Genomic DNA, 72,089 nt, shown 5'->3' with positions numbered 1-72,089 from the left:
ACTGCTTTGGTGAGTGCGATCGTCCCCAAGCTCGGTGGGGCTGGGGCTGCCCTCCCCTCCCCGGGGGGCTGCCACCCTCCCTCCCGGGCTGGCACAGGGGCTGCCCTGCCCTCCCCTCCCACGGGGCAGGGTCTCTCCAGCCGGGAGCGAGTCCTTCCCCTCTCCCCTGGTCTCACATCTTGCCTCCTCACTTCTTGCCTTAACCCACCAACTGCTCTTTTCCCTTTGCAGTGTGAAGCAGCGCTGTCTTAATGAGCAGAAACGAAGGAGGCAGCGGGCTACCAAGAAAATCAGTATTTTTATAGGGTCATTCGTGATCTGTTTTGGTCCTTACATTATCACCAGGTTAGTATTGCCTCTTGGGGCGGGGAACTTTCTGGGACCTTTATGCTCTCTGATGTGCAGGTGCCCGGCAGGGACTAGAGCTAATTTTGGGGTGCCAGAGCCCGATGGAGACCCAGGGCCAAGCCTGCCTGCACACCCAGCCTGCTGGGCGAAGCCTTGGCAGCCTCTGTCTCTCCTTTCCTCGTTGCAGCCAGGTCTGGGAGCCTCTTGCCAAGAGCAAGAAGCTTTTAGGACGAGTACCAGGAATTACCTACATGCCAGTGGGAGATGAAAGCGGTTTAAAAGACTTGCCACCCTTCCTTATTAGCACAAGCTGAGCGACAGGGAGGAAAGCAGACAGGTGCTTTTTTTTTAAAGGCATAAGGCCAAACTTGCTGCTATTGGAAGCTGAGGCGAGATAATTTAAACTTATCCAGGCCGATAATTTGTCAGATAAGCTTTGTGTCCGGAAACATTAATGTCTGTAAATATATTGCTAATGGGGCAGCATGGCCTTGTGATGAGGTGTGAGAGTTATCTCCCAGGAAAAGCAATAATAAAATGTATAGGCAACACTGTGTTCCTTAACTGGTCAGAATCATTGTCATCCAGCCAGGTGGTTTGCACTTTTTAAAATAGTCATGTATCATTCTCATTCCGTACTTGCATAGTCTTTATACAGCATATGGTTATTACTTTTAAGTCTTGCATAAATCAGTGAGCTGGAAGCCAGCGTAACTCTACTGAATTGTAGCACCTCAGGATTCACCCTTTCATCTCTAAACTGAAACAGGCTACATCTTTCACTAGTGATTTTTTTAAAATGTCTCCCACTTCACAGTGTGTTCAAGACATACTTGAAGAGAACTGACTCCCGTCCAGGAAGGTTTACTAATCTTTGTAAAACCACCCTGGTGAGGGCTTCCTCAAGGTTGCTGCCAAGCCGCCAGGGTCTGCAGCTACACCAGTTTACAGAAACTGGCCAGCTTTAGAGCACTGATCTTACACAGTCACATATATAGAGGCCACTCACGATCACTGTAATTGCCCTTTTCTTACATGGGTAGGGGGACAGATTGAGGCCAGTGCACAAAATGGCAATGTTTTTTAACCTTTAGGATGACATTTCTTTCAGTTCCCATTTATATGTTGAAAGGGATTCCTAACTGATTGCCTAGATAACTGCATTTTTTTTTTTCTGCAGTTGAAAGGATTATTATAAACATTAACATTACATCACAGAGTTAAAAGATTAATTGATCACTGTTCAGTACATTCTGAGTCATTTTCTGTTCACTTTTGCCATAAGCAGGATATAATTATATTGAGCAAAGTGGTTTTACCATCTTCTTTCCATCCGAACATTACCAAGCTCAGCAAATTCCAGCATTGCCACATTTTTCAGGGTGAAGGTATTTCTCATAAACTTCTAAAATAAAAGTGACTTCCTTTTTCAGACCTTGCATTTGGCAAATGTGAGATGGTGCATTTTCTAGGTCTGACAAACTGGTGCCTCATGTGTCACTAGAGAGAAGACTGAGGGTTGGTTTGTATAAGTGTGTGTGTCAAGGTACAGCTGCTGTCTCAGTCACAAACACCCGAGGTGGTTCAGTGACAGCAAGATGGGAAGTATCTGGGGAGGACATCCTCAAAGGCTCTTTGTCCCAATGGCAAGACAGTGTCCAGGCAGCACTAGATAAAAGGTGATGGTGGTGAAGATGTTGGAGGACTTGCTGCTGTGCCCATTTCTCCATTTTTCCCCCATTTAGTGCCACCCCCTCTGTTTTTCAGAGGGGTGGCACTAAAATCATCTCTATGGAAGCAATGTGAGAGATCTCCTCCTCTGTTTTCCTGCTCTTTGGCCCGGTGACTCAGTTTGTGTTGTGAGCTCAGTATTTGCTCCTCATTTCAGAAATGTGAATGAGATTATGATCATTAGCAATATATTCGTCTGTTCACTAAGAGCCAAAAGATGAATTTCATCTTTTCTGTAACAGCACTGAAAAGAAGAAAATGGTACTAAGATGCATTCAGATGGGTATTTCTAAGGCTGACTTGATTCGGCCAGGCCCATTATCTTATTAAAATCTGTGTAATTTTTCTTCTGTTGGCTTCAGTGCAATTATGCTTGGGCCCATAATACATTAAAGGAACACATAGTAATGTGTCTGTTTTCATGACTGAAAGATATCTTACTCTTCTTATTTAGTGTCTTTGTAAAAACATCAATCGTGTAAATATCAAATGTATATTTCTTGTATTAGGACAATATACAGGGTGGGATAAACCTAAGCAACCATGCAGCAGGTGTCATTTATTGTACATTTATTTATTTCTCACACTTTGTGTCTGGTAAATTTATTTGTCCCTCACATTTTGTATCTTTGTGTGCTCTCTGTTTTGAACTTACTGGAATTTTTTCCAAGCAGCTTCAAACTGAAGTCATCAGATTTTTAAATGCACTTGCCATAGGAATTATTTCACTTTTATGCATACAAATGAGAAATTTTCCTGTCAGAGTTGAACCACTTGTTGCAATGTTCAGTCCTAGCGGTGGTAAGTCAGCTTTTCTGAGGGACTGGAACAGCTTCAAAAGTCAACGCCCTGCAAGTTGGGAGCTCTGCACTTTGGAAAGTGGCCAAAAGGTTCTTCAAGCCTTGAGAAAGCTTCTGATCTTACATCTTCAAACAGCGATGTTTTAGGGTACAGAAAAGGGCTATTTTATTTCATGGTACTTTTTTTTTTTTTTTTTTTCTGGAATGAATATAACAAAATAGTATATTCTTGCTCCTGCCAAAGGTTTCACAAAAGATGTACAGATAATAAAAACTTCTCACCCTGTTCTTTCCACCTTCCTGGAGAGTTTGCCCACTGCAGATGAGCTATATGCCAGACGTTTGCTGGAATAGTCTGAAGGTTTGCTCTCACTTCCGTGGAAAAATTGCTTAACTTAGTTGCAGTTTCTGCACCCATGATTAATACACCCATCTCAACTGAGGTGCTGAGGCCACTAATCATCCATGAAGCACAGACCGGGAGACACAGGTCTGGAGACAGCTGGCTGGTCATATAATGATGATAAAAGTGTTGTCTCCCTGTTTTCTTTGGCCAAAGTAGCAGTCAGCCAAGTGTACACAGAAACCTTCATGGGTAAGTAGATGCAGTTGTGCTCCTAAGCATACTATAGGATTGCAGGTGCTGCCCAAATCTCTCTGAGATACTGCTGTGTTGTTCATACTACAACGGTCTAACCTGAATCCTCTTTGCATATGTGATAATTCACAGGAGTGGCGGAATGCAGGTTCACTGTTCTGTACCTGAGGGGGTGGATCTAGACCAGGTTTCTGGTGTCATTTGAGATGCTGCATAGCATCCAAAACCTCTACATAGGTTGGCAGATATGACACAGGAGCTGAAGGAGACCCACAACTTCCAGGAGCAGCACCCTGAAGCCCAGGGGGTTATGCCCAAATGTCTCAAGCGTCACTAGACAGCTGTACTTAGGCAACTGAGTTGAGTGAGCCTGGATGCCCCAAGTCACATGTGTCTATCTCAAGCTTGCCATGGGAGAGTCAATTATGTCGCCAAGATTTTGTCCACTTACTAGCACAACTCTCTAAATTCAGAAAGTGAGCAATAAACTGCAGCACTTTCTTATCTCCAATGCCTGGGAGCATGGACATTGAAACCACACTTTTTCTCTCTTTCTATAGAGGGAACGATTGTTGTCTCCCAGTGGCTTTGCTAGAAAAGTTCCCTTTGCCTTTATCAAATCCAAGGAGTCAGGGCCCTTCTCCTGCAGGGACCGTGTGCTGTAAGAAAATAAGTGATACATTAATGTTTCATGAAGCTTGAATTTAGCACCAGGCTCAGTGTGAATATAACACTCAAGTGTTTCCATCTCTCTTTAATGTTTAACAGGTTGATAGAGCTCCTTCCTTTTGTTACCATAAATTACTACTGGGGAATTATAAGCAAGTGCCTGACCTACAGTAAGGCTGCATCAGATCCATTTGTTTACTCACTTTTACGTCAACAGTACAAAAAAGTTCTGATCAACATCCTCAATAGGATACTTAAGAGGGACCTGTATCCATCATCGGGGTACAACAGCTCTCTCGACACTGAAAACGATTACTGCTTGCACAGAACAAACTAACAACAGGAAACGCATCCCCTTCGAGTGAGACAGGCGTTTGCTGCTGCTGGAAAGCTGCCTTTTCCCTCTTGTGCTGACAGTGGTGACAGTGTCTCCAGGGTGTGAAAGCTGCGTTAATGCGATGCATTTCATTGTGGACTTTCAGGAAACGCTCTTCCCTGGTCTGCAGCCAAGTACAATACATGGCAAAGCCTTGTCCCTGCGCAAATGGAGTAGGCTTGAGGGGTTTTAAGAGAGCCTTTGGAGGCTTTAGAGAAGCTTAGAGAGCTATTAATGTTCCACGTCTGAAGACTTGGTATATTTTGGAGCGTCCCACATCAGACGTGACATTCCAGCGTCTTCTGGGACCGCAGGAATCCCCAGGTTGGAAGGAGATGTTCAGAGTCCTCTGTGCTGCGCATGTAACTTGGCAGCCCTGGATCTGCTCTGTTAGTTTCAAACATTACAAATAAGTCTTTTAATTGATCGATTAATTGTATTGGTGCCTCAAGTGAGTGATATGGGTCAGCACTTTGAATCTGAGATTGTTATTATTTATTACTAGGCATCATGATTGTAACATAGCCTTTAGGAAGTGGTACATATATTTGATATGCCAGTATTCTATTAAGCATAACCAAAGTCAACATATCTGAGTTACTAATATTTAGCACTTCAGTGGTATGTGATTACAATAATTGCAGCAACAGTAATGAAGACATATATGGAATTTAGTTAAATAGCACTGTAGTTCCATCACTGAGCTAGTAGTCCTATTCAAACAAGCTTTTATTCAGAAAAAAAAAAAAATCAGTTAGAGAGTAGAAGTGACAGATACCACTGTGTTTAAGATATATTACTTCCGAAGCTATCTGTTTTTGAAGAACAGGCTAAAATATATTAATTCTTTTTAAGGGATATATAAGGTGTAAAATATTTCATGCATTGGCTATATTTGGTGGATTGTAATAATATTGTACAATCTTTTCTTTTATAATGATCAATCGATCTGGTGATTTTAACCAATACCAAGAGATGTCTGAAAGATGTTATAACAGACGTGCTGCCAAATGCCCAGAAACCCAAAGCTGATTTATTATTATATGTATTTTTCTCTTTTATTTATTTTTAAATCTAAACTGGCTTTGGGAAAATGTGGGAATTATTTTTGAACAATATGCCTTTGATTGTATAAGACATGATTCAAAGTATTCTATGGCATTCAGTAAACTACTATTTTCTAATCAAGTACATAGGGGGAAAATTAAAGCAATTCTAAAATATATTTTACGTGAAAAAAGAAGAAAGAAGACAGTAAAGAACACTTATTTTTTATGTAACAATGGACTTGAACCTATTAAGCATTGAGAAGGCTCTTCCTGGTCAAACTAAGCATATAAGCATGTGATTAGGCACAAATATAATTTCCTTTGAAGTTAATGGCTCTATTCCCGTGCTGAAAATTAAGTACGCACTTAACTGTTTTGTAAAATCAGTGTAGAGCGGTCAGCACACTGAGAGGTTTTTTCCTGCCGTCCAAAATGAGGAAGAAGGAGAGCACCTTATTGCAATCCCATTGAAGTCAAGGAAAGGTGATGCTGCGTAACAAATACAATGTTCCTTATTTCCTGCTTTTAATCTCTGAGGCCTTTCTGATGCTTTTTTTTTTTTTTTTTTTGCCATGCAAGTACCTTAGGCCTCTGTGTTTTGCATCTATAGTTCTGCCTGTGTTTAAAATGAATGTACTATAATGGTTTTGTCTTCTTAGTAAAGTATTTGTACTCTCTCCAATTTTGTGTAAATACAGTATTTCAGAAAAAAAAAAAGTTGTCTATGGAATCTTTCCAGTTTTACTGTCTTCCTGTCTGCCTCCACATGCCTCCCCCCTCCGCCGTGCCACTACAAAACATGATGCTTCAGTCTTTCATTTCAGCTGCAACATAAGGACCAGATATCTCTGCGGGGGGTGAGAGAGATGCTAAATTTTTCAGTTATTTTTAGTCATTTTTGTGACAAAAGGTTTTGACAGACCACAGCATTTATCCCTGAATAAAGATGAGTTTAATGATACCTACAATTGTTAGCTTACCTTTGGTTTCCGAAACAAAATGGTGCTCACTTTAAAGAGGAATATATTACACACAGTTGAGTGTATTGAATTGTCACCTCTAAGACATACAAATGAAATAAAGCTTTACCTTGATTTTTTCTATCTTAGTACGAAGAAAATAGTAGAGGAGAAAAAAAAATAATAAGCTTTAGAGCTATTACAGTAATAAACGTCTAGAATTATTAGACTATAAGCCACCTTTTAAAGGTATAATACAGGACATAGTCAAACTGCTACACCTCTACACCTGCTATTAAGTTAACTAATGGAGCTTTTTCGTGCCAGCTGAGGGTGTTCTTACGCACACAGTTTACAATACCAGTCACCAGCCTCACAATGCATTGAACATGTCTAGAGGTACTTAGGTCTAGATGCAGGAAAGGGGGCAAAGTAAAAAAAAAAAAAAAAAAAAATATTTTGAGCCTGTGCTGGGTGTTCCAGAACGTCTTTTAGATTTAATTTCCATAGAGAATTAGGAAGCCAAAGTCTACAGTATGCTCCAAACATAAAGACAGCAGAAACTAAGGAAGGGCGAGGACAGCTGTAGTCCTCTCGGTCTTGATTTGCAATGAAGTTTAAGTGCCTGGTTTAGCATTACCAGAAGGCATCTTCCTCTGCTCAGTATGGACAGACGGTTCTGCAGGTAAATTTTTCTTCCTCCCTTCTTCTCACTACCCTCTCCCCACCAGCGAAGGGCTTGTGCTGCTCTTCTAACTGAGCAGGAAGCGTTCGGTGAGAGGTCTGGGTTTCATTCCCCCAGCTTCCTGAGGCAGGAAAAACTCCCGTTCACTTGGTGCTTCATTCACCGTGCTCTGAGTTATTCAGTGACATGAGGAGGCAGGGGGAAACCGCATTTTGCCCTCATTTTTGGGGATGCTGCAAAAAGGATCAAAGGATTTATTGCTATACTGGAGGTAAGAACATATATCTTACACGATAGGAGCATTCACCAGAGGTGTCAAGGTTGTGGATTCCCTTTTACTGACATTTTAGATAAAACAAACATCGGATACACAGTCCTGACAGTACGGTTTAGTTTAGATCAGAAGATTTCCAAAAAAGCTGAAGCGTGATAACAAAAATGGCATCTTGCCATTGACGCATTCTTGCCAAATCAAAGGTAGCCCTCCAGGAAAATTTATCTGGATTTCCTGCCCAATGGCCTGGAGTGGCTTTTCCTAGGAGACAAGGGAGTGGCAAATACCTGGCAGGTGTGTTGTGGAGTTGGAAATGCCACAGGGGTCAGCAGGAACTACCTGGTAAGATGATTTCCCGAGCAGAATGAGCTGTCACCCACCTGTGGCCGATTAGGAAAAATGATGGTGAGTTGTTGAAAGAGTATGTGAGAGAAGCATCATTTCCTCAGAGCAGTAGCAGCAGGATCCAAAAAGCTCCTGGTTGCAATCTGAATCAGCAAGAAATTCCTCTCCCGTTCTCCAAACTTTTATTTTGGCTGCAGAGCCTAGAGTGGAGGCCTGGACCTTCCCTGGGTGACCCCCCTCATCCTAATGGCAGTCAGAGTACAAACGCTGCAGCACAACAAACCTTGAATTAGTCCACGCCACTGAGACGACATTAAACTTCAATATTTGTTTCTTAATACACGTCTGCCAAAGCGTTGCCGAGCCTGACGATTTGGATATTTTCTGTCGAGATCCAGGATGGAGTTTTCAATCTGCCCTTACAGAAGAAGGGTGTCTACATGCTCCATTTCCTAGGTGAGTGCTCTGACATTTATTTATCAGAGTCACCTCTTCCAAAGAAAATAGAAACAACTTTTTTTTTTTTTTTGCTTAGCACCTATATTGCAGGTAAGCTCAGAGACTGACAGTCAGACTGAGTTTGAGGCAATCAAGGTGCTTAGACTACAAATTCCCAAAAGGTTTAGGTACGAGCTGGATCCCAGCCTGCTAAATCCTGACAAGATGGATGTGCTTCAGGCCAAGTGCAAAACCAAAAGCAGGGGTTTTTTGGGTTGTGGGACACTGAAAGCTTATGTGCCTCTGAGCTTAAATGGCAGCTGAGCAGTGAGGACCTCAGGTTCCGTGTCATGCCACAAATTTGTTAGCCTCCCTGAAGAGTGGGCACGTTATTCATCCGGGCAAATCAGGACCTAATAAACTTTTGCAAATAATCTGTGCAGCTCAGTGACTGCTGAATATGTATTTACCTTGTCTTAACATGAGTAATGGTGGTACTGAACGTAACGTTTCAGAGCTAATTGCAATGTTAGGCTTACTACATGGTAAGGCATTTGGGAACCAAAGTTCTTTAATGCGAGTGCTCTTACGTGACCAGAGAGCAATCGTGCTCTTTACCACTATGGGTTAAAATTTGAGCTCTTTGAGAAATTTAGCAGCATTGCGTCTTGTTGAATAAAATGACCTGTGACAAGATGTTCAAATTCATCTAGGTAAAATGCTTAAAAAAACCCAATAACTCAAACTGAAGAGAACTACCCTCTGTGAGTGGGAAGGTTTGACTACATCACCTGGAGGGCATATTTTCTGTTGTATTTAAGGCTTTTTTTCCCCAAAATAATTATGTGCACTTGTGCATGCAGAACGAACAAGCAACAAATGGCTTGCTCGGTCTGGTTCAGGAGGACACCTGGTTTGTGGGAGGTGTTAATTACACAAGTAAATTAGAGGTTCTGCTTTTTATTTTTGGAAAGCAGGTCCAATTAATATTTAATGGCTCAGCTGGAGACACAGCAGAGATGACCTTAAGAAAGGTTGTAAATATATGAATACCTTTTGGTGCCAGAAGCTTAGGAGAGCAAAATGTCACCTGGCACAATATAATGCAACCAGCTCCTTCTCTGAGCTGGAGCTGCTTTTCCCTGTGGCTTATGGATGTGACATGGGCAAATGACTGGTCCCATTTCTGCACATCTCTGGCTCTTCTCCCTTTACCAGCAGGTTTTTCTTGCCGGGACAGGAGGGTGCATGATGCGAACTAGGTACTTCTGCTCTTTTTTGTGAGTGAGCAATGCATGAGCCATGAGCTGCTCCCAGCCAGGCTTCTCATACGTTCTCTATGCAAATGAAACATCTTGTAAAGCATGTATGTTAAATGTCATAGGGTCCATATGGTTAAAGGTATTTTTGAGTGTTGAGAACTACAGATCATTCCAGTCCACTCACACCACTTCTTTAACCAGGTGCCTTCAGAAATGTTATAAACCACAACTGAAGCATCTTCATTTCCGAGTCCAATCTACTACCACATATTGCTTGTGCAACTTGCTGAGCAGCTCACTATGGACTGTAAAGACTCCCCAAACAAAACCCAAACCCAACCCCTTTGGGGCATAATCTAAGTTATGTTGTGCATGTTTCATCCGTTTTCCTGCATCCTGCTGTTTGCATATGATGTATACAAGTTTGTATCAGAAAATATGGAGCGAACTATCCAGCATGTGTTTAAGTTTCCAAGTTTCCTTTCCTAAACCAAATGGATTGAAATCTTGAAATGCTTTCCAAGAATACCCCTGTTCTTCACGCCGAACCCTAGAGTAGCTTTACTTAACTCACTTTCTCAGTGTGAACTTTTTTTTTTTTCCAACCGAAGGCTTATCACTATAATTGTATTTCAGTGGAGCTTGACCTTAAGTGGCAGACTCATTACCACCTTCTTTTCACTTTTATAATGCCTGTCTTTACATATCTAGCTACTCTGTTCTCTTTGCTTGCAGCCGCCAGCCCTGAGGCACATTTTCAGAATGTTGTATCAAAACCCAATAAATTACTCAATGCCCTTGCTCCATGGCATGGGACCAGAGATTGGGCTTGTGGGCGCATCTGCAGGAGAATATTTAAGCGTGTTTTAGGTCTTCTGTTTCATATTTGTCCTTATTCACGGTAACACAAAATGTTGATTGGTGATATGTGACCCTTGTTTTACAAATGACAGCTGATCACTCCTTACAGGTGCACAGCTCAGACTGGCTTTCAGCTTGAAAACTAGCTTTTCAGCTCATCAGACTCGTATTGTTGTCATTGCTAATGAAGCCTGATTTAGGCATTTAAAATATCTTTTGGGTTCCCCACACAGTAGTCTGAATACTTCATTATCTTTGTATTCTTAGTACCTTGCTGGAAGCCAGGGAAGTACTAGAACTGCTTTTCTCAGGAGACCTGAGGCACAGACAGATGGAAGATGACACAGCCAAGAAATGATCAAATTGCATGAAACAGGGTTTAGGAGGTACCTAGGAAGGGAAGACAAACACTTTCATCCTGAATCTCTCTGCTGATCTTTTGCTCAAAGCTTCTCAGGCATTTAAAAATGTGCTTCTCATGATAGCTGGGGATACCTCAGAGTTGACAGTGGAGCCGAATTTCTGGGAGAAAACTTCTTAGGATACAAGCACAAGATGTTCCTCCTGTCATCCTGAGGCGCTTCCAAACCATCACCATGTAAAAAGGAGTGACAGACATCCTTTACTCATAAAACACAGCTGCATGTGTTTAAGCCACAGCTCCCCTTTATATGCTTCTAGATGGAGCTTGTCTTGGTGTGAGAGCTCAGGCTGGGATCTCTCTTCTTGGAGAATGTCGCTTTGGCCAGGCTGAAGGCTGGGTAGAAAGTGGTCCTTCTCTCCCTCCGTACAAACGAGAGTTTGAGCTGCTGTTTATGAAACAGTACAGACTCTGCTGAAGTTTTGTGGGTAGGACACTTGTTACGAAGGGGAGGATGATGCTCCTGCTCCTCTTGTGAGGGCTGCTTATATTCCATATTTGTGTTACATCCCACTCATTTTGTTAGTGGGCAGAGGCATAACTGAAGGAGGAAATATGTTAAGGGTAAGATCCTGGCTTCACTGCCTTCAGGTAGAGGTAAGCCAGGACCTTACTTGAAGGTTTTCGTCAGTAGAGTCCAAGTCTGAATTTGCAGAAATCTTTCCAAAAGACCTTCAAGAGCAGCTCAGTTAAGAAGACCAGTCACCGAACTAATCACATTTAAAAAAAAAATAAAATAATTGTATTCTTGTATATCCTAGCAAAACACATTAATGGCACTGAATGGAAATGTAACCTGGAAGGTATAAGTTTTTCTTCAAATGATAACAGACTGAAAATGCAGATGGTATGGCTATAAGGGAAGCTCCACTCCAGTCCTCTGACAACTGCCTACACCTTTGAGACCTGCATTCCCTCAGGCTATTGTGGCGGCATTGTCACATTTTTTCCCTGTGGTTTTGGTTTTTCTGTGGGTTTTTTTTGTTGTTTTTTAAATAGTTTTCCACTGACAGCCTTTTCAGTTTTTAATTTTGTGCAGCTGAGCAGGATTGTAACATGCAAATTAAATAAACTAGAAAGAAAGCTTTGTGTCTCACTTTTTTTTTGTGGTCAACAAAGAAAGCAGGCAAAGGAATCAAACCAAGAATCTTACTCAATCTATTGTGTCCCTTGGGATTACAGCCTACCGATTTCTGCAGTCAGTGGCACACAGAGAGTTGCAATACGACTACTGTCACATTTTCACGTTCAGATAAAATAACCAGATATCCATTTATGGCTGAATCAAGGTGTTCAGCATGAATTCCTCATAAAATTAAAGTTCTTAATTTTGGAGCTTCAAGAAAATTTCCCACCTGTTGTCCCAATAAGCCTCAGGAAGGAAAGGCTGGCTGTAAATGGAACCCACCCAACGTGGATGCACAGTGGCTTTCTCCAGGCTAGTTCTGCAATGGCTAAATGTCTGTTGTTGCCCTGGCAGCTCAGAGCCTCTACTTCCAATGCTGATGCCCTCAGGTTCAGCCCTTAGAGTGTCAGTCACCTTTTGACTTTCAATTGTACATGAAATGAACCTGCAAAAAACCCAGGTAAATGGATCCCAGCACCTTTTGCCTTGTAATTTCCTATGCCGCTGCTGCATGGATTTGATGAGTCTTGAGGGTAGCTGTTGCTTGGCAACTTGAAGCTAAACAGGTCCAACATAAGGGGGAGTATGTAAATGGCTTGCTCTGAGCTAGCAAGGTTTCTTGACATCCTGACTTCCTCGCAGAGGAAAGCTGGAGGTTGGACTTGCTTCCTGGTGCAATGTAGTTTACTTCAAGGAGAAAGAAGAAGCTGTTGAGAGCTGTGCCTAGCACAATAATCTGTAGGAAAATGGAAAAATTCAGCTCTTGCAGGTATTTCTCTGGATGGCTGTGCTCCGAAGGTGTTCTCTTTAGCAATGGTTTAAAGGAAGGCCCTGGCTAATCAAAATTTAATATTTAAAGTTAATGCTTTTGATGAGACACGGGTTCTTTTTTGTTTCCTAATCTCAGTAAAAGAGTAGAGGAAGTGAAATGAACAGTTGAGGGAAATTAGAAAAATACAAATCCCCAGTTGTCATAGGGAGCCCACTGTCACAGTAGCTAATAGTGTGGCTAGGACAACTAATGACAACTTTTGAGCTGCTGAGGGTTATTTTCCTGAAGCCTTGTATGCTGAAGGAGTGGAGGAGAAACCTCTCACATAGAGTTTATTTTGATATGTGGATGATATGGCATATCTTGCATCTGTACAAAACTTCGCAGTTCTGTATCAGATCTTTAACCAGAGCAACATCATGATATCAGTAGCACCAGATGAATTTACACTGGCAGAGGTTTTAATCCAAAACATTGGCTTTTTGAAAAGTAGGGAGAAATATTTTACTAATTGATGGAGCTCTTCCCAGAGTTCAGCCCATGGCTGGTGTTGCTCCCAGAGCTCAGCCTGTGGCCGGTATTTAGGACCCTATAGCCTTTCTTTTACCCTCCCCGACTGCCCCATTTTTGCTCTCTTGACCTTTCATAACTGTGGCTTGGCTTGGCCTGTCCTATACAACCTACATTTTCAGAAGCATCTTACATACTTGAAATGCTTGTAGATAACTCCTGAATATCCAATTAGTCGTTGTTTGGCCAAGAAAAACTCATATTCAGTAGCTGAAATTATTTCTCACGATGAATCAATGCCTAAGCCCTCATCTTATTTGTTACCACTCTCCAAATCCCCTCCAATTTGTTAATGCTTTTGCTGAAATGAAAACACTCATGCTTTTAATGTCATTGGATGCACAATAAGGTGACAGAAGAGTGGCATGTAGCGGTGCTGTGCGGGACTCTAGCTGAATCCTGGAACAAGTTACATGAGGCAGCCCTGACCCAGTGATCCCCACACAGACTATGTTTGAAATAGATATCTAAATCCAGGAACTAATGACTTTGTTACAAATAACTCAGAAAGATGAGATGCTGCACATGGGTCTGGTGTGACCACGTAGTCTACATGCCCATGTAGACTTTGATAAAGCTGGGAGAACAGCCTTGAGGTTAGCTTGCTCTCTATAGAGCAGGCAGGCTGTTTGTGATGATGCCTCTGTGGGGCTGGGTATCATGCTGCTGAATATGCTGGCTGTGTGGGATCCTGCATGATCCCAAGAATGGTCTCCATCCTGGTCTCTCCACCTCTGCTACCCCTATCCTGCACCTCTGGTCTTTGAAGATGTGCTGAATTGTCCACAAAGGACAGTCTGACCGTGGCAAGTTGAGCTCGCCTGAATGCCACAGGCTAGAGGTAATGTCTTCTAAAGGTTGTCCGGAAAAAATGGACCTTACAGTTGTCTTATATTTGGACTCTCTAGTTTCCACTGATGGCTTGTAAATTCTTTGAATGAAATAAGAAAATAAAAAATGAACTAAAATTGATATGATAAAACGATATAGAAAACAAATCTCAAGACATTTAAAACTTATCATGGCCCAAATAGTTAGTTGGACGTAGATTCTCAGTATACTGATGTGTAATTTCAAAGTGCCTAAATACTTTTGAAAACATTCAGTTTTAACTGGTTTAACAGCCTATTTCTCCTGACTTTTTGAGACTTGAGTCTTGATTTGAATTGGGGGTTTATTTCTGAAACTGAAGATGAAATCCTCAGACCTCTCATGTCAATATCATCCGAAATGGCTACTGGTCCTTGTTGTCCGAGTTTAACACCCAGTTTTCTGGAGAGCGTCAGCCTTGGAGGGCCTGGAAAATGCCAAGGATCTGCCTTTAAGGAACTGGGGTCTGTTAAGTGTTTCCCCCATCAGGCATCTACAAACTAAAGCACTCAAAGTCACTTTTTCAAAATGCTTCCCAGCACCTCTGTGAATGCGCAAAGCGAGTCCTAGAGGACTTCTTTTGAATGTTATGGCATTAATGTTCTGTGAGACAGGGAAAAGAGATGAAGTGAAATGAGTCTCAAAATAGGACTGTCAAGTTCTTTTCTGGTAGAGCTTACATTAATTTTTAATACTCCATCTGTGATCAGAAGAAAAGGAAGACCTTTAGTTCTCAGCACAGATCTTTTTTTGAGCACACTTATTTTTCCTTGTAGCTGTTATATATTCAGTTCTGTGATTCACTGACTTATTTGTATTATTTTTCTTGCTTTATGGGAGTCAGGCAGAGTCACCTTTGGGCCTCATCTTGAACTATAACCGCAAAATGCATCACCAGTAACCCCTAGCAGTAATCCTGCTTTGTTACTTTACATGTGGGAGTAATAAGAGGCAGCCTTTGGGATGATAACAAGGTCCTCATGTCAGTTCTATCTTTTTAATGATTGAATTTAAATAATATTGTGTTCTTATAGCAGGGTTTGGTTTCGGTGAATGTTATTTCACACATGTCCTCCTGGATATAGAATCATATTTATTACTTTTGTCCCTTTGTGCTCTCGTTCTACCATCTGGTGCCAGGTTCCCTTCCAGTTTTTTGTATCACTTGTGCCTTTGATCATGGCTGAATTTTAACTAGACATCATTTTCTCCTGTCATCAAAAGAAACTTTCTGAGTGGCTTCATTTCTTACTGATTAGCCCAAGCGAGCAGAGAGATCATATGGAGGGTATGCTAAAAGAAAGATGTGTATCCAGTTGAATCTTTCTGGGATTGTAAGGCCTTCTCCTGCTTTAATTGCTTTCCTCTGCATTATGATAGGATCAGTTCAGTGGATCACCTGGAAGTAGTATAAGAAGCTAATTTTGTGGGTCATTGACTTAGTTAATCTGTGACAAGTCAGAAGATGAAAACAGAATTTAATTATCACTGTCAGTACTTGTACTGAATTTAAATGATTTAAATATTTTTCAAGAGCTGCATTTTTATTTTTTTTTACATTTATTATATTTAAATGGGGAGGAAAGAAATATCTGTGAGACTAATATCAATGGGGGGAAAAAAACCCCATGCACTCATTGCTTGCTTTTGTTTCCAGCATATGAGCAAAAACTGGGGGAAATAAATTGGCAAAACATGCCAAAATGATAAAAATAAAAGAAAATTATTAAAGTCCAATTTTAGAGCCATTGCAGGAAATTTAATTTTTGGAGTATGGCTAGACTGGTTCGCTCTGGGGAGATCTACCAGAACATTACTCCTCCTCCCTTAGTGAGCTGGTGCAAATATGGACTTGGTCAATAATGATAAAAAATAACTGCTAGAGGCTGCAAGGAATTTGTGAAGTATTTGAGACATATAGAAAGTTGCAGTCCATGATTCATTCTAGGTTAAACTCTTAGGGTACAGTGTAGGAAAACAGGAAAACTCTTGCTGGTGTGGTCTTTTTCTCTACTCTCTAAGTCTCTCCATCAAATTTCTGGGGTGCATTGTTTATGTCTGGTAGTTTCTAAAGCTGGTTTAATCTTGTGGGTCATATGGGGTTCAAATTGAAAGTTGAGATAAAAGGCATTGTTGAAAAAATTCTCTGTGAGAAAGTTAAAGGCTCCACAAGCTTAATGTAGATGGTCCCAGAAGGGAAACATCCCAAAATATCTGCTCCTCTTAACAAATGCAGAGCTCAGAATAGTCTGCGTATCTTCACAGTAAAGTACCCATTTCTCTTATCCACATGCATGTTAATTTGAATTATAGATACTTGCTTAGAGAGCAAATGTGTTTTGCTCCTTTAATTTAGCACCTAGAAGCTGAAAGAGAAGCCCTCCTGCGGCTTTCTCAGATCTCTGCTGTTGCATAAAGCACAATCAGGGCACAGGGGGACGAGGTCGTGCAAAGACAGGTAGAAGAGTTTGGGGTTTTTTTTGTAAAAGAAGTTGCTACTGCTTTGCAGGAAGTTGCTAATTCACTCCCTGTCTGTCCTGAGAACAGCTCCTGCTCCTGTGGAAACTGAAAGAGGTAAAAAAAAGCAGGATGAGAACTGGTTTGTGCTGTGCAAATGAAGATACCTCCTGGATTAGTTTAAACTACTGTAAAGTTCTAAAGCTATGCCTGCTGACTTTGTATTGGAGCAGATGTGGTGTGCTGCCACACACCGCTCCGCCAGCTTCGCTAGCATCTAGTGGGGGAGACAATAACAAGCCATGAAGTAGCATTTTGATCTGCTCTCAGGCTATTTATGTCCTTCAGAAAACAGTCATCTAGACAGCACTGCTTCTGTTTATGCTTCAACCTCCTATCAGCAGAGGCAAAATAAAAAGGACCAGGTAATGAAAACCAGCCTGAGTCTGATATATCCCTCTACTAAATTTCTCTGACAATAGCAAGAACCACGAGAACTGAAAGCAAGCTAACTGCTGTATTTAATCCTATTTTGAGTACCTGCCAAAGACATAAGCCAGTTTTGGTATTTAGTCCTGTCTGAGGATTTCTGGGTTGCTGCTGTACTGTGGACTGTAGGCTAACAGGAAGGTCTGACCAGGAAAAAGGTAGTCTGTGATAAGAGAGAGTAAAATTATTTAACTTAACATTATTGTAGTGATTCAAGTGCAAATGATTAAACCCAGTTGATGATGCTTATCACTCTGAGATTTTTTTATTCATTTTTAAGATTCTTCTAGAATTTGAGTGAATATATCATATTTAAGCCTAAGCCACAACTTGATGTCAGCTCCCTGGAAAGCCTACAAGGTTTACTAAAACCCAGAAATGAAAAGGTAGAGGTGGGGAATTCCCTCTGTTCCCAACCATCCCTTCCCTGGCTGCTTTTCAATGCTTTTAGGTTTAAAAGCATTTTATTGCACACCTGTGCAATACCTGCTAGTAGTCCTGTTTGATATAGTCAGTGTTAACACACCACAAACTATGAGAAGGACAAGTGACATACACAGAGTATTAATAATGGGCTGAAAAATAGCCAAACGAGGTAGGAATGCTGGATGAATGGAAATATTGTATGGGTGGGAGGAGCAGTAGCTGAACCTCAGAAAAGTGCAGGTCCACAAGGGCACCCCACAGGAGGGAACCATGCACAGGGGAATGGACAAAGCTTCACAGAAAGACACACCACAAAGCTTAGGTTCAAATGCCTTGGAAAGGAGGAAAAGAACAGGCAATCGAAGGTAAGAGTAAATGAAATAACCCTTCCAGGTCTTCTCTTCTTTATGCCTTACGGCATGCAACCATGGAAACACTTATTGATGGTGGTGACAAACTGATAAATTTACCTTTGTTGCTAATTAATTTAATGTCATTCTTAGGCCCCTGTATACCCTACTTATGCTGCAAGTTTTTTATCTTGGTACCAAATAGACATCCTGCTTGAATGTAAAAGGTTTGTGGAAGCTGAGAAACAAAGAAGTTCGGAGCTTTTTGGAGGCCAGCAGTTGATGGTTTTGTTTAGTTGGTGCAGTGTGTCTTGTTAAGGATGTGATGTTTGTGGGTGCCAGATCCAGGCAATCAGGACCTGAGGATTCCCCCTTCCTGGGTGTGCCAGAAGAGCCCTGCCTTTACCTGCACCACTCACATAAATGTTAAGTACAGAGAGCACAATCCTGTTGCCCCTCTGGTTGTTCAGGATTGAGGTTCACTAGGGAAAACACACGTGCTCCCACTCGGTGGGTTCATGCGTACGCTTACACTCACAGGTCCCTCAAATATCAGCACAAGCTCTCAGGCCACGTCTGCACCCTGGGCCCCTTACCCAGCCACTCACTCAGACCTTGAGTCTTTCCAGATGCAAATCTTCTCCTATTTGCCTGCTACTCCAGACTGAAGTTTGCTAGCGAACTACACGTGCACACATACGGACATAGGAGTATATTCACTCAGGAAATATAAACACACCCAAGTCTCTCTGGTGGCTGACACTTAGACCTTTCAGCTTACACCTTGGTCTCTCCAGCTGCTGGCACTTTGACCTTTCAGCACTCACACCTCGGTCAGAGGGGGACATAACATAGGGGAAAAAAAAACTTAATAAAGGATTTCATATGAAAATAGACTAGATTACAGGGACCAGGCGCAGGACTGTGTCAGATGAGCATAGTGTCCGGCAGCCTGCCTGCATTCAGGCCTTCCCTTTATCCCTCTCCTTTCCGATTTTTCTTCTCTTGTGCCTCCCTGATCCACTCTGATCCTTCCCTTTGCTCCTTTCCCTAAGCAGGCCATAATAATTGTTTTTTAAGTCACTTTTAATATCCCATAATATTAATAATAATCACATTCCATGTTTCTTATCAGTGAAAAAGTTCAGGCTGACACTCTTCAAGGCTGTGCCCAAGTCATTGCTTTACAGCCCATCAGTTAGTGATCAACATGTTCTGGTCCCTGTTAACGTCTCCATCACTCAGGTTAATTCCTGAGTGTCTGTGGGTTTAATTTATCACTTTCCTTGTTACTTATAGATTCATATAATCATAGAATGGTTTGGGTTGGAAGGGATTTTAAAGATTATTTAGTTCCAACCCCCCTGCCATGGGCAGGGACACCTCCCACTAGACCAGGCTGCTCAAAGTCCTGTCCCACCTGGCCTTGAACACTTCCAGGGATGGGGCATCCACAGCTTCTCTGGGCAACCTGTCTCACTGTCACACCACCCTCACAGTAAAGAATTTCTTCCTAATAGCTAATCCTTCCCCATCTCTCCTATAGGCCCCCCTTAGGTACTGAAAAGCTGCTGTAAGGTCTCCCCAGATCCTGCTCTTCTCCAGGCTGAACAATCCCAAATCTCTCAGCCTGTCCTCATAGCAGAGGTGCTCCAGCCCTCTGATCATCTTTGTGGCCCTCCTCTGGACCCGTTCCAACAGGTTCGTGTCTTTCCTGTGCCGGGGACCCCAGAGCTGGACACAGTACTCCAGGTGGGGTCTCACCAGAGCCGAGTAGAGGGGCAGAATCACCTCCCTCGACCTGCTGGCCACGCTTCTGTTGATGCAGCCCAGGATGCAGTTGGCTTTCTGTGCTGTGAGCGCACATTGCTGGCTCACGTTGAGCTTCTTTTCCACCAGCACCCCCAAGTCCTTCTCCTCAGGGCTGCTCTCAATCCATTCTCCACCCAAACTGTATTTGTGCTTGGGATTCCCATGGCCCAGGTGCAGGACCTTGCACTTGGTCTGGCTGAACTTCATGAGGTTTGCACAGGCCCACCTCTTAAGCCTGTCAAGGTCCCTCTGGATGGCATCCCTTCCCTCCAGCGTGTCGACCGCACCACACAGCTCGGTGTCATCGGCAAACTCGCTGAGGGTGCACTCAATCCTACTGTCCATGTCACCGACAAAGATGTTAAACAGTACTGGTCCCAGTACTGACCGCTGAGGAACGCTACTCATCACTGGTTTCCACTTGGACGTTGGAATAGACACTTGTTTATTCTGTTATACTAAACAGTCCTTAACCAAACAACTTACTGAACCGAGTGCTCCTTCATTGTCTGTACCCGTGCAGAGTTTACTTGGCAGTACATTGGCGTATATAGGAGCCATACAGCACACTGCACCTCAGGTGTTGCAGGGGATGAGCTAACCCTGAGCCAAGCCAGTTCTCCCATTCTCATGTTTTGAACAAACCTGGATGTGCAAACCTCAGGTATGGGTAATCTCTGACAGCAATGCCAAAAGCCTCTGTCTCTCCTCCTCCCAATACTTCCTCTTGATCCTTTAAAGAAGTCAAGAAAAATCAAAATGGAAAGACAAGAGCTTTAAAGGGCTCCCAGGCAGCCCAGTGTACGTGATTATGGTGTGGGGCAGAATATAGCCTTGGAAGCACAAAGAGTGGGTAGAGCTCTGCTACTGTCACCTGAGATTGTGGCTCTTTAAAGTAGCTCTGTAGCTCTAGACAATGTCATAAAGAAACCCAAGGTGACTCTCAGGCGTTGAACACTTCCAGGGATGCGGCCACATTGCAGTTGTGTGTAAAGGCAGTAGCTCTGGTCCTGGAAAGCTTGCATTGAGGCCAAGGAGTCCTGACCCCTGGCAAGGCTAATCAGGCTGGGCATATTGCTATGATGATGAAACACAATGTTCTTTTTGTTCCAGAGCTCATCCAAGTTAATCACTAGGTTGTACTGCCTTGTGCAAGGCAGAGAAAATACTGCCTCCGTTTGATTCTGATGACTATGATATAGTACCCAAAGGCTGGTTGAACTGGGGGCATCTGTGGAAATCAATGCATAGACAAGCTACAAATAACAGATGGATACAATAATCATGAGAACCAGAAATGATATAAAGTGTACCATAATCATTTAATTCAGGGAAATAACAAATGGACATTTCCAAATGATGCCAAATCAGTATTCCCAGAGTGAAGGGACTTTGTCTCATTAGTATTTGAGATAAAGTATGGAGCACGGTATGAATGTGGAGTAGTGCAGTAGGGCTAATAGCACTGGTGAAGGCCGGTGTTAGTGGTTTGCAAAATGTTTTGGGGGATCCAGGTAAAGTGGATTTACATTTGCTGGTGTTTTAAAATATGTGGTCCTAAAGTATGTGGCATCTAAACTGGGGCTGGTTTTCTGAAGTGCGGTGGAGTGGGGGGAGACACTCATGAAGATATATTCCCCTGGCTAAAGGATGACAAATCAAGTAAGAAATCACAGGCAGAAACAAAAAAATGCCAACAAGAAAAAGACAGAAAAGGGTAAAGCTGATGGGATTACAGCTACTGAAGGAGTAGTTCTGCAGCAGAGCTCACCTCGAAAAGCACTGGGATGTATGGAGGAGATGTCACTCCATGCTCTTAAGAGCTGCAGAAATGACAAGAAAGACATCAGCATTTCCAAGGACTGAGGGGTCAGCTGCTCTTTATAGGTATAATCTCCGCAGCTCTTTTTGCTGTAAGGAATTTAGCCTCACCACTCAGGTTAGATCCGGGCAGCCTCATTCTTTAGCTTTAATACAAAATGCACGGTCCAGACACACAGCAAGCCCTGGGCTGGGATGCACCCTCGGCTCTTCTTAGGCACATCAGGTACGACCGGTATACAGAGCAGCCGACCGCGGGCTGCTGGGCAGAAGGTGAAGTACTCCTGTCCTCGGAGACCACACTTTCAGAGCTGTGTTGGTGCTTTTTTTTTTATTACTTTTTGAGAGTCCAGACATGCTGCTGTGTGATTAGGGCAGAAAAAAAAAGGCAGCTAAATATTGTTCTCCTTACAAGTTTGTTTGAACTCTGATGAGCTTTGGTGCTATTTAGTCCCAGGGCAGACTCTGCAGTTTCCAGATCTAGTAGGAAATACTGGAGGCAAGAAAATCCTCCCTCCTTTGCAGAGCCTGGCAGGGGAGGACATATTTTACTGCTGAGCTTCCCAATCCATCTAGCAGTGTAACCTCTTCCAAATATGATCAGACATCAATTGCTTTTCGAGACACATACAGCTTTCTCCTGCCCTGTCAGCCTCTTTAGTGTGTTTCCCTACAGGGGGGTTTATTTGATTACATTATCATATAGCACCATAACTCCCTACTGATCTCTCTGATAGCGATCAGCAGGAGCCAGTGGGCTCCGACTACAAGGACAGATTCTCTGCTCTCATGTATAAGCAGGTATCTGTCCTCAAAAGAACATGCACTGCCCAGAAAGATAGGATGCTTTGGTCTGTTTTGGTCTAGACTTTTGAAGAAAAAATTCCTTTTCCTTTGATAGAGGGTATTTTTTGATGTGTAGGTTAAGAAACGAGGAGTTCACATCTTACCTAAAGCAAGCTTCTCCACCAAACCTGTCGTATAGGGATAAAAACGTACAATGCATATGTCTCTGAAAAAAAAATACACCTAAAAAAAAATCACTTTAAGATAAGCTTAATATAGATTTACCACCCAATTAAAGCTTGTATTGTTATTCTGGGATCTTATCTACATTTTTGTGAAGTTATTTTTTTAAGAATAGACAGAAAAGACTGATAACCCTCCGAGTTTGCTTCTGTAAACAAGAGCTTATCTTAAGTAAAATGCCCAGGAGCAGCAGGCGGAGGGGGATCCAACTGGCTCTTTTGTGGGTTCACATTCTTGCTGTGCAGGAAGGGGCGCAGCTTGGAGTCCCCTCGCTGTCGCGTTGTGTTTTAAACTTGCAGTTAAGTGGGTTATGAAATACCATTCTTTGGGAAGAAAGCTGCTTTCGATTGTTTGCTTTTCTCTGCTTGTCTCTTTTCCCCCTGCTCCCTCCAGGCAGCCGCTCTCGGCTTCAGCGAGACACACTTTAAGGAAGGTCCCATGTCCCTTAGGAAAACTGTTGCATGAAGACCAAAGGCGTCGGACCCCTGGTCGAGGAGCAGGCAGGCGCATCCCTGCAGGGACCCCCCTTCCCTCAAACTGTTTATGAAATTGTAAACCAGGCTGGAAGAGGGAGACGGTTTGGAGGCAGAGGGGAGGGGGAGCTCATTCCTCCTCCCTTTCTGTCTCAAAGCCTTTTGCTTTCCAAGCTCAAATGCTCGCTGAAATCTGACGCCTGGACTGCATATACTGTGAGACGTGGGCATGCCCTTGCAGTGCACTGATTTCCTCAGCAGCTTGGAGAGACAGAGCCGTGCTGAGGCTCCCAGAAGAGGAGCCGCTCCAGCAGGCAGCCAGTGCCACATCACTGTGGTGCCTGCACAAGGGGCTCCAGCATGGTCCTGAGGCTCCTGCTCCTCCTCGGTGGGCTGATTAGGGCCGCCGAGCCGGCGCCCCGCTGTGAAACCGGCCAGGAGACCCTAGGTAAGGCGAACCACCCCAAAAGCCCCCCTTCTTCTGTCTTTCCTTCTCTTGGAGATAAACAGAGAAAAGGGCTCCGGCTTCAAGGTGAGGGAGGCAGGAACTGTCACTCCCCCCTAGGAGGGGATCGGCTTTTTGGAAATCTGCAGACTGCCAGTGATGAAACTGGGGATGTGGATGGGGAAGGCAGGCAGTGGTGGGGCTCTGCAACAGAAAAACAAGTCTGGGATGTTAGGGCATCTAATGTTTCCCCATCGCTGCCTTTTAAGGCCACGTATGGATCTGTCTTTCTGTCAGTGTATGGAGTTCCTAGTCAATAGGATCCCCCTTGCTGTTGTGGGGAATACAGGGGATTCACCCCATCTCTGGCCTTGCCTTCTAGGAACGTGGTAATCAGATCGCAAGAAGATGAACTTTCGACCTTCTGCATGCTTTTCTACTTAAGAAAAAAATCTTCTCCTTACATTTAGCTTTAGGTCACTTATTTCAAGTCCAAAGTATGAGAAGATTTATTAGGATCTGACAGCTGTAGGGTGTGTTTAACTTGCTATAAGCAATATGGAATTTGTATGAGTTGATTGGCTGGAAAAGCAGATTTACACATCAGAATAAAGGTTAGATAGGAACATGCTGCTAAATGGATTAAAAGCTTTGGGTTCAGTAATCAGTTGACTAATAAAAAATATTAACAGTCTCTCTTAAAAATGTTTGATGTTTTTAATCAAGTGGGTTTAACTCAGATTTTATTTATTTGGGAACAGCAGAGAGGTGAATTCCAGTGAAGTGACAAGGTCTACTCCAGGAAAACTATTTTCAGAGGGTTCAAACTCAAAATGATTCAGAAAAATATTTATTTTATGGGAATACAGGAAGGCATAAGTTAACCTGAAACTGACCTTAATGTTACCCTGGGAAGTTCGGCTATATTTCAGTGCTTAAATATAAGCTGTAGACTGTCGCTGGCATTCAACTGCTACACAAGGCAGTCCATGTGCCATGTACTGCATATAATTTGAGAGCGCTGTTCCCAGGAACATCAAAGTGAGGGCTACCGCAGCCTGAAGGGATTTTATTTTTGGATAAAGCTGCACAAAGAGAAGTGTTGTAGACTATTTACAGCCAATTACAGGAAAAGGCTGTGTGGTTTGCAGCATGGCCTTTCTCTGTGAGGTACAATTCTGCTCTAGTTCCAGCTGATCAAAGTTTTACCATGGGATATTAATCCTGGCGACCACAAACACAGGGATCATCGAGGGGTAACTCTGCTGTGGCAGACTGTTTTGTGTGTGTCAGCAACTCTCCTGCCTTTAGGGGAGGGCTTGAGTAAAGTCAGGCAATGGAAATACACCTTGCACGTGGTGGGATTACACTGCTGAACGTGGCCCCAGAGGGATGGCTACGGGTAGGGAAAGCGAGCTGCCAACATCACTATGCGGCATGCAACGGGAGAAAGGGGCATGCTTCACGCTGGAGGGATGTTGGATCAGGAAATAAACTATCAGCTTAGCAGCCTGGACACTGAGAGACCTGCCAGATTTCTCAGGGGGAGATAAGGTCATGTCAGGCCACAGGAAAAGAAAGGGGACTGCGATGCTGAACACAGTCATGAGGAGACCTTGCAGGGGTCTCCTCTCAGCATCCAGGGCAGTAGGTTATGCCTTTAGCTGTAGCAGTGGGAGTTTCTCCCCTGTTTTGGGATCCCTTGTGCAAATCTCTGTGGATCTCAGTGGACAGACCTGCAGTGCCCTACAGGAGGAGGGCCAGAGAGAAAGGCAGCAGGACCCAGTGCCCCTGTCTAATTCACAGCATGGCTGGAGCTGGTTTCTGCAGACTGCCTGGCCTTCCTGGTGATATTTGCTCTGCTGTGACTCATTTTGTTTTTTTTAATAAGAAACCGAAATGAAACATGGTTAACAATACCAAGATCCTTACGAAATGCTTTGTGCTCTTCTGTTTAGAAAAATAAGGAAGTGATTACTGTCATCCAGCCCCACAATACGAGACAGGCATCACACACTGTGTTGGGAGCTTTTTGAGCAGCAGCTGGGAACCATGGCACTGAGAGAGGGCAGATCCCTTCTCCTCAGCTGTGTCCTGTATCCTTAGGGAGCCGGTAAGCCACTGTCTCTCCCAGTGATAAGATCCTACACTGCCCCATTGCGAGGCAGCACTTCCAGACCCTGATGAGTTTTACTGGCCTCTTAGCCCCTAGTTTGGGTGAGAAAAGCACAGCTTAGCATGTTTGCCCTGAAAGGTGGCCAGCCTTTGGTGGAGGGAGCTAATAGTCCAGGTTCCTGTTTTATCTGAGTTGTCTCCTGCTGACTGATACATTCCACCGGTAATTAGTTAAATGCAGCACTTTACCGTCACTGACAACAAAAATAAAAACAAAGTAGAAGTAGGCTGAAGTCACGTGCCTCAAAATACTAAAAGCAGGTGACTTTCCTTGCAGCCGGGGCCAGCTCTACCATTGAGATGCTACCAGGGGTCAGGCTAAGGATGCGAAATAACAGCGATAAGACCTTCCCTGATCACTCACGTTCAGAGAGCGCTTTGTTGGGGACTTCTCGGGCAGAAGTACTCTCAAGGGCGTGTGCGAAGCCCCAGGGCTTACGGGGTGAGCGGGGAGGCAACAGCCGGGCGCTGGCGACTGGCCCGGGTACCGCTCCCGGCGGGGCCGCCCGCTCCGCGCCGCCTCCGCCACCCGCCCGGCGCCGCGCCGCCGTCTGTGGTGCCACCGTGTGGGCTCCTCGGCTTGTACAGACGGCTTCTGGGGACACACCGGAGCTGGGCCGAGTTTAAACGCAAAAGGGATGCCTAAGGCTTTTGCCACCCCCCCCCCCCCCCCCCCCGCTCCCTGTCTGAGCATTTGGAAGATGTTTCGGGTACCCGGGGTCGCCGGTCAGATGTCACCGCTGAGGACGGAGCTGTCTGATCTGAACAGGAGGTGGGAGAGCAGCCGGAGCGCTGCTCTCAGGGTAGCCCTGGCTGGCACTCTTGTCACCTGTGGGCTTCCAAGCACTTTGGTGTTTCCCATCGTCCTGGCTGGCTCTGCTCCTGCGCCAGACATTGCCCCGTCCTGAGTGTCTCTAAGTCTAACCTCTGGGCATGGCAGGGGGAGTAATAAGGAAAAGACCTGGGGAGGGAAAAACCACCAAGGTGGGAGGCAGGAGACAGGTACTGCATTTCTTCTGGGACCCAGAACAGCTTCTGTGTCACTAGCTCCTCTCTAAGCTATGCCATCGAGTAAGATTGATTGTCTTCTGGAAAGTCAGACTGATTAAAAAACTGGCTTCACCTTTCCCCTCTCCTTCTCTGGCGTTCCTATCTCCAGAGTGTGCCGTGGTTCATTGCTAAGTGACAAAAGGAAAAGCCATTGCCTTCCAGGAGCTTCACATTGGCCCCAGCTTCATGGAACCATTGCTTCACTTGCTGTGGACATTTCTAATGCTTGTTTCCTGGTGAAACCCCTGTCCGTGCACGTGCACATGCGCACAGGCAGAGCCTCTCCAGCTACTGCTGTTCTCATGTGTGTGACTGCACTGGGTGACCTGGATGTGGCCTGGGCTCTGCTCCTCTGCCCCAGGGCCAGTGGTGCCGGCTGGGTCCCTTGCCCTGCCGTGGCCGTCACGGGCGGGCGCAGGCAGGGATCATGGCCACAGCACTGTGCCATCACGTGTGGGAAAGCCCAAGCTGTGAGAATCTCGCCTGCTGCACGCGAGATGGCTGTGTCCAAGTCTTGTCAAAACAAAAAAATGCAGAACTAGTGTCTACATCATGCACACTCACAAGATGAGAAATTCCAGTTCTCATAAGCCTGGTTTTCATCACAGAGTCATGTGAGCTGCTCTGGATTCCCACTACTGCCGCTAGTATTTCTACACGATTATTATTTCAGCAACATTGATTTTCAGCTACATTTAACATGGGAAACGGGATCAGAAACAACCACTTATGTGGGGAAAGTAAGTTTATATTGAAAATATAATACATAGGTATATCGTTCTTACTGCTGAAATAGTTTATGCATGATTTTAATCTGAAGGCACAATTTCCTTCACAATTCTTCCTTGTTCAGACATTTTTAATGTGAGGCTGTGTAAATACATAGAAGTCACAACTTGAATAAAAACCCCATTGCCCTAAGGCACAGCTAGGCTTTTAGCAAGATTTTGTAACACTAATGGTTGATCCCCTTTAACATTTCTAGACATTGACTTTCCCTTCACACAGTCAATGAGTGGTTGTTTAGGGGTGCTGGCTGGCTGACAGCTACCATCCTCCCCTTCAGGCTGCCCAGGCCACAAAAGAGCCAACCCCTCCTTAAGCCTGGACCAAATGTTGGGTAAATGTCACAGGTGCCGTTGTCTGAGGAGGGACTAAGCATGGAGGTACCACGCAGAAGTCACCTATCTTGTTGTGAACACGGTGTTTGAGGCTGGTGGGCCACATCCTGGTCTCTTTGCTGGGCTTTTAGGACCCAGGGCTTTTATGACTGCTGAATCTTGTTTGAACAGAGTCACCCTCTCAGTTGAACGCAGCTGTCATAGGTCAATGGAGTTTAAGGACTTGGAGTTGCTCTGCCCATTGCAGAAATAAAACTGAAATTTCAATCCCTTTGTTTATCCTGTTGTAATTCCATTGATTTAATTGGCACTATTTCAGTTTTACAGGGTTATAACAGGACAACCCTATCTATGAGACAATGTGAGATTAAGACACGGATTTAAAATTCCACTGTTATTAAGATTTTAGTCAAGGCTGTTGAATTAACTGCCAATCTTTTGTAACATAAAAATACCACATTTGGCTAAAACTCAACTACCTACAGAAGAACCAGATGTGATGTTAATTACAATAGTTCTCACACATCTAAACTAATGAAAAGACAGACTTATGTTAGGGGGCTGCATAGACTGTGTTTAAAGAGGACGGAATGATGTTTTGGCAAATGTTTTGGAAAGGCTGTAGCACCAAAGATAAAAACCTCAATTTTTCAGACATGATCCTTTGTCCCGTGGCATTCAACAGAGTTGAACTTACTCAAAGGTAAGCTTCTGACTCTGTGGTAAGCTGCTGGCCAAAGCACTTAGAGTGTACTGCGTCCTTAGACAGTGGGAACTGAACTACAGAGAGTATGAGGTCACAAAGTCAAACTATGGAGGCATCACAGCTCCAAAGTACCACCCTAACAAGTGCTTCACCCTTCTCCAGTCTCCCTGACAAATATTTAATCCTTTACATGACAACTGTAGAGGTTTCCTGATCTATTCCACTTTCTTACCCCATCTGTTGTTTTAATGCCAGCATTTCTCAGATCTGAGCTGATTTCTCCTTCCTCTGTTGGCCAGAGAGATGGTCTCTATATGTCTCTATATCATCTTGATGAACAGCGAATGCACGTTCAGCAGCAGCCCAGCCACATGTGCAGCCCAACAAGACTTCAGCCAATTTGGCAACTCCTGGGCCATTTTGCTGTCACTGTTGTTGTTGTGGTTTCCTTGTGTTTTGTTTTCCTAACTGGTAGTTTTTCCCCCCCAGCCGGAAAAAACATTTCAGATGAGGCCAAAAAGGGGCACCTAGAGTTTTTTGCATTGGGATTATGCTTCAGTTCAGTATTTTCAGCTGGGAGGACTCCCTGGAGTGGGACTTACTGGCCAGAGACACAGCTGGGATGGCACCGGGGATCCTGTCACTAGAGGCACTGAGACAGGTGGTGGGGACAGACGGGCAGACAACAATACGTTTCCTCAGTTCTTTTAGGCTCCTACAACTGCATCTGGACAACTAGAAACAAGGGAGAATTGTTGGCCACCACTGAGGTTGGCTTTGAGCCGTTGCTGAGCGACAGGTCTCCCTGTGCGTTGGCACAGATTTTGACCTGTGGTCTGCGTGAACTCCCATCACCCATGGGGGAGCTTCAGCATCTTCTCGCTTCCCCAGACCAGTCCTGTGAGAGAAACAGTCCTGGAAGAGCCAACTACAGTGTCATTGCTGTGGGAACACCTTCAGTAATTCAATAAAAACGTGTGTTTAAGTGAATGCCAGGCAGCGAGTGGGTTAGAAAGAAGGGTAATTAATAACGAATACTGGCTCGCATCTTCCTGCTGCAGTCTTGCTCCGCAAAGTGAAGGCAGATTAAGCATTAATCTCTTTCAGGCAATTTCAGGCTTCTTCCTGTGAGGGAGCAGGGCTAAAACAGGGCTCATCTCACTGCCGGCACATCGGGCTCCTCCATACTGCTTCTGCACCTTTGCCAACACATCCCTCCCCTGGGGTGGTGACAGCAATTGCTGGAGTCGAAGATTAGTAACAGGAATTCAGTCCTCTACTCACAAAGGCTTTGATGTATCCAGGAAAAGGAGTTAACCACGTGGGCTGCTTTTTGCAAACACTCCTCTCTCCTCCAGTTTTCCTGGAATTCCTTCTCTGTGGCTGGGGATCTCCTCCACTTCTGTCCCTGCATGTATGCCTTAGATATGTGAACTGCCTTCTCTCCCGTGCTTTCTGCTCAACCACGTTCCCCATAGCCAAGCTACTCAACTGCCGCATTCCTCTGCCACTAGTCCCCTTACTGCTCCACGCCACTTGCACCCTCCTCCTGGCGATTCTGACCCATTATAGTGTTCTATAATGGATCTTGTCCTGCTCTTGTCCTCACGCCATAGCCAGGAGCTGGCTCTAGAGGCAGGCTGTCCTTTGCCATTTGCAGGTGCTGCTGCAACATTTTGCAAAACGGTACAGCCCGGCAGCATTTGCATATTACCGCTGATATTAAGTTTTGTCTCTTTAGCATTACAAGGCAGATTATCGTTGCAAAGACTGACTCGATGAACTGTGTAGAACTGCAAGGAGAGTAATACCAATATGATCAGAAACTGAAAAGCTTGGTTTGGAAAAGCAGAGGTTTTGACTATAAACAGACTAAAATGAATACATATGTCTTCCAGTTTAAAACAGTATTGTAAGAAACCCAGAAGGCTAGTAGGGGGTGTGCTGGTCTGTGCAAGATAAATTATCTAATCTTGTTCGATCTGTCAGTCATAACAATGCAATTGTGTAAGCCTCACTGAATGATTTAGATATTTTGAATGTAAGACTGGCCCTTGGGCTTATTCCATATCCTCAAGTGCACCAGTCTCCTGTTGGCTTTGCTCTTGAAAAGGCAACTGGCCAAGCCATGGCACTGGAAGGAGCTGTTGAGCTCTATTGTCTGTGTTAGGGTTAATCACAGCAGCTTGCTTCTTTCAGTGCTGAATCATCAAGGGGAAAAAATGTAAGCTTGGCAGTAAAATATGTATGTGCTGCATTGTAGATTTTCAAGCTTGCCTTTGCAAATTAAAACCAGAAGCGTATATTATAGCGAGGGCTCAGAAAGCTTGAAATGGCTTTTCTCCTCTTCAATAAGTTATTTTATCCATAATCTTAAATAGAAGCTGTGCTACTGAAAGGACTTTTGTAGCTCTGGTGGAACAGCTAGAGTACAAAAATAAACATAAAAAATTGAAAAGGCTGTTCTGGGTCAGGAGGAAAAAGGTCTCTCTGTACCAACCTGTCTGGGGATGGGACTGTAAGAGGAGGCGGCACTGTCTTCCTCTGGGCCCAGGGAAGCCTCTGCTCAAAAAATGGAAGAGGTTTAGGCTCTTTCAAGCACAGAAGAAGCCGCGACTGAAGCCTGCCAAGTTAATCTGGAGACCCGAGAAACTCTGTTTATCGTTGCTTGTCACTCCTCTGATGAAAAAAAGAAAGGGAGTGGCTGGACTCTTCTAGCTGGCATTGCCGGAGCTTTGACAAAGCGAGCTGTAATGGGTGTGGGGCGCAGATTTACCGGTCATTTGTGTGCGCAGAGACCCAGGCCCGCGGGTGCAGGGCTCCAGGAGCAGAGCAGGCAGCTCGGTAGCTGGCCTCCGAGAGCTTCCTGCCGCCTGCTCTCCAGGCAGGCAGGCTCTGGCCCAGTTACGTGCATCCACAGTTATTTATATAAGTACACGCACTGGAGAATTATCTTTGGCCCTTGCAGAGCCGCACCCTCCAAAACATATGCAAGCATTGGCATTAGGAAACAGGAAAACTCCAAACACCACATCAGAACACATACACATTTAAGACTTGCTGTAAAGCAAGGTCTGGTAGAAACCAGACCTTTTCTCTCTTGTTTTTCTGTATGTATTAACTCCTGATAACATGAAAGCTCAAGCTGCTTCACTCCTGGGTGTTTACACGACAGAGCTGTGGCTGGCGTATGGCTCATGTGGCAGCTTGGAGGGGGCTGTGGTGGGGAGAGGCGCTGCAGTTTGGGCAGAGCTGGCCTCTGAGACAGCAGAAGCTGCAGCGATGTCTCTGGCAGAGAGAAAACAGGGAGAAAACAGCACAGTGTGCTGCAAAAATGTGAGGCTTACGTTTAGGACCCAGGAGGAAGGAATCTGTTTTGCTGCTAGTCAATGAGTGAGCCTTGGTAGCTCTGAGTTTGTGAAGGACATCCTGGGCCAAAAGTAGTGGAAAAGCTTTATCCCGTGTTGAAGAATCACCCCTGCTTATCACGTACGGAGATGAACACCTCTGGTTGCCATGGGAAAGGTTTATATGGATTTGAGTTCCTCATGTAAAAAATAAATGTATACTCTTCAGTCGGCATTTTTGTTAATGAGTAATAGCCATCTTGCTTAAGTTTTGCTTGGTTTCCTCTCCCTATTGGTCTTGCTTGGTTTCCTCTCCCTGTAAGAATGGTAAAAATAACAGAGTGCAGAAGCTAGCTAGCAGACAGTCCGAAACCAGAGCTGTCTTTACCTCTCCTGTGCTAACATCTACTCCTGCTCACAAAACGATAAAAATCCTCTTGTGAACCTAGCTACAGCGTGTGACTTAGCGAAATGTCGCATGTCTCTTCCATCAGCTATCCATTGCTTCTCGACACCTCTCCTCCTGGCCAGCTGGGCAGCAAGAGGCATCTGCTGAAGGCAGCAGGACTGCTGCTGCTCGCAGAAGCAGCAGCACCATGCCCAGGCCCCGCCTGCTGCGTTTTCCCTTTGGTTTCCTCTGCTCGTTCCAGCCTGTTGCCAGAATACCTTTTGGCTCCAGCTGAATAAGCAGAATACTGAGACACCATTGAGAATAGGCTTGTGCCACGTATCAAGCGGACGGATGGCTATAGCACTCCTGCAGAGTGAGAGCTGTCTGTGGAAGGTTGTGTGTGTCTCAGTTTCGTTATTTGATCAGTGCGTGTCAGAGAGACAAACAAAAAGGACGTTTGTAGCTTGGTCACAGAGCCAGCAGAGGCGAAATGCCTCTTACCTTTGAGGAAACACGGGCAGCTGCAGAAGGACCATTCGTACTCCCCAAATGAACCCAATGAAGAATTTCTCTCAGCACATGTAACCTTCTAGTGTAAAATAATAGCTACACTACAGTCATTTTATGCTGAGGAGAAATAAAGTGTCAGAGAGTTCTTTGCTGCCCTTCAAGGTAATGAAGGGCATTCGTTGCTAATGACCCTGGGTGACGACCAGAGATAGTGTCACTCTGCTCGTTGGGACGTAGCTGGACTCAAGCCAGTCCCATCCACAGCGAGTTTTCCCCTCTGTATGGAACATTTGGCTGGCTCCAGAATTGTGTACGAGGCCTCAGAAGTTGTTGTGGGTATGACGGCATTAGGATATAAGACCATCCAGATTCCGGGAGGTAGCGACATCCAATTTTATCAGCAGGATTAATTGCTGGAGCTCTTACTAACAAGAGATCACTCCTTTCTCTTTCCCAGATAGCATTATACAAAATGCTATTCTTTGATTATTCCCAGATGTAAAACTACATGCAGTATCTGGCTCAGATGAGGCTTTTTTAGAAATGCCTTAACCTTAATAACTAACTCGCTGAGGGGATTGTGCCTGACTAAGGGAAACACTGAAATCCTATAATGGAAGGCACTGCTGATGAACCAGGTATTGTTTATTGCTATTAGCATAATGTACCGAGCCAGGAAAGGAGTCTTTATGGAAATCATTTTTTCCAGTTTGTTGCTTACCAGAATTTGCTGGTGGAGATGGGCTATTTCTGCTAGTTCTGATCCCTCATTTATTTTATGAGGTAATGTGGATCAATGACAATTCATAATATAGAACCAGACTCATTTCCAGTTAAATGTCTCCCTCCAAGATAAAATTCCAGGGTTAATTTTGTTGTCATTATAATGATTTTGCTTTGCCTAAAGCATGATCAACTCATTAGCAACACATATGCAGACGATTACATTTAAACAAATATGCCGGGAGTAGAAGTTTAAACTTTCCTTAGCAGGAAAAAAAGAAAAGGTAATGAATGTGGTCTTACGAAGACAAATGCTTAATTCACTGAGCAAGGTGCTAGATGCCTGTCGCCCCAGTGAGAATTAAAAGAAACGGCAACATAGCTGGATCCCCAATACATCACAAGGAAAGCAGACCTGTTGGTGTTTAAAAAGCTTGCACGTAGTGGCTTAGCTTCTACGAGGCACTGGTGAAAACAGCTCCATACCTCGGTAGCAATATTTTTCTTTCGTTGCCAGTATCAGAGAGGGGCAATATAGAATCATTGGCTACAGGAGCAATTTTGGGTCATCAAACCACATTCCTTCAAAATCAAGACAGCTTCATTTATTTGACTTAGTAAACCAAAAGCTAAGGGGATCTGATTGCTCTCTGCAAGTGCATGATGAAGGCATGCACCAGGGAGCGCAGAAAGCTATTTAAGCTAAAGGACAATGCTGGCACAACACCACATGGGTATAAACTGGCCACGAATACTTTTAGGCAGGAAATTAAAAGGCAATTTCTAGCCATTAGAGGAGTGAGCTTTTGGAAAAGCTTTCCCATGAGAGTAGTTGGTGAGGGAAATAATTAGTTTTAAGATGTTATTAAAAGGATTATAAAATGCAGTTGCTAGAGTTGGGATGAGGTAGGATGGGGAAGAAATATGTCCCCTCATATCCACCAAAGGCTTAATTGCTTTAGAAAAAAGACATGCACAGTATTATGTGGGACAAATAGATTTGTTAGGAGAAGATCCATAAGGCATCTTGGTATGTATAGAAGGACTCATATGGACTTTTAGATTAAACCAGATTACTGAAGACCTACATTTTCATTAGTGAAATTTCCTAGGCACCTAACTTACAGTTTTTAAGCATGCCTAGAAATATTGTCAAGCTGTCAGGGCTGGTCAGCTCAACGTCTTTTTCAAACATAGGCCTGTTTTCTTATACGAGCACACTTCACATACATTGTCAAGTCAATTTTAAAGAGGATCAAAGACCAGCTGATTGGTGTGTTTGTCTGTCCATGCCCTGCACCTGATCACTGCAGTCTGTTCTGTCTTCTTCTTAAACTCCACCTCCAGCACTTTGCCTGGGTGAGGGTCTCTCTTTTTTGTGTGTGTGGATGGGGGTGTAGTGGGCTCCATATGCCAGCACCTGGTGTGAGACCGTGGGTCAGAGGCGTTTGTGTTTCTGGGGGGTAGCAGCTGCAGGGACCAGAGCGCACGTGCCTGGTGAGTGTATGTCAGTGTGTGCAGTCGCTAGCAAACACCAAACTGGACTAGCAGTGGACAGGACAAAAGATTTGGGAGCTGGGTATTTAAGCGGCTGTGATCTTGTGCTGGATACTGAAGAGACTGGAGGGTCTCAGAGTTTTGCTACTGGAGCAACCAGGAGGTCCAAGCCAGCTATTGGGAAGACCGCTGTGTCTGGGGCTTGGCTACCATTGAGACCTTAAGTCTGGGCCAACTACCACAGAGACCAGCATGTGTGTCAGCGCATGAGGCAACTGGGAGATCAGTGGATCCAAGGGACAGATACTGGGTAAACTGAGCCTAGCTACTGGTGTTCTAGTGTATCTAAGCCGAGCTACTGGAAGGGTCCACCTGTACTTCTTTTCCATCAGTGGTGTTTCATCCCGATTAGCCAGAAAGGGGAATGGGATGGCGCTTTTGGTGCTGGTTGTGTTTGCCTGTACTGTGGTTTCTCTTTGTGTATGTATGTAATACGTGCCTGTTGGGAATACTTGCTTGTCCCTGGTATGGCTGGACCTCAGGACATAGAGTTGCAGCAGCCTTGGTGGGGCTACCCGATTGGACAATTCCTAACATGAGGGAGGTCCCACAGATACTCTTTATTTTAAAGATTTCTCTTTATTTTCAGGTCAATGCCAAACTGTACAGAAAGGTATGATGTGACTTTGCTTGCTGTCCTTGGAGAATCTCGAAACCATAAGTATTTCTTCATTATTTCCTGACAAGTTTTCTAATGTTCGTGCTATCTCCTGGAGAGATGATCTCTTTCACACAAAGTAGGATTTTGCTGCTGTGACAATGGTATTTGTAACCAGTCAGAGACATTAGCAAGAGAAGGAAGCTTAAACAGAGGCCCATTAATGCAATAGCCAGTAATTTTATGATGAGACGTCTCTCTATTACTTCCTTTTCACCTCTGAGTGGATGGAAGGTATTACCAACATCTTTCCTTCCTAAAACCTCTTAATCTGATTTCTTAAAGTGTATCAGGTTTATGAGAACACACGTGTAAGCACATTTATGGGACTGCTTGCCTGTGAGCCAAATCCCAGAATAACTTTTCAACTCTTTGGGCGATTTCAGTCAAACTTCACTGAGAGGCTGCATTTCAGAGGTATTAAAGTCTTACAAATTATGCGTGGCCAAGCAAAGGAGATATCTTACTGATACCTTCCCCACTAAAGAAAAAATCTGTGTGATCTCACACCTTATCAGTGAATCCACACTAAAAGACAAGGACAGGGGTGAGAGTGATATCACAAATATACTTTATTCAGGAATCTGAGTTTTTCCCACGTTAGACATGAGCAAATTCCCACCTCAACAGGGGATTTTTCTCTCTTATGGATTCTCTGGTATTTAATAAGCTCAAACTGTATTCTTAATTTAAATCGGATAAGATTTAATTGAGTATGAGACAGCCTTACTTTTGGAAACCAGGCTTTATTAATTTTGGTGGTTTCCAAGCTATTTACTAAATCAATTCCCATGTGGGCCAGGTACTCCAGTGTTTGCTGGCCAGGGATTTGCCCTTTCATTGCTGTTCAGGTATTGAATTAACAAAATCAATCTTATTTTAGGAGCAGTGCTTATCAATCAGATAAACCCTGATACCCCTTCAAATTGTCAGATACCGTTTGAGTTTTGAATGACATCTACTTGCAGTCAATCTCCAGACCAAGCATGCTTTCCGTCATCTTTCTATAAGTGGTTTTAGACATCAAATTCATATAAATGTCTTTCAAACTGTCTCCAATCTATCTGTGAACAAAAGTTCATTGAATGTGTTATTTGTTATGTTGTCTTTGAACGATTCAGGGTGTCAGTGAAGCAAGTTATTTTTCATATGTTCATCTCCTTTTCATAGCAAAATGCGTAGACATCGCCTTAAGTTCTTGTACTGATGTTGCCTATACTCAAACGATGTATCCTAATTTTCTGGATCAGAAGTCTCGAGAGGTGATTGAGTACAGCTCCGAGTACATTCTCATCAGCGTGCTGCACAACTTGCTCCAGGGAGAATGCAATCCGGACCTGAGGCTCCTGGGCTGCTCGGTGCTGGCCCCGCAGTGCGAAAAGGACAAAGTTATAAAGCCCTGCAGGCATGTCTGTGAAAACCTGAAAAAAAATTGCCTCCCTGCCTTTGATGCAATAGACATGGCTTGGCCCTACTTCTTAGACTGCGACCGCTTTTTCGCTGGGGAAGAAGAGGGATGTTTTGACCCGCTGGCAAAGCTGCGAGGTAAGGAAGGAAGCTCTGCTGACACATCTTACTCGTCTAGATGGGAAGGTCTCATCTCGCTCAGCTTGACGTGTCTATGGCACAAAACCTCTCCGCTTGTCATCTCAGCTTGTCATCTTCATAGACACCTGTAAGGTGTGATTCATTTTGTTCCACCTATTTTAAACACTTAATTAAACCGTGCACAAGAGGCATCTCTTTCTCTCCCCTATATACAAAGAGCATGAAGACAGGCGGCTCAGAGCTAGATGTTTGGACTGCTAATGTGCGTTTAGATAAGTCCTGCCCTGTGTGATAGCTGTCTGTATATTTGAAATATTTTATTTAAAAACTGAAACTTTAATGCACTCATAAATTCAGGATTGCTTGACAAGCTTAACAGCTCATTAAAATAATCTCATTAGTGATTGTCACGGATTTTTTTGGATGAAGAAGATCCAGATAGCTGAAGACAGCTGAATCTCATAAAAAAGTAGTTTGATCCACCAGATTCAAAGGGGAAAATCTGTACATTTTGTGAATAAAATGTGCTAAGCATGCCAAAGGCCAAATTATAACTGGAGGTTGCACAAAATATTTGTCAGTGTGCATATGCATTAGGATGGTTTTGCAGACAAAATATGCCATAATAACTAGTGTAGGATATACTACATAGATTTGAGATTTTGATTGTGGCTGTATTTTCTATAATTTTATTTTACTGAATAAGATATTTTGTGGAAAAGTACAGGCATTCATACAGTCCTCTGAGCACCGTGGTTTAAACACTGTGCTGTAATTCTTCTTTGCAGGAGAAGTAGACATTGAGGAAGATTTGCCTTCAGACTTGCCAGCAACTTTTATTCAGTTCAAACACCATTCATATTCCCAAATGGTGAGCACGTTGAAGAAGACTGCCTCTAAATGCTCCCATATTGCAACAACGTACAGCATAGGTCGCAGCTTTGAAGGGAAGGATCTTTTTGTGATTGAGTTTTCAACCAAGCCTGGACACCATGAACTGCGTGAGTGATATCAGTGTTGATCAGGTTCCTTGAGGGAATTCTGGATTGTCCAAATGAAAACAGGTCCTTTTAACAGGTTAAACTGTAAAAAGCATTGATTCAAAAACATTTGTCCTCCTTTTCGTTCCTGAATTACAGCAATAGCCGAGGATTCACTGTAGCAATTTCCTAATTTTATGACCTCAGTTTATGACCATAGTTGACATTCCTTGTTCCTAGATGTATGCCCATGTACTTGGCTGCAGTGATATGGCTATTATTTATTTGTGCCCAGCGTACGAAGAAGTTGGAATAGTTTTCTGTTACTGACCTGCCCTCTCCATCATCTACCACTTCCTTAGTCTCATTTTATTTACCACTGTACCATTAAACCCTACGCGCTTCCTACAAGTAATGCCTGTCCCTAGTCTAAACATCGTTCTTCACATCCTAAAATACATACAACTTGTGGGAAGGCCTCGGATGCAGAAGGACATTGCCATCGAAAAAGGGCAATGCAGCACAGAAAACAATCCTCCTGAACAGAGGTTCAGGTCAGTACAGGATCTATCATTGTAACGGGTGAATGATACCAGGAATTTGTGTTATCATAGCACCTGAATACCTTCAGGATATGAGTCCTCACAACTTTTCTGCAAAGAGGAGCTAGTGCTGGTCTCTATTTTGTAGATCCATCACTGAGACAGCAAGGGCCAGATTTTTAAATGTTCTAAATTCTTCAAAATGCAGATAATTTTCTTGGGGAGTATTAGGTATCATTTTCCAGTTACCAGCTCCCAGCTCAAACATAATACCTGACTAGATCTGGTGGACTTCTATGGCTGTTGCTGCATACCAAGAGCCTCAGGTTGCCACTCATCCGACTAGCTCCAGCATCAAAGCAGCCTCAGCAGTGTAGCAGAACTGAACTACATCTGACTTAATACTTTATTGGGATTATCATCTCAGGTCAAGCTACTGTGTCTTCTGTGGGTTATGCTACAGAGGAGGCAGAGAAGACTGGTGTGAACTTTATTTACTCTCAGCCGTGCTGCCTTCATGGTGTAGAGAGATTTTGAGGTGCCTTTAAACTTGATCAAGATCCTGGTAGGCATCTTTAATAGAGCAAGGACCTACTTTACTATTTCCTGGTCTATCATCCTTTCTCTCTTGTGTAAAGAAAAGGAGTTGCAGGTGTCTTTTTAAGCTGATACTCCATTTGCCAGGAAAACACAAAGCCTGTGAATCAGGCTTTTAAATTATAACTGTGATATGCCATGATAAAAGATGGTAGTTTAACAGGTTACTTAGCATTTCCTGCTAAAACTGTTGCTTCATGCTGCGCAGGACAGCATAAAGGAGAGTGGAAATAGCTCTAGAGCTGGAGATTTTGCCAGCCTGAGCCAGCTGGCATAATAGCGCTGTAGCAGCCCTCCTCCAGTGCATAGTGCTCGAGGCTGACCAGGATCAAAGATGAAGATGAAGGGATAGACAGGAAAGGGTGTTTCCAACGTGCATCTATTTTCTACTTTCCATTAGTCTCTAAGGAAGGATGGAAGTTGAGAGAATAACCGCAGGGAATCATGAGGTTGTACGTTTCTAATAGTCTTATTCCAAGGCTATTTATCCTAAAAGCCACTTTTTATGCACGACCTGATTTCTGTTCCAAATACAAGGGTAATATATTACACATCTGCAGGCTGTTTCTAGGATCTGTGACAATAGATGGCATTGAAGCCACCCAAGGTAAGTAAGAGTGCCAGGGGTGTATTTTGTTCCTTTCCCACCATGGCTTGACATTTCTTTTTGCAGCATTCTTTGTTGACAATTAATGATGAGTCCAGCAAAAGCTTAGAGCAATGATTGCCTCTTATGGTTTGGGAGCCTGAAAGTATGGACTCCCTTTACTTCACACTATTTAAATTGCTGCTGGACTGACTTGTAATGGAGGGAAATTCACCTGGAACTGGTGTGCTATTTACAGGAATGTGTGCATTAAATGAGTGTAAATAAAACTTTCTGACTCATCAGTAAGCTATTTGGGTTACTATGCTTTTGGAAGCCCTCTAGGTATAATCAAATTAAAGCATCATTACTTCATATTTCACAGTCAAGCCAGAATTTAAGTACATTGGCAATATGCATGGAAACGAAGTTGTGGGGAAAGAACTGCTCATATACCTCGCACAATATCTGTGCTCGGAGTATCTCCTTGGGAACCCTCGCGTCCAGACCTTGATTAATAACACCAGAATTCATCTCCTACCTTCACTCAACCCTGATGGGTATGAACTGGCAGCAGAAGAGGTAAAAGACTTTTTATAAGGGAAAGTTCAAGGCTTCATGTTTCTAAAATTCCCCATGGGAAAGCACAAACTGGGAGGGGAGTGTCACATATGGGAGGGAGTGTTAATAACTGGCAGCCAGAATCCCAGGCTGGTTTGGTGGTAGATTGCTTTCCAAGGATGATGTAAACAGAGCTAAGAGGAAACCAGAGCCGTGTTTGTCATTTTTGCTGCCTGCATGCGATGACGCGGGAATGACTGTGTTACTTTTTCACACATTTAGCACTCTCTGCTATCAGTTCTAGAACAAAATGCCCACTGACTCACTGTAATGACTGTCAAATTATTTTATAAGGAAATGTGGTTTAATACTGTGTAATAGAGGTTCTTCCTCTTTTAGAAGAGCAGGTATAATAAAATGTGAATATTTTCTGTATTGTCATGCTTTCATAATGGGTGGCAATTTTCAGAGATCAGCTGGTGCCTGAGGGGACCTGTGAAAGCAAAACTTCTGTTATATGTTACCTGATATTCTTCTTTTCACCTCACTTTTATCGCTAGCGCCATTAGCGTGAAAATTAAACCTTTCCTCTTCTGCGTCGCTCGTGTGGTGAGCTCAGTCTGTGGTATGAGTCTGGGGTTATTGCATTCTGCCTCCTCCCGTCTTGGAGCAGCAGCTGTACTTTCTTTTTCTCCTTCTCTAACCCACTCTGCATGCTGCTCTGTGCCGAGTAAGAAGCTGCTGTGTTCCTCTCATGAGTCACATCACTGGTGAGTGAAATGCTTCCTGCATGCTAGTGAGTGCGTTAGTGTTTATGGGCATAAAAAATTATTAATAAGTGTGGTTTTTTTAACAGTATAGACCTTTTCAGTTTACTTCTTTTAAAACTTGCCCTTGATTAAAATGGCATTTCAAACAATTTCTACAAAGTGATATTTTCATACAGGGAATTATTCTGAGGTTGGCTTCTATGTTACAAATTAGGGAGCTGGTTACAATGGATGGGTCATTGGACGACAGACAGCTCAGAACTTGGACCTGAACAGAAATTTCCCTGATTTGACGTCTGAGGCTTACAGAAGAGCTGGGATTCGTGGGGCCCGCCTTGACCACATCCCCATTCCACAATCCTACTGGTGGGGTAAGGTATGAATTACAGATTTTATAAATTACATACACTAAAGAGCAACTCAGGAATTAAGAAACTGAGATTGTTTGGTTTGAGGTCATTTTCTGATAATTAGATTTTGTAAGTAGAACTAAACTGGACAGGCTCAGAATTGGCATGAAAAATCATGTTATAGGTCTAGCCAAAGAAGCAGGTGTCACAAATCATTGGGAAAATGTGTGGATAATGTGGATTTTGCTATTTTAGATTAAGAATAATGACTGTTAGAAGTGGGTCACAAGTGTGTAATGATTCACCATTAGTTATTTAAACTGTGGTAACACATTAAAGGCTTTATGGATTTGGCTGTCATTGCACTAAGCTCTGCACATATTTGATGCAATAGTGGTTTCTGCCTTGGAAAACATACAAAGGCTTCATGTGAAGTTGTGTGACATCAGCTCCCACAAAATGATGTTTATAAAAGACTGTAACCAGCTGGAGCAATGGAAACAGCCGGTCAAGCGGCAGTGGTGCCGGAAGGGAGAGGGGAGCAAGATGGAGGCAGCAAGTGCAGGGCTTTGCACTCATCGTCACTAAGCTTCATGTTATGTGATGTCCAGGAATGCAAAGCTCAGTCCTACCTGTGTCACTGGCAGCCCAATAGCCCCCAGCACTAGCAACTCACAATGGAACTTAGGTCCCCTTGAAAGAAAAAACACAGGAAGCCAAATCAGTGGTTCAGATATTGGGAGCTCTGCTTTTCTTCCGCGTTTAGAATCATAGAATGTGTTGGGTTGGAAGGGACATTTAAAGGTCATCTAGTCCAACCCCCCTGCAGTAAGCAGGGACATCTTTAACTAGATCAGGTTGCTCAGAGTCTCATCAAGCCTGGCCTTGAATGTCTTCAGGGATGGGGCCTCCACCACCTCTCTGGGCAACCTGTTCCAGTGTTTCACCACTCTCATTGTAAAGAACTTCTTCCTAATGTCTAATCTAAACCTACCCTGCTCTAGTTGAAAACCATTGCCCCTCATCCTGTCACTACATGCCCTTGCAAATAGCCCCTCCCCAGCTTTCTTGTAGGCCCCCTTCAGGTCATTTTGTTCTAATTCAGTTCTCATCGCTAGCACAAAGCCTCAGACAGATGGGGAACAGGGCTGTTTCAGTAGCTGGTGTATTAGCAGAAGATTTGAGAGACCGTACTTCAGTTTCCTACTCTGCTGCAGGTGATCTCATATGAGGCCAGGTCGAAATCCCCAAGGCATCTCTGATGCTGGCCCAGTGTTTTGGTACCCCTTTTCACAGTAGTGAAATTTGGATAAAAGCACTTCCTATGGAGACGCGAGGCTGTGAGAAGCTCAGTAACACACACTGTATTGCACCATTGATTTTCACCATAACTAAGCTCAAGAAGTTTATTCTATTGCATGCATGTAATCATACAGATCCCAGCTTGCGTCACTGGATTTCTACATAAATATAAGGTCACAAACTTAATAGTTTCCAACTATTGACTGAATAATGACAGATAACAGTGAGCTGGTAAATGCAAGTAGAGTATAGAGCCTCAGATGGGAAAGAAGGGTTGAGAGCATGTGGAGCAGAGCCTGAGATCAAAGGAAAACAGCTAAAAAAAAGGGGATATGGGGAGAAAAGTCTAGAGAGCTAATGGTTTTGATTCACCCCACTTGTGTATAGTAGTTTTCATAGCTGTACATCCAAGAACCATGTGTAGACATCAAACTGAAAGTTTTCTTCCACAAACGAACGGTGTATGAATGAATATGAAGAATCTCGGGAGCAGGATTAGGCCCAGCTTTGCAGATACCTGGTGTGAAACCACATTGTTTGAGAGGGGACCTGAGCGCTGCAGGTGTGAGCTCCGAGCTGGCTGCGCTACAGAGTCTTACCTGGTCTCCCAGTGGGTTTGCTTTCCCACTTAGGACTGAGGCTTGGAGCCATCCCTGTTCTCCTTTTAGGTAACCCTCTTCCTCATCCTCTAAAGCCAGGACCTGGGCTGGGGATGCCTGTGTTTCACAGCAATTCTCTGAAGATGGCTCACTTCAGTTCAGTATCTGTCATCCTATTCCCATAGGGCAAAACAAGATTATTTGGTTAGTCAGGAACCTGCCAGCATAACTTAATGTTTACTCAGAAGAACATGTTAAATCAAAAAAATATAATAAAACAACATTCATTACAAATATATATATATATATGTTTCTGCCTTACTGGAAGTCACTGGGCTATTTCAGACCCTCTTGCAGAGCCCATTGCTCTTGGTCACAGCTTCTCACTGGGTTCCTGATTTGAAAGCAAGTGTTGTCTTGCTCCCAAACTTGTTGAGGTTGGCCATTCCATGCAATTGCAGGTCTGATACTTGCCAGGCTTTTTGACCCACATCAATGTATGTGCTTTCCTGGGGGAGATGCTTACAGGGCGATGTTCCCTGTCTTAGGAACATGAACTTGCAGACACTTTTCTCAGTTCTTGCCAAGGTTGTGTTGCTCAGCCACCAAGGACTACCACCAGCCTGTCCACAAAGATATGGCTGATGAGTCAAATTGAGTCAAATCGCTTACCAGAATCCTTTCTTTGCATGGCCCTTTGCAGAATCAGTACTGAGGGTGCCAGTCTCCTGGGAGCTCTTTCATGGGCTGTATTGTCCCCTGGGCTGTATTGTCCCCTGGGCTATATGCAGACAGGCTACAAGAGTGCCTGGCACACCTAAAAGAAGTCATTGAAAATGCCTTTGGTTTTCTGTGGAGGTATTCAGGAAAGCTGCTTTTGCCCTTTCAGGTCGGACATAGTGGCTGCACAGCAGAGTTTAAGGTATGAAGGAAAGGATGGAGATCTCCCTTCAGCCGTGTGCTCACTCTGTCTCTGCATCTAGAAGTGCAGGGTTGAAGGACCAAGCACCACTGAGGAAGGACAAACATGGCTTTGACCCCTCTTTGTGCTAGTGCCCAACACAAGCTGTGACCTTGTCTCACACTGTGCATCCCAGAGGCCCTATAAATCTCTGGATTTTCTGGCTCTAACCTCCCCGCATGCTCCCCGAGTCCTGCTTCTGCCCTGGTCTTTGGATGGTTGGTGGTAGGCAGCCACTTGCAGAAGTCATTTTTACAACCATGTATTTAGCTTTCTTAGATGCTGTGTAACATCGTAGGAGTTTATAGAGGGCTGGATGGAGACAGCCTAACATTTTTTGCACAGTTACCCCCACTGCTGTGCCCAGCTCTGCCCCAGCTGCAGCATGCTGGTCACCCTTGGGTGTCTGTCACCACAGACAAGGGACCAGGAAGCCTTGGCACACAACCACCCTCTGTCTGAGCTCTGCCTCAGTGGGTGCAGACACACGGTTATAAATGCATCCCTCCTTCTGCAAACTTTTCTTGTTTTTGAAGAAGAAATTGAAATAAGGTGGTGGTGGTCCAATGATTCATTCCTCAGAGCACCTCAGGGAACCTCTAGATGCTCTCCTGACCCCAAAGTGGCTCCTGACCTAAACAACATCCAGAGCATCTCCAAATCCGTGTGCTTTGCAGAAGAAATGAGGGAACTAATTTGCCTGTGACCTGGATGGCACCACAAAATCTTGACGACTGCAGTTTCACATGGTTCAGAAACCTGGCAGTAAGCGGTCTTGCAGCCTCGCATCCCTCTCCTCCACTGGTGGTATCACAGGACAGCCAAATCAGCTCTCCCATAATAAGCTTCAGTTTTGTCAGGCCGGTGAACCCGTGGCTCGTACAGTAGTCGGCCTTGTCCATGTGAAAGCATTAGATTGAATGTTTCAACACCAGCCCCTCAGCTTTCATTTACTTAATAGTGTTTATTACCTGCCCTATTAAAGTAATTATCTGAGTATTGCAGGGCATTGTATAAAGATCAGAAAATGGAAAGTGAGCTCCCGGCTGATCCCATAAACTCAGGAGAGCTCCTGCCTCCCCGTAACCCTTGCTGTACAGCGCGTTTTGTTCCCAGCTATTATGAATTATTGCAATAAGTGGTCTGAGGGCTCAGACTGAGAGACTTCAGGCTTCATCTGAAATGAAGTCAGTTAAATTGGCTTGGTTCAAACAGAATTTGGAAGTCTGTGCCAGCAGAGGCTGGCATAGTCTTTAGGAAAATGGGTCTGGTTGCTTCTAAAAGGAAAAAAAGAAATCTTTGAAAGCCATGGAGACAGTGACTAATTGCAGTATAATTGACAGAAATGAGATTCAAGTTTTAAAAGGGTAGTGGCCGTTCCCTGTACTCATGCAGAAATAATTTAGCTGTTTTCTAATTGCACCCCAAATTGTTCTTGTGAGATAGATGTTTTAAAATTTATTTCCTCTGACTGAAAAGTAAGAGCCCTGGTGAAAAAAAAAAAAAATCAAAACCCACATTAAAGGAAAAGTCTATGAATAGTCAAAGGCCAGAGTGATTCAGATAGCATCTGATATCATCCGGTGGAGCTGAACCAGGATGTGCACATTTCAAAGCCTTAATCACTGTATGTGATGTCACTGAAATGCTATTAGGATAAAAATAGTGACATTGAAACTCCTGATTTTCCACAACATTCGCTTCAATAAGACGTTGGCTCTGTGACACAGCAGTGTCTCATGGCTTATGCAGGTATCTAGTGAGCAAGTTGGTTAATCAGGGAGACTGAATTTAGGAGTTCTCTAAGTAAAACTGTGCATTTCATCCTTGACCACTGAATTACAGAAGCAACTTAAATATCTTCTTACCGAGGCCCGAGACTGCTGTTTGAAAGCAGGGCTGATTCTGATGTCTCTCTGGCTGGGCAGCGGGAGCTGGGGCAGCTGCAGGCCAGGCAGGGAGCTGCTGAGATTTTTGGGGCAGCATCCTCCTGGGAAGTGCTGGTGCTGCGGGGCTTGGAGGGCACAGGCTTGGTGCCAGCTCCTCAGCCACCCCGTGAGCCCCCAAGCAGGGATCCATGGTGCGGGCAATGCCGCTCGCAGCCTCTTACAAGCCACCTGGGGTCTTCTGCTCTTCAGAAGGGCTTAAAGGATGAACAAAGTACTTTCAGGGTTCAGGTGACAGTGGCTGGTTTAGTCCCAAATTCCCGTGGGATAATTCTCATTATCAGACAATCCCAGGGCACTGTACAAAGACCAGAAAAGCAAATACTTTGACCGCTGCCAGTAGTGTTCTTTGGACACTGACAGATTCCTTGTCATGAAGCCTGGTGAGCTGTTTTCTTCTCCCACCTCTGTGTTGTGTGAGTGGGTGTGTGAGACTGCAAAAAGTGCAGAGCATTTTTCCTTTCCTTTTGGAGTGTCCTTTATTTGCATTTAAAAAAAATAAAATGTTTTTCAGGTCATGCCTTTCCTGGAAACTCTGTGTCTGATCTTCCCAATCATGCAAAAAAACCTTGGTTAGGTTTCTGGCATGCAAAGCGCATTCTGGGTGCTCCTGAGTTGATCAGACTTCACCTGTTCCATCTCATCTTGCATTTAAGTTTCGCCTTTATAATACAGAGGTTGAAAGGGTTGCGACATAGAGATTCAGAGGCTACCACTAGGTTGATAGATAAAATGGACCTGGCGTGGCACAATCTGACTTGTGTCCATATGCTAACCACAGACTTCTGATTTAATAATTCACCTTACAGCAGTGGGAACCCTCAGGTTCCAATTTCTTCCCAAGTACAAGGTACAGTCTTTTCAAATAGCATATCTGCAGTGGCTGGAGGCACTAGCTCACCTCAATGACTACGGAATGGCATTTTAAGGAAAGCTGAAAACTAGGATGACTCAGCTAATAACTATGGCATCTGAAGGGAGGTAGCCTCCTGCCTAGGTCAGGAATGGGCAGGGTGATCTCTTCTTAAATCATGCCAGGTAAAACTGTATTTAGACATGGCTTTTTCCTGAGACCCTTTGCTTTCTACCTCATTGCTGGAAGCTGTAATACATCCATGGTGCACCTCTGCCTTACAGTGCTTTTCTCTGCTCCCCACCTAAGTTTGTGCTACCGACTGCATCCCCAAAGCTGTGATTTACCAATAGCAGATCCAAATAAGACAGGAATTACTGTTATTGCAACCCTAATGTATAGGTCTGTAGGTTGGTTGGTTGGTTTATTCCTTTGTTTGTTTTGTGTTTTTTTCCTGCACATTGCTAACTTGATTCACTGTTCCTAGTCATTAGCCACTCTGGGATCCTGGCTGGCTGATTTTCTGACGCCTGATGGAATTAAAGAAAAGGGCGATATGGAGTGTTAGCAGCCCTGTATAGAAGTCCATCAAAAGAGATCTTGCTTATTTTTTTAAAACCTGCATATCTGCCCTTGTGCAAAGCAGAGTCTGGCTTAGCAGCCTCTGCCCTCACCCAATTTTCCCCTTCACAAGCTGCAAAGGAAAGAACCTCACCTCCTCCAAGGTCACCGGCGTGAGCCTGGGCGTGTGTCTGGGCTTGCAGAGACCGGCCACCAGATGACACTGTTATCCCTAAGAATTAACTAACAGCAGGAACAGGTCCGTGGAGTTACTCCTCAGAAAAAGGGGATGAAGGAGCCTCCAGCATGCCGGGGGGAGCATCTTTGGGAGTCCGGTGCCCACTCCCTTGGCAGCTGTCACTGAGCATGGGCTGTCAGAAAGACGAGTTTTGTGACTTGTCTGCTGCAGTTCACTGCAGGTAAGCTGCGGATATTGCTGTGCTTTCTGTACGTTAGTTTTCATTTATTTGCAGACGAACCTGGACCAAAGGATAGCAAATAGGACAATGCATTTCCAGCAAGTGCTGAGAGTTACAAATTGGTCCCCGTGTTCCAGTTTATTCATCCAAATTCAATCCTGCTAATTCAGAAATGCAATTACATAAGAAGTTTGGTTTGCAAGTAGTGGTACAATGCCACAATTTTTCAAGCCAAAAATGCTGCCATCATCATTTTGAACCACTGAAAATATCACTGTAACAAAAAGTTATTTTTCTGTCAAAGTTTATCTTTCTTTTTTCAGTTTTCCACAGTGAACAGTGTGCCTCGTCTGTTCCCTGGAGCAAATTGATGCTCTTCCCCCATTAACCTTTGGGATGGAAGAGCCCAAGAGCCTCATGTTTCTCCTGTCTGACACACTCCCTTCTCTGCTGGGCTTCATCCTGCTCAGGACCAAATCTCTTCAGAGCTACATGACTATTCACAGCTCTTTTTTGTTGTTGTTTTTCTCCTGGATTTCAGGTGGCCCCTGAGACAAAAGCAGTCATGAAGTGGTTGAGGTCAATCCCGTTCGTGCTCTCTGCCAGCCTCCATGGGGGTGAGCTGGTTGTGACCTATCCTTACGACTATTCGAGGCATCCTATGGAAGAAAAAATGTTCTCCCCTACACCTGATGAGAAGGTAATACTGGTTTTGCAGGGTGAGCATATCAATATAGTTTCCAGGTATGGAACTATGAAGGCTTTCTTTTAACAAGTATCAAACTTTGGTTTATTTAGCTTGTGTGCATGTATATATGTGCATGTATATATATGCATGTGTAAATGAAATATATAATAAATCATGTTTATATATAATGCATGTATACATACATATAATATGATTTATACACTTATTTAATGTGCTTTAAAATACAGGATCATTTACACACTGTCAGCTTGATCTGTAAAGATTTACCCATGTTTTGTTAGGCCAAACATGCTTTCACAAGGCACAGGTTAGGAAAAGCCAGGCTTTTACTATTTAAAGGGTGAAGGCTATGGTATTTTTATGATTGATTTCCCAAAAAAAAGCCTGACCTGAGCATTATTTTCTCTTGAAATCTGTAGGAAAACAAAAGGCTGGCTGCCATATGGTGGCAGCCTTGTAACATTTATTCCAGGTCAGATGAACAGGAATGGTTTTCCCTCTCTGTCCCTGGAAAGTTCCCCATCTGGGACTCACTGTAAATCTTCTGTGAAATTTTTTGCCATCTTTCCTATTTCCCTTTGGTTTCCTCAATCTAGTATTCATTGCCGACATGCCCACTAGGAGAACAGCTATTTTTTCAGCCTTTCAGCGTATGTTAAAAATGTCCCTGGTCTCTTAAGAAAAAGCGGTTCTTTATATAACGAACAGCTTGAAAATAGTCAGAAGTTGATCTTTGACTTGAAGCATCCGTTATCTTTGAGAATATATCTCTGCGCTGACTTCTTCTAAAGTGACAGTTCTCAACAGCACCTGTCAAATATTTAAATATTTATAACTATTAAACATTTTCTATATCAATCCATTTTTTCTGAGCTGTACCATACCTACTGACTACACGTGTGCGATGATGATTTGGCATTAAAATAGATCAGGCACTGCACAGTAAAAAGCCCACGTAAGAAATGTCTGGTGGGTAGTAATGAAACCTACAGAAGCTCTTGGTGAGGATTAGAGGAAATCATAAATCTGTGCACTTATATCTTATCGCCTGGGCCAGGGCTAGCCTGATTTACATGTAGGTGGTGGAGGAATGGTGGAGAATATGGCCAAGTGTGCCTTATCAAGCAGTTCACCTGTGGGCTGGAAGGACAGCAGTCCCTCCATCATCTCCACTCGGGGACAGCACGTGAGTTTTGAGTGAAATGATGCAGTCACACGTACAAAGTACTCCATTCCGATGCAGTTCACAGCTGGGCAAGCCCTACTGGCATCCCTGATTTGCGACAGTGTTCGACAGAGGACCTCACACCAGTGGCTTCTGCATAGTCAACAGCTGCAAAGCCTGGGAAGATAGCTACAGACTTGGAAGTTTCAAACATACAAGGGAGGGCTGGGGATGTCCTCAATTAATATCAATTTTTCAAATGAATCAGCACAGCAACCTTAACAACACTACCAGTATCACTTTAAATTTTGCCCAGAAAGTTATAAAACCTGTACCTGTGAAGTGACCTGCATTTAAGTAATGTCATCTGCAGCTGCTGCTGCTGGGGAATCTGCATCCTGAAATATAGCAGCTTGTTTTAGCTGCCATACATTAGCCATAACCCTTGTTCTGACCTGTCAAGTTTGCCATGGAAGGGGAAACAAGGCAAGTTTGCACCCTTGGTGCAAGCCCAGGGTGAAATGCTGCAGTGCAGATGATGGCCAGAGATTAAAAAGTCAAATTCTGCGAAGTATATTCAAACCAGGTTGCCCTGACCAGGTTGCCTGGGTGCTACCACCTCCCTGTGTCCCTCATGTTTTTTGTGTGGTAGCCCAAGGATCCTGCTGGCACCTGCTCTGAGACACAGCGGATTTCAAACCTCTTTATCCTGCATCACAGCCTGGGCTGGTACCTGCTGAGACCATGTCCTTACACTCACATTCTTGCATCTGTTTCAGCCCACCTAATCCAGAACTTTTCCATTTTTTTGGCTTTTGGGGTGATGGATGTTTTTTGCAGGCTCCTGTTGCTTTGTGTTGCACAAGAAGTAGCACTGATGCCTGTGCTCACTGGAGCAGAAAGGTGCACACCAAGTCAAATTCACTCCCTTGGGTGAATGGAAACACTCCCTTCCCTCCCGAAAAACCCAACCTGTGACAGTCAGTGGGGTACAAGTGCTGGCCAAGGTAACAGCACTGACCTCGTTTCACCAAATGAAGCATGACACTTCCGAAGTCACAAGGGTTCCTCTGTGTTTTTTCCCTTTTTGTTCCACCTGCATTACACTTAAATGTCTAAGTTTTTTTTGAGGTCCATGACTAGTCACACATTATCTGCTATGTGATAAAAAATGTATTGCTATCCGAGCACATTTTAATGTTTTTTATTAAAAAGGTTTAACTTTTTTTTTTTTTAAATCAAATTCACTTGATTTTGGATTTCTCACATTCTCTTCTCACTACCACCCATATTCATTCACGTGCACTAGTGGCCAGGCAAAAGCCTTATGCTTCTTGATGAGAAACAAGAGAAGAAAGTCTTGGTCACGGGAAATAAAACATCTGCAGATGTCTTTGGGCAAGGCGAGGAACATAGTCAGAAGTCACATAGGCACCTTGTAAATTATTAGCAAATATCTTTCATAGAAGGTTCAGAACTGGGACCCAAATTTCTGTAGAAATTAAAGACTATTGACAGTGCATTTCTTTCCAGCAGAACTTTGAAGGAGACTTAACTGTCCGTGCTGAGCAATACTTAGACATATAGAAACTCAAGGGAGATGCAAAAGCATTTTATATTAAGTCAGGATTTTCAGTACCTGCTTATTGGAAGTATTTTGGTAATTTGTCTTTACACTTAGATAACACTCTCTTTCCACCTTTACATGGTCAGCTACCTGATCCCATAATTGGCTCAGCTTTGTGATTATTAGAAACATTTGTAAATATTAGATCAAAGTTGTGTGCTTGGTCATTTTGGTCTTTATCCTTGGTGACAACATCAAGGACGAAGTTTTAGGATCACTTCTAAAAACGGGATTTTAGCCACGCAACTTCTTGCACGTGTTGTCTTAAGTAATATGCAACGAAATTCAAGAGTAGGATCAAGTAGCATCTGATAATTGCTGACATTTCAAGGTTGAAATCTGAAACTATAGCTGTTCTAGATAAGGATCAAATAAACAAAAGGGAGAGGGGGTATTTCTGTACAAAGTTGGAATAAACATTGGAGAAAAATGGCAGCAACCCGATTCAAAGAAGTGATTTCTGCAGATCACTGCTTTTTCTTCTGTCTTCACTACATCTACCTGTCACTTTTCCTTTCTGAGTGGTGACTCTTCTGCTCTTCATCAGTATCAACACTCTTAGGAAATCAGTGGTGACATCCACCATCACCACATCCTATCCTTCACTTTTTAGGAATGGTTTCTGCCCCATAAAGAAGCAACTGTCATTGAGATCAAATTGGCAGGTTGTCCTGTGTGAGTGATGAGTGCAAAGCAAATCGACACTGTCTATTTTAAACTGCAGCAGCCAATGCAAAGATCTGGTTGGGCTGAGGCTGCTGTAGGTATTTTTGAAAGGGTAAAAATAGCATAAGCTAAAACACAATGGGGAGAGCTAATTTCAGCTTTCAAACCTGGGACTTGAAGTACAACCAAACAAGCCCTCTGCTTCTGCCCCAGATGATAGGTTGAAGCCAAGTATCACAAAATCCACTGATATTTAATGTTATCTCTGGCTAAATATATTGGATTGAAGAGAAGGGCCTTGGAGAAGAAGACAAGTGAAAACTTCCTGGCAGAATATCCTTGCACGGAGGTGCATCCTCCATCAGCCTCGAGGATTCAAGAGGGGTCATTGTCTGGGCTCACAACACCACTAGCTACTAGCAGCAATGACAGTGTTTACAGTTTGTAAAAGCAAATGTATTTCAAACTCTTTCATTACAGATGTTTAAAATGCTGGCTAAAGCCTATGCAGATGCACATCCAGTCATCTCGGACCGATCTGAACTTCGATGCGGTGGAAATTTTGTAAAACGCGGAGGTATTATAAATGGTGCTGAGTGGTACAGCTTCACTGGAGGTAAAACCACTTTACCATCATATCAAGTGAGGTAAAACCTCTATATGACCTTTATGAGACACAAGGGTTTGAAAGAAACATTTTTATTCGTTTCAGTTTGCGTTAGGTCAGACCCCTGCAAAAAGTAACTTGTGAGGGATTTAAGTAACAAAATGCATGTTGGTAAAATTTATATTCGGATGCCATGGGACACATTCAGCCCTGATATGACCTGAGAAAAGTTAACAAGTTGTACAAGGGTCAAATTTGTTATTGCACATAAAATCCTTCTAGTTTTAAAATCTGAAATGTAGAACTAAATGCTTAATGCTATGCTCTCATTCCTTAGTGCATGAGTTTGAGTCCATCCCGCAGACTATGCAAGTGCAGTTCAAACAAACTCTTTTTCAGGGAAAACTACAACAGAGACAAACATCCCATTCATTTGTGCTTAGGTTGCTAATTTGATTTCCCCGATCATAGTATTTAGTTTTCTTCAGGATTCCTGAAATACTGGCGTGGATGAAATATCAGTGTTCATAAAATTTTCATCAGTGCTTTAGTTGTGTGATCAAACAGGACTCAGCTGGATCCCCAAATAATTATGTTGAAACTAGGCATCTAGAAAGCTCTGGGGCATGAGTGAGAATTAGGTTTGAGTATCTTTGGCTCACATTCTTCTGAAAATTATATCCAATGTCTTTTGTACAGAAACAGTTTTGAACATACTAATGGCAAAAGGTCATTTCTTTGCTGGTGACCCTTGGCAATCACCTCTGATACAGCCGATTATCCAATTACCATGATTAACCAATCCTTATCTCTCTATCGCTGCTTCTTGGTCAGGTGAACAATAATTTTAAATGATGCTTTTTTGCCTGAAAGAAGTGTCATTGTCATTAGTTAATTCGTAGTTGGAACGAGTTGTAGAATTCTGAATTTGTTGAATACTTTTTATGTATTGGCCGTGCACGCTCTTTACAATATGTTAATCCATCCCCACAGGGACTGCATTCAGCTGACTGCAACAGCAAAGCTCCAGTTAAGGTTTAAATGGCTTGTTCATGATCTCTTCTTTTTAAACCTATAGGTATGGCAGATTTTAATTATCTTCATACAAATTGCTTTGAAGTTACTGTGGAGGTAGGATGCGAAAAGTTTCCTTTGGAGGAAGAACTGTTTACAATCTGGCATGAAAACAGAGACGCCCTTCTGAATTACATGGAAATGGTACAGCTCTGCTTTTACAGATCTTTGTGTGCTTACAGTGTTTTTTCTTCATTCTTTGTCAATATTAATTTCTTTACTGTTTCCCCAGTTAGTTGTCGAGATGGCACCAAATCAACCATCAAACTCCACAAGGGGCCTCGATGCCTCAGTTTGTCCAGCAGGACACACACATAATATTTTGCCTGTATTGCAGGAAGGATGTAGATTGAGGACTGTAAAGGCCTTGAAAACAGTGAAAAAGGGAATTGTTTGTAAATAATTTGTGCAACATTATAAATCAACAGCCCAAAATTTAATGCTGGAGAAAAGCTGCATATTCAGAAAAAAATTGAATCATAGACTCATAGAATCATTTAGGTTGGAAAAGACTTTTGAGATCAGCCTTTCTCTTGAAGAATAGACCAACAAGCTCTGCTTTCCAGAGAGTTTCTTGGAACTTCTTCCTTTCCATATTCCATTTTTGTGGCACAAACCCTACAGCAGCAGAAGATTTAGATTCAGCTGAAATGGGGACATTCTAAGTATCTTGCTAGAAATGCTGTTTCCTCACTTTTCAGCTTGATTTGATGGTCAAAGTAGTTAAAAAACATCTGAAGCCTGATCTTCTAAAGGAACAACTGTAGGTCTGTGAGCATTAAAACATGCCATTTAAAAGTCATTTTTAATAATAAGTTTAAGCTCAGAAAAACAAATACCTCCCTGACAATAAGTAAGTGAACACAGAAGCAGAAGTTGCTCATCTTTCACTCAGCCATTAGTAGATTAGCTTTCTGTCATGCCTTATTTTGATAGATTACGCAGTAATTTAAAATTGTTAGGAGTGTTTTTATGGCCTTTCTAAGCAACCTCTTGCTACTTGTGGTAAGTATTATCATTCAATAAAGTCTACAGTACAGACCACCAAACTCATTTCATTTTACAGCTGTCTGATGAAAATGAGTTTTAGTGAATCCAAATGGAGCTGGGTTAAATCCATATATATTGCAGTTGAAGTCTTCAAGATGTAAAGATTTTTATAGTGTGAGATACTGTAGAAGTCTATGTTGGAAAAGCTTTTTGAGTAAATGCAGGACAGTAAGCAAAACAACTTTGTAGATAAGGATGACTGAATTACTCCCGATAAGGATTAAGTCTGCCATAACCAATTCAAACTTTTCTTATTCTGATATATACCAGGCTGTTTGGTGTGTGTACAAATCTACTTGGCTTAACACGCAGAAGTAGAATTCATTTTCATAAACGCCAATCTCTTCTCCACATCAGAATTGGTATCAAAACACTCTCCCAAACTTATGTGGCACAGACTTGAGGCAAAAACAAAACCAGTATATTTACTATAGCAAAACAAATCAACAAGGTTAAAGACATTTCAATTTTGACATTTCTATCCCGTCATGTTGTAATTGCAAAATTATTACTGAAGTTGGATGAGGTCATATGGCTTTGAGTATGTCTACATTGTAAATTAAATTTGGGTCTGAAATGACTCTTCTGACCAGATTTACCCACTATCCATATGATAAATCCTCAAGTCCATGCTGAAAAGCAAATTGCAGTGCTTCATCATAATAGTTTTTAAGGGACAGTTTTCAAGTCCTTATACTGAGTCGTCCCTAAACCCTCCAGTGAATAGCTCCACTCAGTACGGAACAGCTATTTAACAGCAAGAACAGTGACAACCAGTCTCACCTTAAATAAAAAACTGCTGTCGCTAGACTAGACTTTTTTTTTCCAGATTTGTATTAAGAATTATTGTAAAGTTGGATATTTTCATGTTTATTTTTAGCATCTCTATATTCCAACAGAAAAGCAAATGTATTTTTTTCCATTGTTTTGATGCTTTGTACTTTATTTCTATTCTTATTTTGTGACAAAGGATAGTGGGGAGGGGAAAATGAGAGGAAGAGAAAGAAGGGTGGGGGGAAGTGAAGTAAAGAACAGCTCAAGTTGATGATAGGAGTTTAGAGGAAAAATCAAAATGGCATTACTTTTCATTTAAAATGGTCATATAGAATTTCCAATAAAAAATGTTTTCATTTCAGGATGTTGCAAAAAAAGAACCTTAAGAGGTTTAATGTTTAAATACTTGTATTTTTTCCTGTTTTCTTTTACTGAACTTTAAATGTAATGATCTGTTTGTGCACCTCCTTGTATGACAGAATTCACATCGCCCTTTAGTTTGTCACCAAGCACGTTTGCTTCTCATCAGCGCAAGCAGCTGGGTTCTGTGCTTGTGGAGAATGGAAAAGGGATATTACACACACTGCTATCATGACATTCTGACATGCAGTGAAGTGTAGGCAGAAGAGCGATGATGAGTCCCAAGTAGCAAAAGAATTCCCTCACCTATTCCTGTTCCCTGATATTAAATAAGAATATTAAAAAATTGATAATTATATTTAATATCATATACCGATTAATGTGCATCAGTGTATTTGAGAATTATTAAGAAATAATGTGTTAAAGATTGTACATTAAATAATACTAATATAGAAGTATCTATCATTTTATTCATATGCTTCTGCTCTACTTTAAATTAGTAATAGTGTGTCTATCACAGAACAGTTGTTCAGTTGTGGTTCATTATCTCTAAGCAGCTTTGGACCCTTTTAGATGCAGTGAAAGAAAATGAAAACTATATATTTCAACTAATACTAAAGACCTGGTTTATTGGTATAACCTGCATGAATTGATTCTACTGCCAGGATGGCAGTATATTTTTTGGTAGGTGGTACTGTCTGAAAGCTAATAATTGTGCTTGATTCTGATTTATTTCACACATCTTTTAGTGCTGCACTTTGAATAGATTAAAGGGCCATTTCTTTGTGCTAAATTAACTTCACTTTTAAGACCAGTGATGCCTTCTCATTGTGTATAGAGCATCAAATTGTATTGTAAAGCCTTAACTTTTCATTTCTTTTTAGTTCCGGATCTAGGGCAGACATTCAGAAACAGTCTTTAAATACTGTGGTCAGATCATAAGGTGCCGGTGATCTGTGCAGAGAAGGGACGCTCAATGCAGAGCCACATACTTAGCCCAAAAAAGCTCTTGTTCAGTTATCCTTTTCCCTCTGTGCTCTTGGAGCTCCCAAAACAGAGGATGTGATTTGAAGGGGCATCAGCGCCCAAGAGCGTCTATAATGGGTTGAACCTCTAGAAAGTTGTTTCCTCTTTACAGGGGTTTCCTTGTAGAAGATGAGGAGGTGGTACGGTAATACATGACTCCCATCTAACTTTGCTTTGCTTTGCCAGGTTCATCGGGGGATAAAAGGAATCGTGTCTGATAAGTTTGGCAACCCAATAAAAAATGCACGTATTTCAGTCAGGGGCATCCAGCATGATGTCACCACAGGTAATATTTTTAGTTTGAGCTTTTTCCTGGGGCAGGGTGAAAGCACTGAGAGCTTAACCTGCAAAAGTCTTGTCGTATTTGATAGAAATGGCACCTCAGTGGAGAACTGAAGGCTCAGCTGTGGGTTTGTTTCTAGAATAACAGGAGAGAAGACATGTCTGTTGAGTCTGTCGTGTTTCTGGGATGACGCAGTCCTTGCTGCTAAAAAAACTTCCACCTGGAACTGTCTACTGTCCATCAAAGCCAATGTGTCTTTGATGAGATTCAGAAATCCATCTTTGTGTTTCATGTTTTGGGGGAATATGGCAATAGCCTGGCTCAGGGGCTGTAACTCAGCACGTGGAGGCTTGGAGCCCTGGTAGAATAAGTTAGTTGAAATATTGTGAGTGTGAGATGTAGACATTAGAGTAGGATCCACACTGACTTTAACAGCTGGAATAACTGCAGTGACTGAAGGGTGGGCAACATTTCTTGTTCATTTAGAAAAGCATAAATATATGCAATTTTTGGACAATAGTTATATCAAATGCAAAAAAAACCCTGGAATGCTGAATTATGTTCACTTTATACCTGTCTCCAGCTGGTAAACATGCATCGAGGCATATGCAACTGTTAATTTTCACAGTCATAAAGTTCTGAGCTTTTAGGCTCTCACTGAGATCAATGCTCTCATTTTATTATTGATTTCAGTGAGAACAGGGCAGGCCAGAGGAGTGCAAAATAGAAGGCATGAATGGTAACATTTTGCTCTAATGATAGTTGTTGAATCAATTCAGAAAGCCAGAATGGTTTATAATGCAGTGGATGCTTTCCAGCTTCAAAAAAACTAACATTAGAGGGGATACAATAGTGGAGATGATGCAGATTCTTGAGGCTGGTGGGAGACTCTGGCATGAATTAGGGTCTTTTTCAAACTTCTTCCCAGACAATGGCTTTCCATTGGCAGTGGACCTTTAAAGAATTAAGAATTAAATAAAAAATGTGTTTACATTGAAGGAAAAAGGAGTATTTGTTCTTGAGTTAGGTGGGGTTAAGAATGTCATATGATTAAAATGTCTTTTAATTTCAGTGTTAAAAAAGACTGAGAAATTCCCAGAGAAAATAGCATTAATGCAATATTTACTGAGTTGAGAAACTTACCATTCAAAATAAAGGGAATATAAAATGAAAAATAAATATTCTGTTTTAAAACTCCCTGCTTTTGCCTGCAGGCTCTAACCTTCAGCTGGAGGAAATTTACACCCATTTTACACTAATGGCAATTTATACCAGCTGCAGCTCTGACTCCATAGTCTTACGTGCTATAATGTCTGCGAAGTAGTTCAATGTAATATAATAAAAGCAGGGATTTCTTAGCTCCTTAAACATGGAATATATATATGTGTGTATATCTATCTATCTATCTATCTATCTATCTATCTATCTATCTATCTATCTATCTATCTATCTATCTATATCAGCCTGGATTCTGCTTTCACTTTCTTAAGTTTCACATAGTTTTAAATTCATTTGATTTCTTTGGAGTTATTCCTTGTACCCCCGGGAAAGCATCATGAAGAAAAGCTTCCCTTCCCTGGGATACAAGCACAGCAGTTACTGACATTTTGTAGGTGAATTTTACTCCATTAGCTCCTAAAGGTCAGATTTTGGAGGAGTCTCTTTTTGTCATTCAAGAGTTTGCATGTGAAGCTTTTTCAAAATCTGAATCAAAATCTGAGCTCCTTTCAAAACCTGCTCCCTAAGTGCTTGTGCTGTCTGTGTGTGCACGTGTATATGAGTACATTAACTATAAAGGATGCAAGAGTATATCTAAGCTCAGTTTTGTTGTGCCTTTACCTTTCCTAAGCTGCTGATGGAGACTACTGGCGACTCTTGCCTCCGGGGACATACATAATCAGCGCCCAAGCGGTGGGATACAGCCGGGTGATGAAGAGGGTCACCCTTCCTGCCAAGATGAAACAGGCTGGGCGAGTTGACTTTGTATTGCGACCGGTTGAGGCTTGGCCCAACAAGCTCCTCCGCCGGTCTATGGAAGACATGTACGACCCATATGACCCGCTGGAACTTTTTGACCCTCACGCCCAACACGGGCAGCCCGAGGCTCGAGGAGGGTCACCGCCGAGCAGGGAGAAGCCCTGGTGGTGGTCTTACTTCAGCTCTCTAGACCTGCACAAACCCCTGTGGCTGCTCAAGCAGCGCTGAAGGGTGTCATGGTGCTCTGCTCACCTGGCTCTGCTGCCCTTCCACCCGACTCCAGACGCCCTCGCTGCTCTTGGCGATATTTAAATCTGTTTCATTTGAAATGTTAATTCAGGCGCGCTTACTTCTTTTGTTTTCTCTTCACACACAACTGAGTATGTCCAAGTGGTTTTATATAATAAAAACAATGGTGCACACCCATTCAAAGGCCAGGTTTTATGTAGTTTTTTTCTTGCTAATGCTCTGTACTTCTGCCCATGTAGTTAATCATCACATTCATTATTTATTAGGTTCTAAGTACCTGCAGGAAAATATTCCTGATCCTTTAATGCATTTTTGTACATGTCTTAACACATTAATGACTATACACCGAAAAAAACTTTCATAAACATTCAGAAAACTATTTTCTTTCCCCTTTTTACATTATTTTAGCACATTAAGTTCAGTTCATTAAGTCTCCTAACACAGCTCACAAAGATTTTTTAAAATCCATTATGTGATACAAGCATTGACTTCAGACAGAAAAATAAAATCATTAGGAATTTGGAAATAAATCTGCATCTGAATAAGTTGGAAGAGCTGCTCATAAGCATCACACAGCCTCACTCTTTTGAAATCTCTTGCACCGTGAGTAGGCCCATCAAATCAAGAAAAATGTTTGGAAAGTAAACTCTGTTGCAACGAGTCATAATATCCAATCTTTACAATTACTGCTGGAAGCACACACATCCTATGATGTAGAAAAATACATGAGATAATTCCTGCAGAATTTAGGTTAAAATGTGACATATTACACTAAGGTTTTAACATCATGCACTCTTTTGAGTCCATGTGGTTGTTAACGGAATTTGTAGACATGAAGAAAATAATGAACTTTTTTCCAAGATAGTTGGGTAAAGCTAGGTGAAGGGCGGTCTTGCAAGATGCTGTCCTCTCTCAGACATCAGATGTAACGTTTTTTTTAGGGGTGGATCCAAAAAAATGTCCTTAATTTTGATGAAGCGCATAGGCCCACACTTCCTTTTGGCTGGAACTGGCTGGAACTCTATATACTCACAGTATTTCCTCACCTAGATGCTGCAGTGTGTGAATAGGGTGATTGTTTGGAGCTGATATACTTATTGCAGGAGCTGTGCTGGCTGTCTAGATTACCCCCTGATTTCTAAAAACCTTTTTGCTCATCTTAGGTAAAGAAGCTCACATTTGCATGAATCCTGTAGTCCATGTGCATGTATCTCATACTATAATTGCCTGACCCAAGAGATGAATGATCTTAATTCTGCAACCAGATGCTGCACATGCCTAAGTACCTTATTCCCAGTTGTAATCTGATTGAAGTTAGGAGTCTGTTATTCATGTGTTTGAACGTCTGCAGGACTGGAGACTCTGTAAAAATAAAAGAAAACAGTTTCATAAAATTAACAAAAAGTAATTATGTGGGAGTGAATGTACTGCATGCACATGGATAAGTGTTCCTTGCCCAGGCTTGCCAAGTTAAAGAAACCCTGAATCCTAAATATGTCAGATAAGTAAGCAAGAGATGCAGCTCCAGGCTTTGTTTCCAGTAATAGGTATTACTGCTGCTTTCTGTGGTCATTTTTTTGAAGCCACCATCCTGCGAAAACAGTGGTAAAGCTAAAAAAATCAGAACAATATGCAAAATTGCTAGCTATTAGCTGCTTTTTTTATGCACATAATGTCTTGCGCACTTTGAAAAATGCTTTCTGTAAGTATTTCCTAGATTCTCACAGGGCTATTTAGAGTTTTGTTAAGTAATCATAGTACACCTGGGCAAGTTGAAATGCAAAACAGAATGACCGTGCAGAAAATCCACTTCTTTCCTTGAGTCTTGAGTTGAAATAGGAGATGGCAGTCAAGGCCGGGGAAAGATGATTTTCTGGGAAGATTGTGAAAATGTGTTATGCTTGAGAGAGTTTGAAAAACTAGTACTCTATACTACTATACCAATAATTTGAAATGGGTATAATGGAGCAAGAGTGGCCTCCTTGTGTCTCTCTACCTCATCCACATGAAGAGGTGTCCAGAGGAGAGAACGTTAAGATCAGACTTTTGCTAGTTCACATGCAACAGCCTGTATAGATGGGATGTATTAACGTGTATTGAAGCCACTATGAGGCTTGGGAAAAGGTATGCCCCAGTCTTCTGGAACTACTTCCTTTTTTCATAAGATAAACTCTTCAGTTTTCAGTTTCTTGGAGGTGGAAAAGACTGCCAGAATTGCCTGGGTGGCTCTCAAAAATCCATTTGAGTTTAGATTAGATTTAGGATATCTTTATTGGTGCTTTGAGGAAGGAAGGAAGGAAGGAATTGGTCAAAACCCAACCAAAGCAATACAACCAAAATTAGTACCACCTTTCCATTCTTATTTCAAATTAATATAGACTCAGTTCTACATTTATCTGGGAGAGAAAGCATTGAATTTGTGTCCTTAACTGAGTTACATAAATCTTCTTCAATATTTCTTTCAATCAAGAAATGTGCGTTTAACATCAGAAAGTTTTGTTAAAAAAAAAAACCACACAAAACTAACCCACCCCACAACTATAATATGGTTAAAAGGATTTCAAATGATGGTGAAATTTAAGCAATTGTATGTAGGTCTGTAATTAATGAGCAAAAATGAACATCGTGATGAGCTCTCTCATGCACCTTTCTGGAAGATGCTCATGTGGTGGGTTTAATGGAATATGAAGTTAGGAGCATATTAAATATTTTCTGAACAGAAAGAGGGATCGGAATGCTTTAGCAAAACATACCCTCCTACAGCTGAAGTACAAGTAACATAGGAAACAACTGAAAACCAACCAAAGTTCCCTGTAAGTCTCCATTATGCCTAAACCATGCCTTACAAACTGGACTTGGCCATTTTCCAGCGCTACTTTGGAGCATGACAGGTTCAGCAGCCAGACGTCAGGAATTACAGTGTGTGTTCATGAGACTCCTTCTCCTTTTAAGTCAGAGTCTACATAATTTTTTTCAATTACCTTCCAACCACATATTGAACGGTATTGACGTATGTTTTTGTAACATCTTCCTTAATAATTAATTTCCTAGTCTCCATGTTCATTTCAGAGGGATTCTTCTCTACAATGGAGCCAAACTTTTTCCACGCAAAGCAATTCCATTAATAAACGTTCTGACCTGCCAACTCTCCAGACCTCATCGCTCTGCCAGCAATGAATCTTGCCAACAAGTCAAACCATGCAAATCTAACTAACATTACAAGCATAGAGAGCAAAGAGAAAGGTCTGCTTATGTACAGTTTCATAGGTACAATTCATATGTAACGATATGTCATATGTACAATTTCTTCTATATTCACATCGCAGAAAAAAATCCAGAACACATACAAAAAATATCAGGAGATAAAGTACAAATTGTATGCATGCAGTATAGCAGAGAAGCTTTGGATCTGTTTGTTCCATTCATAAAGAAATTTTAGATCAAAAATAACAATAATAAACAAAGGCAGAAAAGTTTGCAGCTGTTGACATCTTCGTCTCCTGTAACAAAGTGAGGTTCCAGTCTAGGGCCACCCACATATAGGAAGGCGCATCTTTATTTTCCTAAAGATAGAAAAGAAAAGTGTCTTAAGCTAATTGCCTGAAAACAAAACTTTAAGTGTCAAAATCCCTGACTAATAGAAGCTCTTCCTGCGATCATTTTTCATAGTGTTTATACAGATCTCCTTTTCATGCCTCAGTTTAGCAGCTAAAGGGAAGCGCTCCAAAACAATATTACAGTCTGTTTTGAAGTCCTGCGAACCAGCTGTCGAGCAGAGTTTGCCAAGCCACTGCCATTTCTTTGTGTCCATCACTCTAGTATTGCACTGCAATTCAAAAACAAGCCAGAGATGTCTTTAGCTGTTACGAAAGCAGCCATCAAAATGAGGAAAGGCTGTATGTGTCTGTGACGATGCCTGCAGACAGACTGGAAGATCTCTGTGATGGGTGGGCATCCCCCCCCGCAGCATTGAAGCACTGAAGATTCAGCCTTCGGGAGATGAGGAACAACAGAGAACGGAGCCATTCGGGTGGCTCGGATGGAAATGTGAGCCAAAGCTGATACACCTTTTTACAACGCCCCTGTCAGAGGTACTCTCACGCTGTCTTCCTTCACTGTGTACAATCTGTCTTTTAAAGCTACCACAGTGTAAAAGGAGTGGATGGCGAGGTTGCAGTGTACTTCCTCTGCTGTCTTTGTCTTCACGGTGTGTCAGAGGAGAGATCCTGTTTGACACTTGTCTTTTCTGACATGGTGTAGGCTAAAATCCTGCTGCCAAAGGGCTTCGCATCAGCTTCCTTGATGGGGCAGGGGGCATGAGCAAGGAGGTGTGCTGCTTCCAGCCACCCATAGAATCATAGAATCATTTAGGTTGGAAAAGACCCTTGGGATCATTGAGTCCAACCATCGACCCCACTCTACAAAGTTCTCCCCTACACCATATCCCTTAACACCACATCTAAACGAGCCTTAAACACATCCAGGGATGGTGACTCCACCACCTCCTTGGGCAGCCTATTCCAGTGTCTGACCACTCTTTCTGTGAAGAATTTTTTCCCAATGTCCAGTCACTTGCAGGGGGACACCAGAAGAAGGGCTTCTCTGCAGGGGCTTTTTGGTGCCCATGTCGTTTCCGGCCCCAGGTCTGCTTAAATGAGTGCGTGATGAATGGGGGATTTCCTCCCAGTTTGGCAGCTCCTACCTGGCTCCCAGAGGCCACCAGTGTCACACTGGTACATCAGCACTAGTGTCAGTGTTGCCATGGTGGTATAAGGGAAGAGGCCGAGCGTCTCTGCAGCACACCGTCAGTAAGCATTTCACTGTAACAGCAGGACTGACCCAGACTGCCTTTACGGGCAGAGCTTGGAAGCGTAACACTGCTTTCCCACCCTGTTCAGAGATATTAATTGCACGTAAGGCCAGCTGTCAAGGTGTGGTCATAGCACTGAATAGGCAAATAAATAATTTTATAAATTTAGGAATTCTTGGCAGGTGCTTGCTACTGCAGTGTCTGTCTATGTGGAACTGGATTATGGAAAGGGCTGTAGCATTTTAAAAATATTTTTCTAAATTTACATATATATCTCTTTGAAATACAGCTGTAATTTCTGTATATAGGTCCTAACTTCAAAAGGAGGCAAGAACAACAACAAAGAAATCATTGTCATGGTTTCAGCTGGGATAGACTTGACTTTCTTATTAGCAGCTGGTGTAGTGCCGTGTTTTGGGTTTGGGATGAGAACGGTATTGACAGCACACAGGTGGTTTTGGTTGTTGCTAAGCAGTCAAGGCCTTTTCTGCTCCTCACATCACCCTGACAGAGGGTAGGCCAGGAGTGCACAAAAAATTGGGAGGGGGCACAGCCAGGACAGCTGACACCAACTGACCAGGGGGCTATTCCATACCATATGATGTCATGCTCCATGTATAAAGCTGGGGGAAGAAGAAGGTAGTGGGAGATGTTTGGGGTTATGGAGGTTGTTTGTTTTTTTCTCCCAAGTAGCCATTACGCGTGATGGAGCCCTGCTTTCCTGGAGATGGCTGCTGATGGGAAGCAGGGAATTAATTTCTTGTTTTGTTTTGCTTGCGTGTGTGGCTTTTGCTTTACTTATTAAACTGTCTTTATCTCAACCCATGAGTTTTCTCCCTTTTCTGATTCTCTCCCCTATGCCAACTAGGGGAGTGGGCGAGCGAGGGGTCGCGTGGTCCTAGTTGCCGGCTGGGGTTAAACCACAACAATTATCAGTATATGTCTGTAACTAATCTTTGTTATCAGGGATTATTTTAAATAATGGGAGAAGATACTTGGAAGTTAAATATTTCTCTAAGGCATTATATCTATAACAATAAAGTTAAAAGAATAGTGATTGTGGAAGCTGATATTGTTTTTAATTTCCTTCTTTCAAAATGTTATTTAAACATTTTTGTGCACTCAGTAATGTAATGCACATGCATACCTTTCAGTTTTCCCTCTCTGCCACAAGATACATATTCTTTATTTTCATGCAATTAGTACTGGCATTGCTCTACGCTGAATCTGATTAAGCATTTTTAGGATTATATTTTTTTGTTTAAAAAATAGTAATTCAATGAAATTTACAAGGAAGAGGGACTGGAACATTCCTTTCTGTCTAAGTCAGGATTCACACAGAAGCACAATTCTGAAATATCAGTATCCTGCAGGATAGAAACTTAATTTTACACCTTGTACCCAGTTATGTTTTGAGGAAGATCTTTCTAATTTCTATTCTTTCCCTTTTAGGAACTGTGATTTAGTGTGTGAAAAACAGGCTTGTTCATCTTCTCTACCTCATTAGTAATTAGTATTTTGAATGAGCAGGTAAAAGTCTTAAATTACAGTATTAGATTTATTTTACTGTTTTAAGGAAAGGTTTTTTCCTGCCATAATGCAAAACTGCTAATTTCTCACTAAAAAGTCACTGAGCAGCCTCAGACTATTGAATGTAAAACATGCAATGCAATATATGCTGGGTATCACCATTTGTCCTACAGCTACATGTATAAAAATACCAGCAGTGTTGCAATAATTAGAAATTAAACCTTGAAGAGTTTAAGGGATAAATTTACAAGAAACTTTAAGAACATAACTGTAACTTTTGGCATGGAAATTCAGTAAGTAAAGGCTGCCTAACTTTGAAGGCTTTGTGTTTGCTAAATTACAGCCAGCGATGTGCCATAGCTACTTGAACACACACAGCACTACTTGCTCTGTAGCAGGGCAAGCATCACAACCCTTTCACACCCCATCACATGAACATCCCAAATTAGTTTTGCTTATTGTGTTCTTCTGCTGCTGAGCCCAGGTAGATAAGGCAGGCTCTGTGCTGTATTACCCATGCAGGGCAGTGGCTGCCCCACACTCAGGGGTCTCCTTTACACCATTGACTTCAAAGAGGGGTAGTTCAGCTCCGTACGAGAGTGTACCTGCACCTACTTCTCATCTGCAACTCTCTTCCCTAATTTTAATGCTATTCTTGATTGCTTGCAATAAAGCAATGCTGGTGGTGCCTCTGTGATAACATATTTAAGAAAGGGTTAAAAAAATGTGCAGCAGCTGTGAGAGAGATGAGTGAGAATATGAGAAAGAAACAGCCCTGCAGACACCAAGGTCTGTGAAAAAGGAGGGGGAGGAGGTGCTCCAGGCACTGGAACAGAGATCCCCCAGCAGCCCATGGTGAAGACCATGGTGACACAGGTTGACCCTCTGCAGACAATGGAGGGTCATGATGGAGCAGATATCCATCTGCAGCCCATGGAGGACCCCACATTGGAGTAGGTGGATGTGTCCTGAAGGAAGCTCTGACTCTGTGGAGAGCCTGCACAGGAGCAGCTCTTAGCAGGACCTGTGGCCCATGGAGAGTCCATGCAGGATCAGGTTTTCTGGCAGAACCTGATGGGTTCTGTGATGGGGCATGAAAAGTTCGTGGTGCTTGTCCTGCTGCAGAGCAAGTAGCACTGTGCGTGCCCAGCAGGAAAGCTCAAGTAGCTACGGCAGAACCTGGGGACCCACACTGGAGCAGTCTGTTCCTGATGGACTGTATCCCACGGGAGGGACCCCGCTCTGGAGCAAGGGAACAGTGTAAGGAGAAGAAACACCAGAGATTAAGTGTTATGGACTAATCACAGCCTCCATTCCCTGTCTCCCTGCGCTGCTCAGGGGAAGGAGATAGAAGAGTCAGGAGTGAAGCTGAATCTAGGAGGAAGGAGGGTGGGGGGGAAGGTGTTCTTGGTTTGGTTTTTCTTTCTCACTACCTTACTCTTTTTTTAATTGGCAATAAATTAAATTAATCTCCCCAAGTCAAGTCTGTTTTGCCTGTGATGGTAATTGATGTCCTTATCTCAACCCACGAACTTTTTCATCTTACCTTTCTTTGCCCGTCTTGCTGAGGAGGAAGAGCGAGAGAGTGGCACGGTGGGCACTTGGCAACCAGCCCACCACATAGTGTCTGCACGTCCCAGTGAATTTTGCACTGAGTGACACGCCCTCTATATTGTGAGCAGGTATTTAACATGAGTTTTGAATTCCCCTAAGCAGCAGGGTGTTAAAAAAAAAGATGTTGTAGTGATGAGGATAAAGTTTTCTTGTGAATCTACATAAGCGGGCGTGAGGTGCCTCCTAACAACTTGCTGGTGGTCCTTCCAGCACACTGGCTGCTGAAACAGCTAAAGGATTTTTAAGGCTGTGCATGGAGGTTGGCTTCTTCAACCACATGGAAACCAATGTGATTTCTTGTAGCACGTATTTCCATTAACTTTTGTTTGGCTATCAGTGACTAGTAGGCTAGCTGAAAAAGCCCTCTGCTTATTCTTCATTCAGGTGCATCCATGGCTTACTGTAGCCTGCTCCCTCAGTTGCACAGTGGTATTAGTTTAGGTGCAATAGCAGTGATCCACTTTAAAATGAGTATTTCTATTAAAGCTACACATGTAACAGCTAATGCAGCTGATAGCAATAATACATGATTAACGATGAGTAGACTGGTGAAACCCATGTAAGTCAGATTAATAAAAAATGACTTCAGAATTCACTGCTTTATTCATCTTTAACAGGAATAAAGATAACATTTGTCATCAGAAAATACAGTTTCATAGATAAAAATCACAGACAAGTATGCAGCAATAGATTGTAGAAAGCAACGTACCACTAACTAAAACAAAAATAAGATGGCATAGCTCTTACACTGACATTAAGTAGCATTGTATATCTGTAATAATATTTCAGCTAAATATATATTTTTACCACGTAACCCAGTATTCAAATGAACGTTATTAAGTCATACCTTGGATGTCTCAGTCAACCTTAATGTCAGTCACAAATGTAGTTATGAAATAGTCCATAAATCTACTAAAAAATCAAACTGCCAAGTAAAAACCTTTACACTATAGAAAGAGTAAACCTCTGGGAGATAGACCATGTACATGTACAAAGAAAGGAATACAGGCAACACATTTTTGTACATGAGTATAATTCAGGGAGAAGGTGACTTTTAAACCAAATAGCTTCTCTATTGGAGGACTGGACGGTATGGCTGCTACTCAGCCTTGGAGAATACTTTATCTCCTGTGCAGTCCAAAGAAAGTGATACCCAGTCTAAACACAAATATGCTACAAACTTCAAGGAGAAATTAAGAAACTGTACTGCACAGGAGTTAGTATGAAGTATTAGTGGTAAGGATTATCAGACATGGATAAGGCTGGTTTTATCATCCCTTCTGATCAGCCAGCTCAGGCAAAAACCGGACAAATCCAAATTTTAAAATCTCAGAATCCTTGCTCAGCTACTCCAATCTGTGTACCAAAAGTATGCAGGTTACTTTGCTTCTGATGTTAATAATGCTCACTCAAACGTCTACTTGTTGGCGTGCCCAAAAGCATCAGCCTTAGCATACTCAGGGGTACGGCTCCTATTTCAGTATCTGCTAGGACTCACAAATTGGATTTTCCTCTGACTACCTCCCCTGAAAGGCTTGTTCCAGTCAGCAATCATGTTGCTTATCCGAAAAACTCCAGTGGCTGTGTCAACTTGCATTGAAAACCCCTCTAAAGAAGGCAGAGCCCTATCTTCAATGGCCCAACTTTTACAGTACAGCTGCTACGTGTTCAGCTCTTTCCTCCATGAAAAGTTCTTTGGTCACATATTCCCCTCTAAATGGACCATTTTCTGATCACTAAGCCATTCTGGGTAAGCTACTTGATACTTCTTACACATTTTGTAAAAATATGTTTTCAATTAAAAAAGACAAAAGATAGAACGTTATATCATGGCTATGCTTTCTGTTTTCAGGGGTTTGCTCACTCTTATTCAAGTGAAGACTGAGAGGGGATCTCATCAATGGTTGTAAGTATCTAAAGGGTATGTGACAAAAGGATGGGGTCAGGCTCTTTTCAGTGATGCCTGGTGACAGGACAAGGGGCAACAGGCACAAGCTGGAACACAGGAAATTCCATCTCAACATGAGGAAAAACTTCTTTACTTTGAGGGTGCCAGAGCACTGGCACAGGCTGCCCAGAGAGGTTGTGGAGTCTCCTTCTCTGGAGACATTCAAAACCTGCCCGGATGCATTCCTGTGCAACCTGCTCTAGGTGAACCTGCTTTGTCGGGGGGGTGGACTAGATGATTTCTGAAGGTCCCTTCCAACTCGTACAATTCTCTGGTTCTGTGATTCTGTGAAGTGTGTTGAATACACTTACCTGACTGGACATGTGAAGAGGTGGAGTACCTGTGGAGGTCTTCATCACTAGACTTTAATGTAAATATGTGCAACCAAGATAAAAGCTCTAATTTATAGCTAATGCAGGAAATTAGGCACTTTCAAGTCATTATCCGTCTAAACTAGAGGTCTGCTTCGCGGCTGCTTTGAAATAGGATAGATTGTCCCCAAATTGCATGTGTTTCTCTCCATTAGCTATGAGATGACTACCTCAAATGCAAACGTCTTCATACCAACTCTAGTTGGATCCCAAGTGTGCAATAAGACAATTTGCAACATAGGGGCTATTTTTTGGTACAATTCTTGCATAGACAGAAGAAGGCGTGTAGGAGAACTTTACTAACAAAACTAAGAAATCTGTAGTCTTCAAATACCCTGGGGTTAGGTGATACTCGAGGATCTCATCTTTTAAAGCATACTGGCAAATTCTACCAAGGACCATTTCATGTCCTTTTTATATCACTTCATCATGTAGAAATATATGTTTATATGTAAGAATTCCACCAAAACCTAATTGCCAGTATGAAGCATATATGCACTGGTAAGAGAGCACAGCTCTGTCTGGTTCAATCATGAAAAGAAAAACCAGAATGGTCCTCTGTTACTTACCATGATGGTTTTTATGAACATGCAGACTGGCACGTAGTCTAAATCCAGAATATTTCACAAGTCAGGGAGTGTGTTTCCAAATTTTTTACAAGGACCCTAAAAAGATTTATTAGATTAGCATTTTGGGTAAGACTTGACAGGTAAGAATATTCAGGAGAAAGGGAAGGAGCTGTGTGAGGAGCATGCAATCTTTCCTTTGCATGGCTAGTGTCCGTACAGACAATTTTTCATTTAGCAGAGGTATAATGGTTGCTGGTTTTGCATATACTCTTTAACAGAATCCTGAAGGTGTTTCAGCTATTGTGCTCAGCTTTTCTTTACAGAAAGATGACCATTGTAGATTGAAACATCACATAGATAAATAAATCTGTTAGGGATGGGGACAATCATCTGGCCTAAAATGTCTGCCCTTTAGAAGATCGTAGCCTTTAAGTTTGTGGGTACAATCATGAACACCCATATAACTTTCTACAAAATCCAGAAGAGAATTCCAATTTCAAATGTATTTTGCTACTGCTTGAATGTCTTTAAGGTAGGAGGGGAGACTTCCTTAAACGTTGCTGTCAGGTAACACCACACACGCAGTATGTATGCTCCCAGGCAGGTCCACACTGCTCTGCAGTGCTTTCCGTGTTGCTTCTCCCTCCACCTTCTCTCATCCAGCCTCTACCTACTTTATTGATGGGAAAAAACAGCAACATGATACATTACATTCATTCCTCTGAAAGTCCTCTCTGCTCAGGGATTTCTCAGAAATTGTCCATTACAGGAAGAAATACAGTAATAGATAGTGGTAGAAACCTTAACTTGAGAGCTAATATAAAGGCATACAGTTCTGACATATAAAAACTAGTATCTCCTTTAAAAGAACCCCTTAATATATATTTCTTTATATATATATATATAAAAATAATTATATATAATATTTTTTATATATATATATAGGATGTCTTCATCAGTTATTCAATGTCAAACATTATGTTAAACTCTTGTCAAGTACTTTGCTTCAATTCGACTCTGAGGCAGTGATTTTCATAGTTTGCAGACGTTTTAATGCTTTTTGCTTTATTAAGATGATGTTGTAGTATACTACCTAAAGAAAGCTAAGCTCCACTGCTGAGACTAGGAACAATTTTCAGAAACTGCGATGCAGAAATCCCTCTGGTGGGAACTGGCCACTTGCCCCTCATTGAATGTAAGTTTGAATGCTTTCTTGAGTAGGAATGGACTATTGGATTTTGGCAAAGAGCAGACATGGAGCAGATACTGCATATTGGCCCCTAGACTGTGAGAAAGTTTTTCAGCCACATTAGCCTGTGTGATAGCTTTATGTCTTACATTTCTTTAGGGACACATCTTGGGGTGGAGTGAAGGTCAAGGACTCTTCTGCTTTGCTCCTGCTAGTACCCAT

General features: G+C 42.7%; 2 protein-coding genes across 3 annotated transcripts in view; both read left to right on the top strand.

Annotated features, from left to right (window-relative positions):
- GPR78 (G protein-coupled receptor 78) overlaps window positions 1-6,393 on the top strand; it is a 7,329-nt gene extending 936 nt beyond the window's left edge. The window contains exons 2-3 of one of the 2 annotated variants that reach the window (XM_063336768.1): window positions 232-345; window positions 4,246-6,393. In XM_063336768.1, coding sequence (XP_063192838.1) covers window positions 232-345; window positions 4,246-4,483 — 352 coding nt within the window. In that variant the 3' untranslated portion in view covers window positions 4,484-6,393. Of the gene's footprint in view, window positions 1-231 lie in introns of both variants that reach the window. The other variant, XM_063336767.1, reaches the window with a different exon arrangement.
- Window positions 6,394-23,239: 16,846 nt separating this feature from the next.
- CPZ (carboxypeptidase Z) lies at window positions 23,240-59,975 on the top strand. The gene is made up of 11 exons (XM_063336043.1): window positions 23,240-23,459; window positions 35,626-35,649; window positions 36,865-37,239; window positions 38,031-38,243; window positions 40,333-40,529; window positions 41,493-41,654; window positions 48,811-48,969; window positions 52,917-53,052; window positions 54,122-54,261; window positions 57,514-57,613; window positions 59,460-59,975. Exons 1-11 carry the CDS (start codon window positions 23,372-23,374, stop codon window positions 59,813-59,815), a joined length of 1,950 nt encoding a protein of 649 aa, XP_063192113.1. The 5' UTR covers window positions 23,240-23,371; the 3' UTR covers window positions 59,816-59,975.
- The last annotated feature ends 12,114 nt before the right edge of the window (window positions 59,976-72,089 follow it).

This window comes from Chroicocephalus ridibundus, chromosome 5, assembly GCF_963924245.1.
Source record: "Chroicocephalus ridibundus chromosome 5, bChrRid1.1, whole genome shotgun sequence".
NCBI lineage: Eukaryota > Metazoa > Chordata > Aves > Charadriiformes > Laridae > Chroicocephalus > Chroicocephalus ridibundus.
The sequence above is the reverse complement of the archived record's forward strand: the minus strand, read 5'-3'. Positions and strand labels throughout refer to the sequence as shown.

Bases quoted from the DNA above. Each gene is read 5' to 3' on its own strand.
- CPZ (XM_063336043.1), top strand. From the start codon at position 23,372: ATGGTCCTGAGGCTCCTGCTCCTCCTCGGTGGGCTGATTAGGGCCGCC. The intron at 40,530-41,492 runs GTAAAAGACTTT...GTTACAAATTAG, and splicing joins ATGAACTGGCAGCAGAAGAG to GGAGCTGGTTACAATGGATG. The intron at 54,262-57,513 runs GTACAGCTCTGC...TTGCTTTGCCAG, and splicing joins TTCTGAATTACATGGAAATG to GTTCATCGGGGGATAAAAGG.